The sequence below is a fragment of the Podarcis melisellensis genome (genome assembly GCF_964234715.1).
Source record: "Podarcis melisellensis genome assembly, chromosome: 10".
NCBI lineage: Eukaryota > Metazoa > Chordata > Lepidosauria > Squamata > Lacertidae > Podarcis > Podarcis melisellensis.
Window position 1 is genome coordinate 28,246,243 of NC_138542.1, and position 72,089 is coordinate 28,318,331.

Sequence of the window (72,089 nt, forward strand, 5' to 3'; positions counted from 1 at the left end):
CATGTTCCTGAACATCTTGAGAAAAGTTCAGCAAGGGAATTCTCACAAATGGTACAAGTTTTGTCAGTGAAGTAAAAGGTCAGTTTGTCTGGAAAATGCCTCACATGTGGTCTTGGAGTAGGAAGAGCTATATCCTCTTTTCAAGAAGCTAGACTATATGGACACAATGGGATGAAAGGACAGGGAAGCTAGGGAGGTCTTGTGGGGTGGGACTGAATTCACATATTGCTTTCACCTTATTAGGAAAACTAAAGTAGGTTTCTTTTCTAATTAGAATAACATGGGAGGGGGATTTCTCTATCTTTAACATAAGATACTCTATTAGACTCAAATCTTGTAGTAATTAGATGATTTAAAAGGCAATGCCAGAGAAGCACTTGTTAAATCAAACAAAACACTGTCTTGAATAATTTAGACTGCCCAGCTTTTCAATGCTGTTTTTCCATTGTTATTGAGATACTAAATCTTCTCCCTCACAGTGAATAAGGATATAGGCATCATTCTGATTGTACGGCTTTTATCAAGCTTTCTTGTGCCATTACAGTATCCAGCGAGCACAGAGGACATGAAACCATTCCAGAAATCAGATTTTCCGATTAATGGAAAGTCTGATTAAATAGTTTCACATTGACACATGCAAATACACTATGGATCTGAAAAGTAAGACATGTTGATAATTGAGAATTTGCCTGCTTTCAGTGGAATTTGATTTTATTGTTCTTTATGATAGTTTTAAACATTTATTAGCTGCTTCCCATCTCATACTGGAAGGGTGGGGAGAAGGGGTTTGTAACAAAAACACTGGGGCCTAATTTGAATAGTAGAGTGCCTGGTATCTGGTGGGCAATCTCATCCTTTATTTCCACACTGTGGCTGCAGACCAAATCACCTTTCAGGAGAGTTATGAGATTCAGGTGAGGGCCAGATGCCTTATCAATCCCAGCAGGTATATAAGAGGCCTTCGCCCTGGCCAGGCCACTTGGTGAGTGGTATTGCAGCTTGAAGGCTGCTGCTATCCATGGTCAGAAACTGGTTGATGTCTAGTGATGGAAACTAGCAGATATTGGTGACTGGTAACCAGTGGACTTCACATTCAGAAGCTGGTGGATGCTGGAAGGTTGAAGCAAGCTGATGTTTGTGGGTGTGAGTTGGTTGCAATTCTCCTTCGGTAGCTGGTTGAAAGAATCATAGAATCATAGAATCATAGAGTTGGAAGAGACCACAAGGGCCATCGAGTCCAACCCCCTGCCAAGCTGGTGGATATTTGTGAATTCAAGACAGAGCATGAATGTGTATGAATGGAGAGTGAACGACAAATGAATATGCCCTCTGGTGTTCTTCATGGTTGTCAGATGTCATGGATATATATTTGTATGAGTGAATTGGAGGCATTGAATGTGGTCAATGTGAAATGCTGTGTGAATGGGATGTGTGAAAAGTGAACATTTATGAATAGTTGAAACCTGTAGGGGAAGCCATGACCATTAAAGTAATATATTAGTGCTTTAAATGTATGGTGTGGAACTGTGGATGTAGTCAAAGATAGTTGTAAGCTTCTTCCTGACCAAAGCACCTCTAATCTGAATTTGTGAGGAGCTTGTAGAGATAAATAGTAAAATAAAAAGGAGTGTTTGTTCATACACTGACTAATTAGCTAAAATACTTTTTTAATTAATAGTTTTTATAAGGGTGGGCTAATATGCTTAATAAAATAATAGCAAAGTTTGGAGCAGCATATATCAGTTCTTAAGTAGAATGGAAGACAAATGTTTTTAGACATTTCCTCAGAAATTATCAATGACTTCCAGAGGAGGGCAGCATTGCTACAGCTGAACTGATAATCTATAACTTTCAGCACGTTACTACAGGAAACAGAAGGGGGACTGCTGAATATACCGTAGTAGCATTTTCATACATGGAAGACATTTCATAATACCCTGTTAGCTATGTGCAGATGAACAGAACCAGTGAGGGCAGTGAAGGGCCTGTGTGAGTGTCTGGAGGCGGTTGGAGGATGGATGGCGGCTAACAGATTGAGGTTGAATCCTGACAAGACAGAAGTACTGTTTCTGGGGGACAGGAGGCGGGCAGTCGTGGAGGATTCCCTGGTCCTGAATGGGGTAACTGTGCCCCTGAAGGACCAGGTGTGCAGCCTGGGAGTCATTTTGGACTCACAGCTGTCCATGGAGGCACAGGTCAAATCTGTGTCCAGGACAGCTGTTTACCAGCTCCATCTGGTACGTAGGCTGAGACCCTATCTGCCTGCGGACTGTCTCGCCAGAGTGGTGCATGCTCTGGTTATCTCCCGCTTGGACTACTGCAATGCACTCTACGTGGGGCTACCTTTGAAGGTGACTCGGAAACTACAACTAATCCAGAATGCGGCAGCTAGACTGGTGACTGGGAGCTGCCGCCGAGACCATATAACACCGGTCTTGAAAGACCTACATTGGCTCCCAGTATGTTTCCGAGCACAATTCAAAGTGTTGGTGCTGACCTTTAAAGCCCTAAACGGCCTCGGTCCAGTATACCTGAAGGAGCGTCTCCACCCCCATCATTCTGCCCGGACGCTGAGGTCCAGCGCCGAGGGCCTTCTGGCGGTTCCCTCATTGCGAGAAGCAAAGCTACAGGGAACCAGGCAGAGGGCCTTCTCGGTAGTGGCGCCCACCCTGTGGAACGCCCTTCCAGCAGATGTCAAAGCGATAAACAACTACCTGACATTCAGAAGACATCTTAAGGCAGCCCTGTTCAGGGAAGTTTTTAACGTGTGATATTTTACTGTATTTTTGGTTTTTATGGAAGCCGCCCAGAGTGGCTGGGGAGGCCCAGCCAGATGGGCGGGGTATAAATAATAAATTATTATTATTATTATTATTATTATTATTATTATTATTATTATAACATGTGAAATGGCTGCAGACATTTAAATTTAGCTGACCTCAGTTCTGAATTTCAAGAATATCTACACCATATTATTTGCATATTGAAATATAAGGTAGAGGGAGGAAAAGGGACCCCTGACCATTAGGTTCAGTTGTGGCGGCACTCATCTCGCTTTATTGGCTGAGGGAGCCACCGTACAGCTTCCAGGTCATGTGGCCAGCATGACTAAGCCGCTTCTCGCGAACAAGAGCAGCGCACGGAAATGCCGTTTACCTTCCCACCGGAGCGATACCTATTTATCTACTTGCACTTTGACGTGCTTTCAGACTGCTAGGTTGGCAGGAGCAGGGACCGAGCAACGGGAGCTCACCCCGTCACGGGGTTTCAAACCGCCGACCTTCTGATCTGCAAGTCCTAGGCTCTGTGGTTTAACCCACAATGCCACCTTATATTTCCCTTATTGAAATATACACAGGTGTAATTTTGTCCCTTGCGATATTGACCTGGATGCCCTTCACAATAAGGAGAAATAATACATTACATTCCAAGTGTACATTTTGGGATATACCCCCTGGGGAAATTTGTGTGTATGTGCGTGCTGCTGCCTAATTTCTGTTGTGTTTTCTTGCCTATTTTATCCATTTGTGGGGAGGCCATTGTCCATATAGTTAATATAAAGAAGGTTTCGTTTATTAATGGCACACATCCACACCATGTTTCTAAATTGCTCTTAGATCACCTTAACCCACACTTGGTCCTAAAATCAATCCCATCCACACATTGTCCCCCTCAAAAGTATTTCTAGGTCTTCAAATTCAGGGTTAAATATGTCTCTGGGGGTGAGGGGAACAGTGTGCCTGCCGGAATAAAACTCCTTTCTGTCTGCCTTTTCCCCTCAGTGCTTGTCTGACGCGATCAGCCAAGAGAATGAGTGGACAGGATGGTTTTAAAAGGCCAATATCTGCGTACATTTCAAAACTTATTTCTACAGTGTGTTTCACAAGTTTCCACAATATTTCATCACCATGGAATTATTGACTAACTGAACGGGTTTGTAGCGAGCTGTGTAGGACCCTGGTGTGTATATTGTTTGTGTAGGTACATATTGGACTAGAATCCATTTCTGTGAATTGCCAATCGAGAATTATTCCATGGCTCACAGTAAGAAGTTGCAAGATGGTGAGGCTGATGTCTGACTGCAAGTAATGAACTATGGTTGTGAAAAAGGAGTGGAAATCTATGGGAACGAAGGAACAGGGCATGGAAAAAGCTGCACACTTCGATTCAAAACGTAGTCATATGATCCAGTGGAAACTATACTGTGAACAGTTCCCGTGACTCTCAGGGCTTTTTTGGTCATGGCCCCGATCTGGTGGAACGCTCTGTCACAAGAGACCAGGGTCCTGCGGGACTTGACATCTTTCCACAGGGCCTGCAAGACGGAGCTTTTCCGCCAGGCCTTTGGCCAAGGCACAGTCTGACCCCCTCCTTCTGTAATCCTCATAGAACTCTAGCCCAATGGTTGCCATTAATTTGATTCTGAATTGATTTTAGAATGTCTTTTAATTAATTGTGTGATTTTATGTACACTGTGCTATTTTTACTTGTTGTTAGGTGCTCTGAGCCCGGCTTTGGCCGGGGAGGGCAGGATAAAAATAAAAATTTATTATTATTATTAAGAACAATTTGAAGTTTCCAAAGACTTGAACCAGGAGTAGCCAACATGGTTCCCCTGCAGATGTTGGCCTCTCAGCTCCCATCAGCCACAGGCACCATAGCCAATGGAGAAGGTTGATAGCAGTTGTAGTCCCAACATCTGTCTTTAACTTAGGAAAACTAAAAAGTGGAGCCCATAACCAGCAAGCAGAGTGACGGCACTCCTCCCCAACTTGTGATTTGCAGTAGTATTTAAGGGCACTTATTGTGTGTCTCTCCCTCCACTGAATGGTGTAGGTCCCCCCCCCCTTCTGAGGATGGGAAGGGGTTGGGAGAATGAGTGGCCTTTGGATCCTGCAGATGCAAGGACTCTTTCATCTACCCCACTATGTCCCATTTCCAGTGGCGTAGCGTGGGTTGTCAGCACCCGGGGCAAGGCAAGTAATTTGCGCCCCCTAACCCGTGGATTTGCGCCCCCTAACCCATGGATTTGCACCCCCTAACCCTAACCCCCAGATGTTGCGCCTGGTGCGGCCGGCCCCCCTGCACCCCCACGCTACGCCACTGCCCATTTCCAGCTCTACTACCCATAGAGCACCATTGATAGAAAAGCAATTCTGATAGAGCTTCCCACTGCTGCACTAGGGAGGTTTTGACCTGCCAACCTCCCATCCTGCTCATGGAGAGGAAAGTCCACAGCTATCTGTTGGTTTCTCAGCCATATCGATGACAGTATTCAACTAAGTTTTACCCATTGAATGGAGACCCATTGAAATTAAATGAACCTAACTTCATTGATTCAGTGGGTCTACTCTGAGTAAAACTTCATTGTCTACCACCCAAATACAGTCATACCTGGGTTACAGATGCTTCAGCTTGCGTGTTTTCGGGTTGCGCACCATGCCGAACCCAGAAGTACTGGAACGGGTTACTTCCGGGTTTCAGTACTCGCACATGCACAGCAACACTAAATTGCGCTTTGCGCATGCGCAGAAGCTCCGAATTGCAACCCGCACGTGCGCAGACGTGGCACTGCGGGTTGCGAACGTGCCTCCTACATGGATCATGTTCGCAACCCGAGCGTTCACTGAACACCTAATAATGTGCTTTTGCACTGGCAAAGCAGTTCAAGCTGGGGCTTTTATGTTTCTCTTTAGTGCAAAACCACAATCTGCAACACTGTATACCTGGGAAACAAATCCCATTCCCAGCAAGTAGTGTTGAATCCTAAATTGCAAGCGTGGTCGGTCTGTTCTAAAAATAAAGTGTTGAACAACAGATTGACAAAAGCAGGTCATAACCCTGAATTCTTGAAGTTTATTGTAATAATCCATTTTGGTAACATTTGACTGCCTTATTCTACTTGGGTAATCTTTTGGACTTCCATAGATAAATTCCAAACACTGAGATGTAAAGTGAGCCCCTCTGGAAAATACCTCCCTCCCCTGCTTTCAAAATGGTATAAAGGTTGTGACTGTGAAAACAACTACACAAATAAGATATATAAAAATCAAAACATTGTATCGTACAGCAACATTCAATAGCGAATAAGATTATATACATAAATATTTATATAGTACATATAATAGCAATGATCACTGTTTCCTGCACTGACCATTTATCAAACAAAAATGCATTTAACAATACTGGTAAGTGTGCTTTTCACGTTCCTTGCGATCTCCTTACACCCATCTGAGTTATAGTGGAAGACTTAAGAACTTCAGAGGAGCTCTGGTAGATCAGACCAAAAACCCATCTAGTCTAGGATTCTGTTTATACAGAGGCCAACTAGATGCCTCCGGGAAGCCACAAGCAGGACCTGAGTGTGGTAGTCCTCTCCTGTTCATGTCTCCCAGACAAAATGCAAACAGAGATCCAGCTTGTCTTAGAAGGTCTTCAAAACAGAATTATAATTGCAGGATCAGGTTTCCGTCTGGCATAGGCATAATATTTTGCTCACAACAGGGATCCTACCAGAACCAGCCTCCCTCTAACAAGTAAGTGTGCTACAGTGACAAAGATAAGATGCACTTGCTATGAGATTGTTGTCATCTTGCTAAAGGTTCCACTCATCCTCCAGTGGCCACCAGGAATACCTGACAAGAGCATAGAGACTTCATATAATGCTCACAATGGCAGCATCACTGCCAATTAGAGAAGCTTTGAAGGTCCCCTAGGGCAAGACACAATCTTATTGGTGTGGCTAGTTGTTGATTGTACTTGACAGTAGCTGCAACTTGCTGAGAGAGATTGGACAGTTATGCCCCACGAAAAGCAATGGCAGCCAGTTTTTGTAACAGGAAAATGAGATTGCTGAAAGTTATGATGGCCAAGAACTGACCATACTTGTGCACCTTCAATACAGAGCATTTCTGTGATCACCTGTCCATATAATTTATTGCTTGATAAGTAAAATACTTACAAAGGGTTGGTGCTCACAACTTGACTGTACTTGTTGACTTTATGCACAACCATTCAACACAATTGTTGCTTTTATTTTCTCTTCCCTTCTGTGCCTATGTACATGCATACACACTATACATACATATATACACACACTCAGTTTTGAGATGTTGATGGTCTTAGCTTTTGAATGACTCCCAAATATTCCAGCCTCTATCTTTAGATAGGGTGCAACATATTCCGTAATAAACCATACCCACAGACAATTTTACAAGGCACTAGGGTAACTTCTGAGCTACTACATTGTCTCTGTATTCTAGAAACTGTGGTTATCAAAACAACAATAGCAGTAACAGTCTGTTTCAAGGACTATATACACATTTTTTTATTCTATCCTGGTCCAGAAGAGTTTGGCACAGGCTTTAATGCATAAATAACAATCCCTTATTAAAGGGCACTTGAATATTCCATAGGATCCTCCTAGTGGCATTACTAGTAAAAGTCTTTGGAATTTTGCAGTTATTGACAAGAAGCAATGTCCCCTTCTATGTGTCAAAAGTCTTTTTCCCTCTTGTTTTGGATGATAGCATTCAACCATTTCCAACACGAAAGAAAAAACAAATATTTTCTATTTTTCTTCCAGATTAATGCTGCTTGGAACCTGGAGAGTTGTAAATCCAGTCCAGGACAATTAGTGTCATGCTTCCAATCATAAAGATCACACCAACAATCAGGAAAACCAGAGCCTGTAATTGAGAAGGAAAAAGAAAAGAAAATCCCATATTAGTGGGGGAAAGGGTTTATGATTTGGCAATACTGAACTGCGGCGCTGATTGCTTCCAGTCTACTTACCCCGATCTTCTGAGGGGACTTGAAAGGTTCTTTCTTGACAATCCGGAGATAAAAAGCAGCAGGAAGTATAAAGATCAGCATTGTGGCAGCAGAGGCACCTGAAGCAGAAGACACAAATGGTTAATGTTTAGACAGCAGCCTTAGAGGACCACCTCTCTCCATATGAACTGAACTGGACCCTGTGATCATCATCTGAGGTCCTTCTTCATGAGCCACCTCTATGAGAGGCCCAGTGGATGGCAACAGAAGAACAAGTCGTTTCTGTGGTGGCTCCCTGGAATGCTCTCTTCAGGGAAGCTCACCTGGCATTACATATCATTAGATGCTGGCCAGAAAGGCAGAGGCCAGCAACAACTGCTTTAGATGTATAGTGCAGATGGGGCCTGAGTTTACTGGGGACTACTCACAGCTAATTGTTTACAAAACTGCAGCGTTAAACCATATATAATCGTTCAATCCTATGCCTCTCTATTAAGACGTAGGCATCATAAGTTCAATATGGTAGGTAAGGTAAACGACCCCTGGACGGTTAAGTCCAGTCAAAGGCGACTATGAGGTTGCAGCGCTCATCTTGCCTTTACCTTTAAGTTCAATATGACTCACCTCCAGGTAAGTGTGTATCGGAAGGCAAGCTTTAGTTCTAAAAGGCATGCCTGAACTGAAAGGTCTTATTTAAAAGGCCTGGTTTCCTGAAATCTGTCATATCAGACCTGGTAACTGATTTCAGAGCGTGGTGTTCACCCTCCAAAAAGGAGCGTTTTGTTGGTTGCCAACAGCCTGATTTTGGGGTGTGTGTTAGTTATGGGGTTATAAAGAAGGCCACATAGCTCTGTCTTTCAACTGAGGGGGATGGCCCGAGCACTGAGAAGGAACAGCCTGGAGGTTGTCAGCATTTCCCCCACCCCCCAAATCCAGGGTTTGTGTAGCCTGAGGTAGCTGCCCCACTCTGCCCAATGGTATGGCCATCTTTGCTCCTACTGCACTGAATTCTACAGTACAGGTGTTTCGACAGACATGATTTGTTTCCCCTGGAGGCATAGTAAGATAAGTAAGGATTTTGTTCCAAAGCATACCTATGAATCCAAAGATGTCTCTAATGCTAGGGACAAAAATAACTAAGACGTTGTTGAAGGCAAGGATTGCTGCAGCAATCAAAAAGTGTCTTATCCAACTGAAAGGCCTTCCGGGAAACAAGAGTGCGGTAACCGAAGTACGAATCTGTTAAAGAAAAAAGAAAAGGGAATGTTAACCAGCATATTTTATCATCTTAAATTTAGAATTGATGCTGGTTTGAGTCTGAAGCAAAAAGGAAAAAGAAAAAGGCATCCTGTCTTTCTCTTCATCTTTATAAGCATTCCCTTTTAGTGATGAAAATGTTTCTATTCCACCAGGCTTACGCAGGCAGTTAAGAGTACATTTCCCACAATGGTCTATCAATGTTTATTTTTAAGTTCTTTTTGCTTTTAACTTGTTTTTAACTTTTCCCAATTTTATTGTTTGGTTTTATCTTTTCAAATTGTGGTAAACCACTGTGCTATTTATAATGCTACAGCAATATATAAATCTTTTCCATAAATAAAACAAACCAACAATGCTAACATAGTTTTATGACTAATGTGCGTACTTTGCAGCAGAATTCGAAATATTGATAAAAAGTATGTAAATGGGAGATAAATACTTTGAGGGAAAGATGTTTCTGCTACTAGAAGAAAATAGCACACGTTTACTTTCTTATTTATTTATTTTTTAGTAAAAAAGAAATGCAACATGCAAAAGTCCTTTGAAACTCCCAGCTCAGTAATGGTTAAGTACATGGGGGATTTTTTCCTCATTCTCAAAATTATTGTAGGTTATAAAAAAAGCAGACACCTTTGCTTTCAGTGGGGGGAAAAAGTGCATTGTAAGTACTCGTACACTCGATCATTCAATCTATAAATGACAGAGATATGTCAGTTTTGTTTGGCCCTGACCTTGCAAACTACCCAAACCTGAACAGCTTTCCTGCAGCTTTTGTACTTGCAGAGATAATAACTAGGTAAAAGGTCAAGGCAGCCCCACTTGGCAACTGCGGATAGGGTTACACTCCAAGTCCTTCGCATAGCTGAAGAAGCAAAAATCTCTAAGTGCAACAGGACAGCAAAAACGGCTAGCAGATCAGGGTCAATTCAGAGCCATGCTGGATTAACCAATTACCAGGATAGCACCCAAAAATGTTTTGTTTTTTTAAAAAAAGAATTTGACACTTGATATTTTAAAAGTAGTCGTCATTGGAAAAATCAGAAGTTTGTTTGACTTCCTTGTCCTCTGCTACACATACTTCCCCCATTTTTCTGTCTCTTTATATTACTTATGCCACCTAAAAAAGGCCCTCGGAGAACAACAATGTGTCAGGACAAACTCAATTCACTTTCCCTGTTATGTAGGGAAGCAGACATGCTTCGCTGAGGAACTTCTCCAGAATTTTGCAACCAGAAAGCATAGCAATAAGCTGCTATTTCAATTTCAGCGTACATGTAAGTTTTGTGACATTTTGGAAGAACAAAACCGTATTTTATGGTTTAGGCTTGTTTTTTATTTTGAATGACATGGGGGAAGGCACCATAATCTTTTCTGTGTCTGGGGACTCTAGAGGTCTTAATCTGACCCTGTTCATAAACATTCCCTCTAGTACCAATGTTTGGGAGTAAGCAAACTTATATAGCAAAAAAGGCACCACCCAAGCGCAGGAGGAAGGTAGTATTCTGCTCAGGGGAACTTCAAGGTTTGAATGAGTTAAGAAACTTTTAGGGGGGATTCTAAAAAAAAAAGGGGGGGGGGAGAATCCCACATACACCCAAAGCAGAATAGCTCAGTGAGAATCAAATGTGCTCTGTAGTTACAGAAAATCAGAATATCTAGTGGAGAAGGGAAAACCAAAGAAGAGAATGGGATGGTGTTCTGGAAGAGGGATGAATGGGTGTCTGGAAGACTAAATCCCACACCACATCTTGTTACACCTCCCACTTTTCCACACTATCTGGAGCTTTTTTTGGAGTGATTCTGGCACTTCAGAATGACCTTCACAATGTAAGGCTTACAGAGGCATTATGCCATTTGAATCCATGGGGAAATATATTATTACTCTCTGAATTTGGGGGGGAAGGTAGGGGGAGATTACATAGCTTATCTGAACCCTATGAGCATGAGACAAAACGAAGCCTTCAGCCTTGCAGTGCAATATTCCTTTAAGGACATTGTGTAACTGTAACTTGAGAAACTCAGGGGATCTGATAGCTGTTGTAGTGTGCAAGCTGAGAGGCTCTAACACACGTTGTTGGGGATCTGTCAACAATTCAAGCTGACTTGAATGCGCCTCTGCTTTCATACTTAGTCACCTCCCTGGAGAAAGCTTATTACTTTGGGAACAGGAACAGCAACAAATACATAGCCCAAAGTCACCAACAGCTGCAGCAAAAGCGGCACTGAGGCTTTTCCTTGCACCTCTGCCATTTCCCCTTAAATGCTTAAAAAGAGATAGGAACTGCTACTACCAGGCAGTTGTGGATGCCTCAAATTCTCTTATAAGCTCTGTCAAAAAGAGGCCCACGTGGGTAAGTGTAAAGTGGCTAAATCAAAGTAACAAGGAAAAACAAACACCGGGTGCATTTCTTGTTGATGTAATTGGGGTCATTTTTTCTGTATCTCTCTCCCTGTTTGTGAATAATTATTAACACTTGATTTTAGTGGCTTTGACAGATGGGTATTACTTTCATAACATGTTATGTTTATGGGGCAACAGGGATAAATCACAAGTCTAGACTAGAAATAGGGTTGTCATACACCCTGAATTTCCCAGAAAATAGTGTCATCAACTTTGAGTTTCATTTCTCCCTGAAAAACTCAACCAGGGTCGTGACTGGTCTGATCAAAAGATCCCCCATAACATGGAAAAGCATCTACATGGCAACAGTTCAATATCCAGTCTGTAAAAGGTCCTCTGGTATGGACTGCTCAAAGATTATTTAATAACAGCCTCTTGACTTACAGGAAACAGGACTATGGGCACAGTCAGGGTCACAGCCACAAGTACAGCGAGGCGAACCATCAAAAGCAGGGTGTCAAAAGTGTACACTTTGGTGTAGGTATGAAGAAGCTCATCCTCCACTTCGCCTGCAAAAAGGAAATGAAGAAAGTCAGCTTTCTCAGGCAATTTCATATCCACTCAGTGCCATAGACATATATGGACACACGGGCACACGTGATTGCAATTTGAGAAGTTATAATTGACAGACCAGACAATTATTTAGCTTTGGGAGGCCCAGATCAGAAATAACACTTAACCATGTTAAACACTAGCAGTTGTTTTTGTTGCCTAACTTGCTCTAAAGCTGCAGGGCAAGCCAAGGGCCTATGTGTCATACTGGAGGGGCAGGCTGACCCCGCTCCCTGGTGGCCCATGCCCACTCGTGATTCGCTGATTAGGCAAAAGTGGGTGGAGTCAGAGGCTTCCTTTGCTGCTTGGGAAACAGTCCCTGGGATTTCCAATGTCGGATCTCAGCGCGTGCGCAGGAACTCTGGCCCGCAATTGTGCCCATCTCAATTACTGAGAGAGTTTTGACTCACCGTAGAAAGTCAGGTAGCCAAACAGAGCAGCAAGGAGGTACATGGCAAGCATCCCAGTGATGGAGACATTGGCAACGCTTTGCATACGTTTTCGTGATCGGCTGAATGGGAAAATGAAAAAAAAAATTAAAAATACATGTAATGAATGAAGAAGCCATTACTTTCTTGAAAAGACTAACCAGCTCAAGTATTTGTGTATAGAGCAATTCTATTTATAGCAATGCCTTTTACTGAAGGCGTGGGGAACTGTGGGACTCCATCTCCCATCAGCTCCAGCCAGTATGGCCAAAGGTCAGGATGATGGGAGTTGTAGTCTACACACCAACCACCACCAACATATGTCTTAGTGACATGACTGGGGGAAACTGAGCCCCTGGCAGAATTAATTTGGCCATTTGGCTGGGGGTTCTCCATCCCTGAACTAAAAGCTATAAAAATATAAAGATAATAGCAAAAGCAATAAATATACGAGGAAAATTAATAGGAGAAAAATAATTCATTAGTAGGAAATCAATTAATATATTTTTAACTAAAATTAGAAAAGGAGGGGGGAAGGTTTCAATAATGAGCCTATTTTAAGTAGAGTATATTGATGAGAAGCAATCTTACTTTTTCAGTTCACTGTATATGGGTAGCACTTCAGGATGGCACACAAACGCAAAGGCCAGGATCGGTATTGTATAGGCAGTCTAAAACAAAAAACAAGGATCCCAGTTGCTGGTTAGTTTTCTCCACATCTCACTGGACCATTTTACTGAGCAAAGTGACTGGCTTTATACTGCAGCTGTTCCAGGTAAAGGTCTAGACAAGATGGAAGCCCTGAGTAGGGGGACCGAATGAAGGAACACTATGCAATGGCTTATCAAAAGGATATCTTGTGTATAAATTTGGGGAATCATAAACGCAGCAAAAAGATGGCAAAGCCACTGGCCACCACCATCCCCTGTGTACTGCTGACTTGAGGGTAGCCAATGTTGCATCATCTAGATGTTGCTGGACATCCCATCTGCCTTAACCAGCAGGTCCCAATCAGTATTTATTAAAAGGAGACAAATAATCTCAATCTAGATAGACACCCAGGGGGTCTTTGGTCTTCAAGAGGAGCCCAGTAAATGCTTCAGACTGGCATAATGACTGGGGCAATCTGCAACTCCCAGAATGACTCTGTGCAATAAAATTCTGTTAGTCAAGGGGCAACGGCAGGCAGGCAGTTCTATGTGAAGCAAAATCGTAAGAGAGCCTTACCCGTGAGTTAAACACAAAATATTTGGGGGTACACTTCTCATCGTCCTCTCCATGGGCTTCATATTCTACTCCACTCTGGTGCATCTTGTCTTTGGCTTCTTCAAAACTGGAATACTGCTTGTAGGTGCTGTCCAACATAAAGTTTACTTCGGAATTGGCAGAATCATTGGGTAGCATCACGACATGCAATGGAGCTGTGGTGCTGTTGTAGGACCAATTGCCAGCACCACTGCCCAAGACTGGGAGAGGGCACGGTATTTGGGATTTCTTGTAGATGACCTAAAGTAAGATTACAAATATACATATATATCAAGAGACTGAATATGGCAAATAATAAGTTGAAACGTTGAATGCCTTTACAAGACATTGCTATTGTTTTCTAACAAAATTATATCTAATTGGGCGATGTTTCTGTTTTCCTGCTTGTGCTGTCTGTGATTGATTCCCTGAAGTCACTAAAGTGGGGATCAATTCATGGCACAACAGAACTGTCAGGAGGGATTGGGAAAAGAAACCACAGAGCTCGGGTCCCAGAGAAGCATCCCAAAGGTCTGCTCTGCACACTAAAAAGCATAGAGCATTCTGAAGGGCCACTCTAGTCCTCACACTCTGTGCCATGTGCACCAAAATCCCCAGGGGATATTTTTTTGTTCTCCAGCAGCAGCAACAAAAAATTATGGGGAGCTTTAAGGATTTCATTTGAAGTGGGGGTGGGCCTTGCAGGTTGACAGCCTTGATTCTGTAGCAAAGCTTATTCATCTTGTTCATGGGCATTTTGCATATATTACAGTGCCCGGGTGTCCTTTTGGTTAGCAGATGGCTACAATACCTATCCTGCTTACTCCACAGAAACTCAACTGAGATTGAGATGAAAGCATTCTGAAGCACACAGCGGTCAAATTTTCACAAGAAAGGGGTTTTTTTTTGCTTGCTGTTTCCTAAAGAGGTGTGCATCATAAAGATGTGTGTGTGTGTATGATGATGAAAGCAGACAGGTAAATGGAAGAGGAAATTGATTTGAATTTGAATGGTTCCTATGCTTATTTGGTCTACTGCCTGAGATGTCTTAACAGGTCTGCTTTGCAGCTTGGAAGCATGGTTAATCCCAGGAGCTGCTTGCCCAGCGAGACTGAGCTGCAGCGATAGCATTCCAGCATCATCATCACTGCCATTCACAAGGGGTGAGGTCATTGCAGTATAGCACACTGGCTGCAATCCAGTGCTGACACCAGTGTGCTATGCAGCGCTCAACTTGCTGTCACCTCGACCCTTACCCTCACCCCAAGTAAGCTGCAGCTCTGCCTTTCGTGGTTGAGTTACCCTGCTCTGCTTCTTCTCTAAACTCATTCGCAACATGGCCAGGCCACGCTGCGATCTTGTCTCGTTTTTATCACTCTGGGCTACTCAGCACACTTCCTAAACCACAGGCTCAAACTTCTGTTGCAACAGTTATGGTGTAGACTCAGTCTTGTTTTTTTGTTCTGAGGTCCCAAATCTCCTTCCTCTTTCTCTTCTTTTAAACTTTTTGTGTGTGTGAAAAACTTTGTTTACAGGTGAGACCCCAGTTTTCTTCAATTTGCTCAGAATCCTAAAGTTGCATCTATACATTTCAATCAGCAAGTGTAACAAATTTGCACCAATTTGCCCCTGTGCCCTGAATGTGATATGTCTTTGTAAGCACCCCTGGCTGGAGCCACAGTCCACACTCCATAAGCACACTGTTACCACTCACACATATATTACACATACACATATTGTTCTGCAAATGTTGCTACACCATTTCCTATAATTACTTACCACACTTACGAAGAATACCATGCAGGTAAGTGAAAATCCACTTGTATAACCGAGATACCCTACAAAAACAACAAAGTGAATGCACAGTTAAACCACAGGTGAAATTAGACGACCAACTCTAAGAGTTTGATAGAGGTAATTCATTATAGATGTATTTTAATAAGGTAGTTGATTGGTTTACCTAAATTCTTCAGAAGTGAAAGTGGAAGAATCACACCAATGCTCACAAATATCACAAGGTAGTTCCCATTTAGATACCATTCCCTAGAATGAGAAGACAGAATACCCATGTATCAATCAAATCTGCTGAGGTCATAAGGAAACTTCGCTGAGTTAAAGAAATGTGACCAAGCCCATACCCAGAATTCTCTTCAAGCCCCAGAAATGCTCGGAGTACTTCTGGAAGTTCGTACTTAATAATGAAGAGGTAGCTTGACATTGCTGAAACGAGAAAGGATGAACAGAGTATGATGACAAGGTCTGAAAAAGGGTATCCAAAACATTCAGATCATTAAATTTTCAGTTAAACAGAAATGCTGTTCATGTCAGCTTACATGGGGAAATCATTCATTCAGAAAATTATGAGTTTTAAACTCTGGAACATCCTCCCTTGCTTCTGAAGTCTCTCATCATCACTGTAATAGGGGTGCTGGGATTACCCACCTGTTTCAATGGCCCTTACATTCCTATATGTGACAACCAGAAGCCCAAATGCTTTCTTACCCTTTGATCAGAAAGAACAGTTACAGCTCATTTTGAGGTTGTTCTTCTCTGTCATTAAGGATGCTTTCATATGGCTTGGTTCAGACCTAACAATCAATCACAGCCTGCATGGGTTTTCACATTCCTATCATCCATGCTTGGGCAAAAGGAGGAGTCTGAAAACTTCTTCATTTGCTTTTGAATAAACCAAACCTTCCCATCACACTCAAAAACAGGGCACTGTAGTTCATTCTAATTCTTGCTTTGTTAGGATAAAACCACAGTGCCTTGTTTCTTAACACTGAAGCATCCGCAACTACTCTGAACTCGGCTCTTCCAAAGGATATTGTCGGTTGGCTCTGACAGCGGCAGAGTGGAGGCTAGCTCCACCCAGGGCAGAGCCATGTGGGGCACCCCCACAAGGGGACAGGGCACAAAAGGAGCCCGCTGCACCCCCGGGTCAAGCCTGACTTGGGAGTAGAGCTGCCGGTGGCAGCATGCCGCAGCACAAATGAGAAGAGTAAACAGCAGGGTTGTGGCGAGTCTCCTTTCTCTGCTGTGGCTGGTGGTGTTGGACTGATTCAGGCTCTGATGAGGGATTCCGTTGTGGGGGTGCCTGGTGCTGCCTCAAAAAATGTGCCCCCAGCCTCCCCACTAGGCCACCAGGCTTTGATTCCCTGAGAAAAATGAAGTACATTTTGTGCTGTTACAGTGATACCTCGGGCTAAGAACTTAATTCGTTCTGGAGGTCTGTTCTTAACCTGAAACTGTTCTTAACCTGAAGCACCACTTTAGCTAATGGGGCCTCCCACTGCCACAGCACCGCCATTGTGCGATTTCTGTTCCCATCCTGAAGCAAAGTTCTTAACCTGAGGTAATATTTCTGGGTTAGCAGAGTCTGTAACCTGAAGCGTCTGTAACCTGAAGGGTATATAACCTGAGGTACCACTATATAATGATAAGCTAGCAACGCACAGCACATAAAGTACTTCCCATTTTATTTTGGGTTCCTGTAATTTCATTTCACTGCTCTGCTTATGCTTCAAGTATTATACAGGATTAATGAGGTCAGAACCAGGCCAAAGGCAAGAGTCACACCCACTTTGGCTTTGGGCGCCATCGTCACTGGCATTTGGAAAGTCACCATGAAGAAATGCGGCCCTTTGGAGAAAAAGCATTCCCCAGCCCAATGTAAGCTATAAAGGATCAAAATTAGGAAGCATACAACCTTGGCGGCCAAATATAACAGAGGAAAGGGTCCTACATTGTATATTGTATTTAGGCTTTTAAGTAGATCATGAATGCCATGCATTGGCCTCTCTCTATGGGGCATTAACATGAGTATAAAAATAGCTTTCAGTACCAGAAATGTCATTGTATGGTAATTACTGTATTGGGCCCCATAATTAAGAGTTTATTTCTATGGGTGCAGCATTCAGGGCTGCTGTGGCACCAACAGCAGACCCCCCCCCCCTATTTCTTGATTATAAGAAAATTACTGTCATTTTAAACCCTCTCATTAAAAATACATTTCCCACTCACCTCCAATGTTCTGCATCGTAAGAGAAACAAAAGCACTCATTTTTCCAGGCCATCCAAATGCCTTTTCGCCTAATTTTTCGTATATTAGTGAACCTAGGAGCAACAGGAAAGAAAATATTTTACTTCAAATATCTTTTCATTGATTGGGTTTTGCACAACCCTCTGAAGGAGGCAAATTCAGAGGGTAACCATGCATAATAGTGGGGCTAAGGTGCCGGAAAGCTATTTCCATGTCCATTGTCTAAGTATGTGATTGTTTCTCTCCCCCCCTGAAATCAATGGAAATTAAGACTGCTTAATTCTGGTTTGTGCCCATAATCCTTTCCTGGGTGGGCAGCAATTGTGGCCCCTCACATTCAGCCACTATCCCTGGCAGCCAGAGCACATGAGTTTTGGCTGGCCATTTGGGAATTTTCCTGGCCGGCTGGGCCAAAGGGCGGGACTGCCCTCCAAAAAGTGAAAATCAAATGGGCCAATCAGAGGCCCCACTGGTGGGCCGTGCCTCACTGACTGATCGGGTATTGGCTGCTTCCATGTCCAGTCAGGCAGTGGGGCATAAAAGCTGGCCGCCATAATATGGGCTTGTGACAACACTGTTATTGTTCCTGAAAAGATCTGGGTCATTGTTCTTTGCTATTTCTGTCTTTAGTGTGCCAAACAGTGCACAAGTTAAACTTGATTTTTTTGTCTGCCTGGTTGGGATGTGGTCTCCTCAAATGACTCGCCCGCCACCTAGATAATAAATGGCATACCTCCTTCCTTAGATGTCTTCAGCAACAGGTGAACCGAATAGAGAGACATTATGGCTACACTGAGCAGCAGGATTCTGTAAGGAAGAACAGAAGTTAGAAATCCATGAGCAAGGATAAAATGAACTACACAGATAAGTTATCCATTCCTTTGTAGAGACATCAAGTCAGGTGTGCTACTTTAAGTTCAGTAAAGTTATGCTATTTATGTATATGTTTTGTCTATGCTGGTCTATGACCGTAATAAAGTATTTGACTTGAGTTCAGTAAAGGGGAAAGAACTTTCATTTTGAAGGACATTGACTATAAGGTTCAAAGGCCTACAAAGACAACATTCCTCAGTGTATTCTAAGAGTTTTTTTATATATCTTATCTAGTCTAAATCCAACACAGAATAAAACATGCTTAAAACTATGGCATATTAAATGCTAAAATATATTTAACATAGCATGCAGTTTGACCCACAGATTGCCAAATAGAGCAAGTATATTTAAAAGCTTTATATTTTGTGTCTTTTACCAATGCAACAATGTGCTTCCCTCAGGTCTCTGCTTTTTTTAAGAACACCAAAAGTGTTCCTCCTTTTCTTTTTAAATAATGCAAGACAACGATCTAAACTTTTCACTCAGCCTTTCTCCAAATTGGAAAGTTCCACAACACAGGTTTTAAGAAATAAAATCATTTGCTGATCTGGAAAGCTTTGTAAGAAGATGTCTCCCAGACTGATTGGTCTAGCTATATAGTTTGAAAGTTGTTCAGGCGCATCTGCTGTTGCCTGTCAAAACATATGCTCTATGGATAGTGTATGTCAGCTACATGCCATCACAGTTAGCATTTGGCACGGTCAGATGTTAGGGGGCAGCGTGTCTATAGACATATTTCTATTCACAGAGTTTCAGATTTAGTGCCATATGGACAGAGAGCATTCTCTTCCAGTCTCCACAGTAGGGGTAGTATCACTTCGATCCCACAAATACAAATTAAGTGAGTTATTTATTCCTATGGCATATTTGTCACAGTTGGAATTGCAACGTTGCTGCTATGTCATGGTACACACAGAGAGAGATAGACTCCCCCCTACACAAATATAAATTAATATAGCAAAGCTATAGGCAGGATAGTTGACCAATAATTAATGCATTAGATAGATTTTTGGATTAAGTATCTAAGGCATGTCTCAAAGTGTGATATGGGATCCTGAGTGAGGGAGACACAGTCTTCAATGTGACCACAGCATTGATAACAGTACTGAATTGTGCATGTGCCTTTCCAGACACCTCCCCTGCCTTGTTTCTTGACAGCTGTATTTTGCAATGTGTCATTGACCCTCTAATAGTGCATTAGTGGTGGATGTGATTTGTGGTTCTGCAATGCTACCCCAATGTTCTTGCATTATTGCAACAAAAGTAGGTCAAAAGTAAGGTAAAGGACCCCATGACGGTTAAGTCTAGTCAAAAGCGACTATGGGGTTATGGCGCTCATCTCGCTTTCAGGCCGAGGGAGCCAGCGTTTGTCCACAGACAGCTTTCCAGGTCATGTGGCCAGCATTACTAAACCGCTTCTGGTGCAACTGTGATGGAAACCAGAGCGCATGGAAACACCGTTTACCTCCCCGCTGCAAGGGTACCTATTTATCTACTTGCACTGGCGTGCTTTCAAACTGCTAGGTTGGCAGAAGCTGGGATGGAGCAACGGGAGCTCACCCCATTGAACTGCCGATCTTCTGATCGGCAAGCCCAAGAGGCTCAGTCATTTAGACCACAGTGCCACCCGCGTTCTTGACCCACTAATAGTGCATTAGTGGTGGATGTATTTGTTGTTTTGCAATGCTTCCCCAATGTCCTTGCATTATTGCAACAAAAGTAGGTCTACTCTGAACATGACTAAGTCTAGACCCAACCCATTACACACACACACACACACACACACACACACACGATATCTTATTTCAGGATATCATACCTCCAACTAAGACTCTCCCATTCCCCCCACCCCCACTACATTGTGGATACCTACACAAAAAGTATGATTCCAGTGTTGGCCATGGCATAGGACAACCCCAAGATTCCACTGCCCATGATAGCATTGCTCAGGTTAAATGATGACATTCCAAATGAAATGTCTCCTGGATTCTGTTGGAAAAGAGCAAGGAAAATGTGCCATTAGTTATGTTATGCATCTGCAAGGACACCGATGCAACTCAACTGTGACTAAGGGACTTACATATTCATCTGAATAATTTTCCAGTTTCTTTTTGCCCAGAAAGCCGTTGGTAAGGAACTTCTGACTTTCGGCATCATCACCAACAAAGTGACTAAAAACAAAACAAAGAAATGAAGAAATAAGCAAGGAAAGAAGAAATAAATGTCTTTGCACTTTAAAATTCAGGCTTTGGTTTTACACCGGCATTGCTTTATTTAATAAATGTATACCCCACTTTTTGAGAAAGCTTCTCCGCAAAGCATCTTCCAATAAGATTTAGAAATCTCAACGATATTACAATAACTGCAGTGCAGAACTGGCATTGGTACGAGTGCCCCAAGATACTCATTTTTCCCTTGTATGAAATCATTCTTTTATTATGGCTGCGCCTACAACTTTGGAACTCCTTGCCAATTGACATCAGACAAGTGCCTTCACTGCACTATTTCTGGCACCTGTTAGAAGCAGTTTTGTTTAGGAAAGCCTATCTTGACATGTAGAATTCCTACAAAAATGTAGATGGATGACTTGCTTAACTCATTAAATGCAACTGTACTAAGCAGAACAGTGTACATTATCATTAAATTTTGTGATGTTTGACCCACTTAGAACTGTGTGTTCCTCAAGTAATGACCGAGTGGGTGGGCTTGCCTTTTTTACCTTCTCATTCTGGCAATTAATTGTACCTGCTAATAGTGGCCTTTTCTGGATCTCCCATATCGGTATAGGTGTCTTCAGTGCTGTCGCCGCTGTTGCTCTCCTCGTCAAGGTCTGTGTTGACTTTTCGCAGTTCCATGCGATCCATTTGAGCTGTCAGCGATTTCGAGTACACACACACAACCCCGAGGCGTCTTCAGTGTCAACAGAACTGTACCTTCTGCTTTAAAGCTTCCGCCTTCGCAATATGTTGACTCTCAGAACACTCCGTTCTATAAACAGAAAAACGAAGACTTCATTAAAAAATTCCTCAAATTAGGTAAAATGTGTGGGAGCATCACTCGGGTTTATGTTCATTTTGTTTTTTTAAGACTACATTTGCCCTCTGGGAAAATTCTGAGTAAATTAAAATTCTATCCAGAGTTTATTTTCAAAACGATGTAGGGAAGAATTATATCTTAATAATCAAGGTGCTTTCTTCAGCATTATTATTATCATTAATATGTCACATTTATTTATTTAAGCCAGCCTTTCCTTTAAAAACTGGGTCAAGGAAGCTCACAAAAAATAAGAGCAAAAAAGAGGAAATAATATGAATGATACGTCACACAAGTCATCATCCATCTGAAAGAGATGCAGTATAGCTGCCCTGATGTAGCGACTGACGTAGTCGGACAAGATCAAACATTATTTTTGCCTGCACAGGTCAGTTCATTTCACTGATGTGAATGGGGAACCCACATGCCCAGCAGCTCCATGTGTATTTCAGAATTCATGTGAAGCCCTGTATTAAATAGGCTTGTAGCACTTGACTGAAGGACATTATCATCATCATTGACATTCCCTCCTTTCCTCAAATGAGCTCAAGGTGGCACACCTGATTCCCTTCCTCCCCGTTTTACCAACACCACAATTGCAATAAAACTGCTATATCAAAACCACCCACAAATTCATCAACTCAAGATGTCTGCACAAAACTTTCCATCATCTATTTGACGAAATAATATATTTTTCCTGCATCTGTTTCTTTTTTAATATCTATGTCTTTATCTATCTATTACAGGCATGGTCATTTTGATTAGCATTTGTAATTAATTGACATTGAAAGCAGTTTACATTCCTGATCCAAATGCACAGCTACATGCCAAACTCTAATTCCTATAGAATATTTGAATGGCACATTTTTCAATGGCTTAAGAAATATTCAATTACTTACAATCATGGTTATTGCTGAGAAAAACCACAGGCAAGGAAATAGAATACATAGTTGTTCACTATCAACACTTCAACTCTATATCTGCCAGTATAACACATTAATTGGATATAGTGTTCCAGCAAAATTAAGTCCCATAAACCTGAAAGCCCCCCATATATTTTAGCATTCAAAATGGCATTCAGAACGTTGCAGAACTGAAAGTTATGAGAAATCTCAGCAGCACAAGCAGTTGAAATTTATTTAGCCCCAAGTTTAATAAGAATTTCATTTCAACATGCAATATTAGTCACCTGACAACGAAAAAACTGTCACCATTTTGTTGAGTGTAAACATACCGTTCCCAACAAACGTCCTGTCATATATTTATTTATAGCATGAAAACATTGAAGAGTTGATGTGCAGAGAACATAAGCATATTTTCCAGTACCCACCCAGTGGCTTGAAGTTAAAGACTTCAGATTGAAAAGCAGATAGCAAAGCCTGTTATTTAAAATATGCAGTATCATTTTTAAAGAAAACAATAAGGAAAGAACACCATGCTGTTTGATATAGTTTCCTACCAGAGACAGGCACACTGCATATGGCTTTCTGTCTGATCACTCCAGTCCCCGTGTGAAAGTGATCACCTAATCTGGCATTAGGTCAGAGAAAACTAGGCTAACATTTCAGAGGATTGATTGCTGAGATACAAGGAACTCCAGTTAGAGCAACACAAAATTATGTTGCCTTTGCCATGTTATTTTGTCCTCTGGCAAGCTATTTTGTCCTCTGGCCAGCAGAATGACACTGCATTATGACCCAATGCATATTCAAAATCTGTATCTGAACTTAAAAGGACAGTAGCATATTTGAAAGTAAAATGTCACCTGAAAGAAAATTTAAAATCACATAAAGAAAAACTAGCTAAAAAGTTCCCAAATCCAAGTAACCACAAAAATTATTAATCTTCCAGAGGAAAAATAGCTAAAATCTTTTTTACTGACATTATTCAAGAGAAAGATTTCGGGTAATATATAACAGACAATTAGCATTTATTCAACTCCCCCCCCCCTTTTTGCTATAGCTTTGGGCCTGCATCTACATAGCTATAAAAAAACACTCTAAAATGCTCTGGGGAAAAACCTGTTTTAAAGTTCACAATGGAAGATTTCATGATTTCGGCTCTACAGCACCATCTGGTGTCACAATGTTATAAGGCATTTATAATGTCTTTTTTGTTTTGTTTTTCCAGTTTAGCTGAAACCTGGTTTACAAAATGATCACTACAATCTAGCAAGGCAGATCCTTGCACAGTCTTCGTTGTGCACATCCGATTTACTTGCAAATCAATGCACGCTTGGATGTGGATCCATATCCCAATGCTCATCTGGGGCATACTGAATTTTCTGGGTGCATTCTGCAATGTGGATGCAAGTTGTGCATCCCATATGTGGTTGTCTCTGCAACTAGCTGAATAAAATTAAAGCTGGATTCAGGCCAATATTGTTTTAGTCCAACATTGAAACGGAGGACTTGTTTCCTATAGTGTGTTATTCTAACCTGAGAAATGCTTAAATTGCTTCTATCTTGGATTGGCTTGCAGAATCAAACTAAACTGAGTTCAAATAAAGTAAAATGCCTCTTTAGAACACAGTCACTTGCCTATTCTCTCTCCATCACAGGAGAGGTGACCCTGACAGTGTAACCAAGACCATCAGACAGAGTTCAAAACTCATAGCAGGCACATGGTGACCTGAGATTGACCCAAGATGGTGAACAAAGAATGCGACTAAGGTTGTAATCCTATACTCATTGACGTGGGAGCAAGTCCTATTGAGCTATATGGGCTTTCCTTCTGATTAGAGAATAGTGCACGGGTAGGCAAACTAAGGCCCGGGGGCTGGATCCAGCCCAATCGCCTTATAAATCTGGCCCACGGACGGTCCAGGAATCAGCGTGTTTTTACATGGGTAGAATGTGTCCTTTTATTTAAAATGCATCTCTGATTTATTTGTGGGGCATAGGAATTCGTTCATATTTTTTTCCTCCAAAATATAGTCCGGCCCCCCACAAAGTCTGAGGGACAGTGGATCGGCCCCCTGCTGAAAAAGTTTGCTGACCCCTGGAATAGTGCGATAAGGATACAGTCATAAAAATCCTCACTTCGATGTCATCACTATTAAATAGAGACTTACATTTCATTAAGCCTGAATAGGACAGGCTGTACAATTGCCTGGGATGCTCTAGCTGTGTAAACAGATTCAAGGAAAGCCTGAGTAAACCTTAACAACTCCACAATCCGTGCTGGTGCGTGCAAACTCTGAAGATGTTCAAATGGGGTATAACATTATTTATGTTTGTGTACCATCAATGCGAGCTGTATATTTCACCCAGTACTGCAGATATTTCTGCCAATGGAGCACAGAGGCATCAACACGAAGCAATGATTTGCTTATGGGAGCTTCCTAGGTGTGTGGGCCCCATCTGGTTTCAAAGGAGGTGGAAGGATTATGTAGGCATATCCTGAAACTGCATAATCTAGGAGTTATCTGGAGCCATGGCAGCACTGGATTCAAGCAGTTCCCTATCAGGGATTGGACTCAAGAGGGCAAGATGGAGGAGGAGGAATGGTGGAAACCAACCCCCCTTTCTCTTGATGTTGCAGACGAAGAGGGAGACAGCTTTGATATACAGCAGAGCTTTGAGGGGTTTGAGGAAAGTCACAGAGACTCCCAACAAAAAAGTTGGGAAGTGTTAGAAGAAGGGAGGGGCACGGCAGAGCAGCCATATGACACGTTGTCACTGAAGAATATTTCTGACCCCCCTTCTCCCAGAACGTGGTGTTTGTTAAGAGTACAGGAACAAAGGACTCAAAGACATTTGATCACAAGTGGCCACCGTAAAGGAAGATGCTGTTGCTAGGGAGGAGGGAGGAGGGAGGAGGAGCCCAGTTTGGAGCAATGCCGTTGTTAAGGCTTGTTGCATTTTTTTGTCTCTTATATTAGGATTGAATAAAACTCATTAAAAAGGACTCTACTTTGTTCCCTCTGCTCTTGCTACAACCGGGGGGAGGAATAGCTTTCCTGGAGCCTTGACGTTCCCCTACACAGGAAGCCGAGCCAATGGGGTGCAAAGTTGAAAAGATCCATAACTGAGAAAACACATGCCCCCCCCACAAAATTTTAGCCTCGCTCAGGGTGCCATATTATCAAAGATTACCAAAATCTGCCCCTGGCCATGGGTTCTGCAAGCTGTCAGTGGTATCCAGGCAAAAACACAAAATGGTGCTCTCCCCACCAGTGAAGAGGAGCAAGTGGGGAATAAAGATCTACATTGGAAACAAGGTTGGAAGGTGACCAGCAGTGCCTCCTATTTGCTAAGGTGCCATGAGGGGGCGATGCAGAAGGGAAGGCAGACCCAGTCTCTAATGCTGGAACTGTCACTGCTACCATAGCGGCGGCAGCAGCAGCAGCAGCAGCAGCAGCAGTGGGTGATGCATTCCTTGCAGGCAAAATCTGCTGGCCCTATGGAACCTGCCACCTGAGTCGGATGCCTCACCTTGCCCTATGGGTGGGCTAGCCCTAGTGGAAACCACATCCACAGAAATATTACATTCCTTTAAGTACAATGAAGAGTTGGGCCCCATTTTCTGAAGAGCATACCTAATTATCAAGCCACAGATTTGATAACATCCATGTTTGCAGGTTGTAAATCTTGCATGTTTCTACAGGTATAGACTTCCATGGAACTAAATTCCATTGGTTTGGGGTATTGCCTGAAGACAGCAATTTTGTAGAAACTACGCTGGTTCTGGTCTGATCAGCAACTGAATGGGAGACCACCCAGGAAACTCCTGTATATTGTCTTTTGCTCCATGAAGAAAACACAAGGAAACAGAGAAGCAAATGAATTGGACCTGATCATTTTCAATTTCTAGATTGATGGGAATTTAACTCGCTATTACTTGCATTAATTTGCCAATCGCACTGCAGACAAGATTTCATTGAGAGCCACAAAGGCACTCCCTTCTGGGAAATAAAGCATTAACGTTTTTGAAGATGAAAAGCTCCGTGACCTCCATGATAAGATGAGCAAAATTAAAACCTCCCCTTTTCTTTTGTCAATTATGAATGTAATAATTAGCTACATAAATCGAATCTAGCCAATGATAGCTAAATTATCTCAGAATTTAGAATCAAAGATTGTATGGAATTTCTACACACACAGGCACACAAAGTCAATTCCAACTGTTGAACATTTGGCAGTAAAAATAAGCATATGAAATCTGCTACTGAATATTTTTTAACCCTTTTGTATTTAAATATGAATTGTTAATTTCATATTGATTTTAAGATCCCCTTACTTTAAAGCATAATGAATCTTGCAAAAAATACCTTTCTTTCTTTCTTTCTTTCTTTCTTTCTTTCTTTCTTTCTTTCTTTCTTTCTTTCTTTCTTTCTTTCTTTCTTTCTTTCTTTCTTTCTCTTGTTTCCACACTAAGATATAACTTATTAATTTAAAAATGGCACCTGTCTTTCAGAGTTTTCTCATTTAAGACCTTCTAGAGCTAGACAACGATTTAAAAGCAAATGGGAGTGTATCAGATAAACCAATCATCAATGGAGAGAACCCAACACCTCCATTTGTTCTACTTGCGTCAGCTCTTTTTTTTAAAAAAAAAGAGAGGAAAAAGATAAAAAAAATCCTGGTGCACGTTCAGGTCAAACATCACTGTTACTGGAGCTATTTGCCTTTTGGACTTGGAAGTTGTACAAAATGCACATCTGTAGAAGGTCTGACATAGATTTTTGCAACTGTAGGCTGCCTATTTCACTCATCTGTACTTTCAAAGAAGCGGCATAAGAATTATAAGGTATTTTTTTCTGGATATTACAATTTCTGTAGACTAAAGCAAGACTACAAGAGGTCAACAGCTACTCTTGTTTTTATCTTGCTCCTTGCCTCAAATACAAAGATGCTCTGCTGAGGTTTTCAAAGAGGTTGAGAAGCAAGAGCAACAGAGTGAGGTACTTTTTCACACAATGCAGAATCAGCGATGACATTTCTTGCTGCAAGAAGCCACTAATTAACACGTCAATGGAAAAAATATTACTATAAGAGTGATAAGTCAATCATGGTAGTAAATGAGTTGTGAACTTCCATGATCAGTGGCAGTATACCTGATTCCCAGAGGTTTTGCATTAGCATCTGGTATTGATATAGTTCTCATACCTTACACTTAAACCTCCCTGTGGATACTCAAACTCAGAAAATAGAATGCTGAATTGGATCATTTTATTGATCCAAGCACAGTTATTGTCTTAATTCCATATTGCACAGGAAATATGAGTATTGGGTTTCTCTTATTTTTTAAAAAGTACCTCAAAAACAAACCTGTTATCTACTTTCAGATAGTCAATACAGAATAATACATCAGGGCCAGAGAAGCACAAGCCACCTTGTTCTTGTGCAATGAAGCTGTCCTATTCCAGAGCTTCTCCCAACTACCTCTGAAAGTCTGCTTTTGAGGTTTTAATGCTATACAGTGTAGAGTATATACAATCACCTGGGAGTCAGTTCCACTGAAGTCAATGGGACTTACATCTGAGAAGTTGTACTCTGAGAACCAGGAGACTCTCTAGATTGAACTATGAGGGATGGGTGGAAAGGGCTGTGGGGCAAGGGAGGAAATCAATGGGAATGGGGCGCAACTCTTGAACAACACTTTGCAACAAGCCAAGCACCTTTGAATCCAACCACGATATAACCAAAACCCAGGACATATCAATAGTGATGGTAGTCCTCTACCCGCATACCAGAATTCATTCTAATTTCTGTTCTTATTAAGTCTAATTTTAGTTTATCATCAGTGCCATCCTGGTTCCATGGAAAACCAGTGGTGATTACAGATTTAGGAACAATCTATCAATTTAGAAATATCAGGTAAGGTAGCCATTTTGCGTCAGTCCAATTTCTGACTGTCCATTGGGAAATCATGTAGCTGGACACAGTGCAACATTAAAAACAAATTTATAGGTAGAAATATATTCTCCACCCCGAATGTGCATTTGATTCCAAAGAGTAAAATATGGATTAGGTGGGTCTGCATTAAAGCCGGTCACACATCACATTCTACTCTTGAAACTCTATTCCCTCAAGGGTATAGATCTACCTTAGACAAGCTCCTTCTGTGTACCAGCAGCGAAGACACAACACTTCTCCAGCTGTGAAAAAGTGTCCTCGGGGAAATGCCTGCCTTGAGAGAAGAGAAAGGGCTCTGGGGAAGCCATGTAAGTATTCACAGAATGAGAAAGGAAGTGCAGTTTGGTCAACATCTAGCATTTGACAAGTTAAGGCTTCTGCCAGATACATTATCCTGAGTCACTTCAGCTGGGTAACCTATTTAATTCACACTTTCAGAAACAATATGCAAACAGAAACACAGCTCTTCTTCAAAATTGGCAATTCTCCTAATTTTTAAATGCAGTTCTCCAGACAAGAAATGTATTTGCTGGGGTAAGACGTGCCCCAAAATGTATATATAGTGAAGACAACATTAAAAATGCAATACATTAAGCTGCATTTCATGAAAATTTGACTATTAGAAGATATTCACACTAAAACACTGATGATGAATTTTCATGAGGACTTCAGAAAAAAAGCAATTTGTGAACTGTTGTGGAAATGTGGAACAAGACTGGAAAAATTAAAAACTGAGAGATGCCAAAATTGTTGTCCATTAGCCTTACAATGATTTGAAGATGAAAAACATAACAAACCAATTTCCTTTGGAATGTGGCACAACAGAAAGAAACCAAATTTTCACCCTGTCATTTTCACAAGTTTACCTATGATTTTACTGAAAAGCAAACTTCACAAAGTACACATACAAAAAAACGTTCAAGGATATATCTAGTAATGCCACCAGGACAGAACATTGGGGTGGATATGTAGAACCCAACTCAGCTGAAAGAGCAGGTGCACCCCTCAAAATAACAAGACTCACTCTCCACAATGAAATAACACACATTACCATCTTTTTAAAAAGCACCTCCTATAAAATTGTTAAGCCCAGAGTCTAACATTACCTAAGTGCACCATTAGCAAAAGAATATTTTTTACACCCAACAAACATGCTTCATTTTGTGACTTTTCCTCGTTTAAAAAAACTGGCGTCAGCCATTATTCCACATAAGTTTAGAATAATGTTGGTTTCTGATTCTATCATCTCATTCTATCCAATACGCCGACCTTTTCTGTAGATTTGTTATTATATTTATACATTTATTTAGAATATCTCTAACCTGTCCTTCATTATAAACAAGCTCAATATAATTACATCTTGTTTAAATGAAACAATCACCGTAAGAAACACACTTAATTACAAAAGCAGATAAGACAAGTCTAATTAAAACCAAAATCTTCCAAATGCAGAAAATAACCAATTAAAACTGATATCCTTGGCAAATTCCTCTGCAAACAGATAAGTTTTCACTGGGCACTGAAGTGAGAAAAATATTAGGCACCAAGTCCCTATTTTAAAGGGAAAGATATTCTAAAACTGGCATGCCATCAGTGATAAGGGCATTTCTGACATCACATAGTGAACAGTCCCCAATGGTGGGACAGCTACCATCATTATGGATGCTGCACAGGAGTCATTTGACTTTAGAAAAGCAGGCATAAAATGCCTGTCTTTATTCAGAAGTGACAAGCAGGCAAAGGGGGACCCTTTCCAGAGTTGCCTTTCCCTTTGGCAGTTGTGATGGCAGTGAAGAGAAGGGGCCCCCATCTTGTCCGAAGTGCCACCTCCACCCCTGAACCTACAATCGACACAACTCTTACCACTCCTCAACTCCTCAAGCAGATGGTTCATTTGTGGGATGGGGAGAAACTAATTCTAGAGCACAAAGTGTTTGAGCTGTTACTTCACGGCACCCGCCCCTCCACCCCACCCCATCTCCCAATCCCAGCCCCTACATGTGAAATACCGCAGCTTGATTCTTGAGCATATGACCCGGCATTTTGAAAGAAGATGAAGACCTAGACGGGGAAAAGTTAATGCTTAATTCCCATGCTGACTAATGCGATCGAGCCAGTAAAAAGTTCCAGCCCGTTGCCAAGAGATCAGTTGCTGATAACAAGTCTGTGACTCATCTAAAGAGTTCATGGCTGGGCAGCAGCGACTTGAACCCATGTTCCTCCAGGCCGTACCCACCAAGGCCTGATCAATACTATGCAGAGGACAAACAGCACCCGCCCGACAATATGCTGGGCGAAGAGAACCGCAGTGAGAAATCCCTGGGGACAACCTTTTCGGCCGAGGTCAGCCCAGAGGTGTATGATAAACGATAAAGAACCAGAGAGGCTTTGCTTTTGGTCGTCAGCAGAGAGAGGAGAAAGCGACCAGTTCAAAAGTGATGTAAGCTCTGTGAAGCAACACCCTCGTGTTATGCAATACACGGCAGATTAGAGAGAAGCCTGAATTTGGCAAGGTTGCACTCTTCTAAATGATGTTTGCCTTCAATCTACTAAGAAAACCTTTTGGCTAAAATAATTCTACTGGTTACGCTTAGCAGAATGTGCCAGGCGTATAGGAACTTGTACAATAGCCCATTATTTTTTTTACAGAGAAAGTGGGGATTTAAAAAAAAGGAAAAGAGGAGGAGGAAGAGGAAGGTTCTAATCCTGTCTCTCCTACTACCCTTCTCATGCCCCTCTCCACTCCATCCATTATTTCTGCCGCACGATATTTACTTCCCCTCCACCCACCACCACAGCTTTGGCAAACATTTGTAGGGTGGGGAAAGAGGATGAAGCCAGATAGTTAAGATGCAGGTGTGCTTCCTGTAGCTACCATCCAAGCCACAATAATATTTGCAATGATCATATGGGAGAAATGTCCATGAAAATGCACCCTTGCAACTATTGTTAAGCAAGTTTTCCATATTTTGACAGGACAATGTTTGCTTGTTTTTTTCAAGGAAAAATTATAATAAAAAGAGACCCGATGTCTTTGAATTGTATTATTATTTTTTTGTAGTCATGTAGCAATGGATCATCATGAAATGGGTGCCCTGCCCAAACGACCTATGCAAAAAAATAAGTAGAAAAATGAGTAAGGATCTTTCGGTAGCAAATGCATTTTCACGTATCAGGAAGTCCTTGCACTGCGTTTATGACACAATGGTGTAATTTTGTGCTAATGCTGATTTGCAATTTCGTAAATCTCAAAAACACAATTTGCAAGGCTGTGTCCATGACCCCCTTTGGGGGGGGGGAATCTAAGAAAACAAGCCCATTATGAGACTTTGCAACAGATGTTTGCTTAGCTTGAACTCCACAAGTACGGCTGCCCAGTGCTTTGGTACATATTTGTTCCTGAATCCTTTCTCAGAGGCACTATTTAAATATGATGTGATACACCAGTGTGTGTGTGTGTGTGTGTGTGTGTGTGTTTAGCCTGCCTATCAAAAAAAGTATTCACAGATGTTTTTATCAATAGCAAGAAGTAATCCATGGTGAGTTACATTTCACATTAAAACTAGTGTGTTGGATACGCTTTCCGCTCATTATTTTATTTTATTTTTCAGGTGATTGTATTATTCCCTAGGATTCCTACTTTAAATTATTTCTAAAACGCTTGTGACAGAGGAGCCATGGGCTTGTGAGGAAAGGGAAAGATTTCTGTATAGAGAGATTGTGGATGGGCTGCATGTGTCTAATTTGAAATGTGATAGGAATATCACACATGGCGTGTGTTTCTCATTCCAAGTGGCAGGAGATGAGATTGGAAAGCAAGAAAGTGACAATAGCAAGGAAGGGTTTCTGGACCAGGTAGCTCTTCCACATCGCTGCCACAATATGGAAAAAAGCATGTATGTTGTGAGTGGCATTTGGTATGTTAATGTGGAGGTTAGACTCTTTAGGCTGGAACAGTTACATTTCATGGTATTGGATATAGCCAGTTCTCATGGCTACATATAAATGGGCCTCCTTCAAAATCTGTTCTCTGATATTTGCAGATGGTTTTATTTTGGTAGCAGACTCAGTGTACCCTTCTGTTGATGGGCAGGTTGGCAGTTGTGCTAGGAGCTTCCTCATTCCTGTTTTGCATCAGAACAGATTGCTAAAACTGAAAGGATAGGCAGGAGGGGATGAGTTGCTTCTCAGGACTAGCAATGTACAATCTTTAGCCACCAGAGGGTATAAGCTAATTTGCATGGTGACTTTTCTAAATGCTTTATTAAATGATCTATTGAAGGCAAGTGTCATTGTGTCTAAAATGCATTTATTAAAAGCTTATTCCATTAAATTCATATTTGCTAACAAATATGAACAAATCATAGCATGGTCTGACTCATTTATATATTGTAATGCAATGCAAATTATGTTCCTTTCCATCTATTATTTAAAATCAGCATCTTATTAAGAATGTGCTTGCAGTTACATGATAAAGCACAATTTGGACTGAAGGCCTATGTACGCTTGCTTGAGAGTAAGTCCCATTAAATTCAGTGGGACTTCTGAACAGACATGCACACTGTCAGTTGAACAAATGCATGACTGAGTCCCTGTGTAGTACATTTTTTGGTCATATTCTGGGGTTCCCTGTGTTGGACCCAAGATTCTTCTCTCTTCTTCCATCAGTTTCACAATGAACTTCCCAGGACAGAGTATGCATTTATTTTATGAATCAACAAAGCTAATCATTAATGGGTGTATGTTAACCATTTATCCTAGACAATGCTTTTTGAAGATAAGTACCAAACAGTGATGTGCGGTGGGGTTTACTTGCTAAGCTTAAAAAAAAAGTGTGAGAAAACCTTAAATTTCACTAAGAAAATGGAAAACAAAATAGGCAGTGCAATTTTTAAGAATACATATTACTATTTTTAGAAGTCGCTTTTCCAAAAATCCTATCATAATACAAAAATTACTTTTGCTTGTGCCTGTATAAATGTAGCATGATTCCTTAGTGATAACAGAACCCCTAAAAGAACCGTGGTTGATACTGTATGTGGACATAGCCTCACGTCAGGTGCCTGTGAAGCAGTGAGTGTGGTTGAGTGAATATTACCTAGAATCCTGGAAGATTCCTACCTAGGTAAATTAGACTAGGTTATAGAATCTGGAATTCTGCATGTTTCTGACTGTATAGGAGTACCAGAGACATGCCTAGCTACCTGTCTTAGGAGCGATACGAGGTGTGACAAAAATCCACTATGGTAGTTTTCTGTGACTTTCCAAAAAACTGCACTCACTGGGAACCTTCATATGACCCAGTTCCACCATACAATGACTGTGTAAGTGACTTCATCAGGGAAACCTGAGTTACCTGAATATCTCTCTTCCTCTCCCCCCCCTTCTATTCCGTTCATCATTACCAACTGCTGAGAAAGAATGGCTTGCTCAGCAATCTTCAACAGCTTTCCATATAGTCAGATGGAACAAACAACATGTTCCATCCATTCAGATTTTCCAGAACAAAGCAGGGATAGATTTAGATATATCTCCATAGCCTATTCCCATGTCAGCTCACATGGGAAAGTTTATTGGTAATAATGTTTATTGGTAATATAGAAAAGAATACTTTGTTAAGACTTATGTAACATATGCAGCTCTTACTCTTGTTCACAGAAAAGAAAAACAACTCCTCAGAAATATCATTGGATTGGCTAAAAATGTCCCATCTCTCTCATATCCAAAATTAATAAAATCAATTTCTAATAAAGAACTCTCTTTCTAAAAATGTAATTTAATCTATGACTGTTCTCTAGAGCCTAAATAGTTATTGAAAGTACACATTAACTGTATCAGTAATGCATAATAGCTCACAGCCGACTTCTCAAAGTGGCTCACTGTGCCAGAGATTTTGAAACAAATGGAGCTCAGAGCACTTAAGATTCACGTTTCTATATAGCTCCGGACTTTAAGTTTGTCATAAATGCACAGGAGACATTTCTACATATATGCATTAGGCAGCCAGTCCACAGGTACAAAACATGCCCATCGCGGCCCAATATATCCAAATTTATAAGCAGTACTATGGATTAACAAGTATGTATCCATTAAAACGACTGCAGTTTATCTTCTTCTTCCAACCAGCTGCCGAAAATCACAGATGGGGAGAGTGCTGATGCACTTAACTCCTGCTTTCAGGCTTCCCATAGGCACACGGTTAGCCGTGGTGGGAAAGAATACTGGACTATAACAGGCCATTGGCCTGACCATACAGTGCTCTTCATATATTTTTATGTCCCTCCCTATGGTTACTCTTGTGGGGAAGACAGGGCGCGTGTTTCCTTTGCCCAGAAGTCAAAAGGCCATTGTGGCAGCTTGACTGGTGACTGGGAGTGGCTGCTGAGACCATATAACACCAGTCCTGAAAGACTGGTGTTATACGTACGTTTAACGTACGTACGTTATACAGTATGTTTCCCAGTACAGTACGTTTCCAAGCATAATTCAAAGTGTTGGTGCTGACCTTTAAAGCCCTAAATGGCCTTGACCGTTCAGGTATACCTGAAGCAGCATCTCCACCCCAACGTTCAGTTCCTCCTGCTAATTAATGGGCAGAATATCTGGGAATATCCTCTCACAGGGGAGGGAAGTTTTCACCCACCACACATTATAGGGGGGAGGCAGGCCTGCCTAGGCACTATTTTGGGGAAGGGGAGGGTTTGTGAGTTGGTCAACACTGGAGGAGGAAGTGAGGCTTGTGAATTTAATCACATCTTCTCTCTACATTCTCTTCCTTCCCATCAACCCCCAATAACTTGAGCACTACCTTGGGGGACCAACAGAAAGCGTGGACCCAGCTTTTAAAAAAGGTATATAACCAGATCAAATCATATTCCTAGCCTACTTTGTTTGAAGGAGCATGGGATGTTGAACAAGTCTCCTCGTAAACAACAGTGGGTGAAGTTGCATCTTTTAAGCTGAAGTATATCTAAAACACCTATAAAAATAATGCCTGTATTAAAAAGTGTTGATTTTGTTTTCAACTACTGCTTTCTCCTTCTTTTGCTTGGACCTCTCCAGAAGACAACTTCCAGATCAAAACAAGGGGTGGGAGGGAGGCAACCAGCGACGGTGGTGCGGACAGCCTTACTGAATAACAGTACTAACAGAGATGGCTGCGATGGCGTGGCTGTTTACTTTGGTACAGCATTAAATAAAGGCCGTGGATTCACCATAGCAACCTCCACATCACATAGCTGCCATGCTGCTTCTAAGAAACAGAGGACCTTTTGGAAGAAACATAGAGGACTGTTTGAAAGATCGCTATCATGTCCACATTTTATAGATCACCAGGGCCCATGCTATCATTAGGCCATTGCCTAGGGCGCAAATCTCAGAGTGGTGCAGAAACTGATCTTTGAGGGACAATTTTATACCGGTTAGTTGTAAAGTTTCTGGTAATGTTTTGCTTTTCTTTTAAATTTACAAGAAGTTTATCATTTTTACAAGACATGTTTTTGAAAATTGAAGCTAGCATTAAAATAATAATAATATTTTTTTGCAGGGAGGCAAGCAGTTAGCCCTGCATAGGGTCAAAGGAGCCCGGCACTGACACTGTATACAGTATAACACACACATATACAAACATCATGCAACAAAATATAGCCTGCTGTCATTTTAGTTCCTCAGCTAAAACCTGTGCTTTTGTATAGCAATACCACACCTGAAAATGTTCCTTCAACTATGTCTATCAGACTAAATAGATAAAAATGACACAGAAAAATAGGCTTGGTTTCTTTTCAGTGATCCTGCGGCTCAAACTTGCCTTCTTATCTCTCTTCCTCTTCTGGAACCAGTTATTTTCTCAATGGTTTCCTTTTTCTGTAAAGGTTTACTCCAAAGCAGAAAAATGCCCTTATATATGCATAGGGACAGGGGAGGCATTCCATTTTATTTGCACTTTTAACAAGAAACTACCTAAGTTGCACTACTCAAACCAAAATGTGAACACAGCTATCCTTTGAAATTAGCCCTTCTCCAAATTATTCATTCTCCAACGAATACATATATTAGGGGCAAGTGTGAATAAAAAGGCATATATTCATGACAATCACATAAAAATGCATTATATTGGGGAAAACTGATCGCAAAAATGTGTATTAGTTGAAACTGTGTACAAAAATATATTAGGAGAAAATTGTACAAAAAATTGATGAATTTTTGTTAGGATTCTTTTTTTTAAAGGCATATTGCTTGGAAATGTGGAAAACTGAATTTAAGAATGGAAAAATGAGAAACTAATACACATATTTCTCCATCCCTATTTATGCATTTACTTAACATTTAATTTAGTACTGCAAATCAGGAAGAATTCCCTTCAGACAGGATGGACTGATACAATAAGTAGCAGTAAACTGGAAGAGCATTTGAGTATTTTGGGATGGATTTTTGAAGGCCTTCAATGCACATATGGGCTATTATTGTTTTAATAGTAGTGGTGCAGCACCATTAGGACATGCATAGGATTGCATTAGAAGTCTTCCTCAAGACTAGCTTCTCTTACTCCGGAACTATTTGCTTTGGGAATGGCAGGTGAAAAGTAGCTCCCCCCGCCTCCCCCCGGACTTGCAGTACATCAATTAATTTGCAAAAGTTAAAAACAAAACCGGGGTGGGATTGGAATGGGAGACGACTTCTTGACCCCCCCCTCAAAACAGCCCAGCGAGAACTGATCATGCAAAGTACAGTAGCCGGGAAATACTGAGAGTCTGTTGAGTGGTGGTGAAATGGGGTGTTCTGGGGGGAAAAACATGGCTTGGTGGCTAGAACATTTAAAAGGAGCAACATTTATTTGTTTTGTGGGAGCAACGCAACATTTTGTTTCCGCTTTTGCAGGAGCAGTGCAACATTTTGTTTCCGCTTTTGCAGGAGCAATGCAACATTTTGTTTCAGTTTCGCAGGAGCAGCGCTATTTTTGTTGCCATTTCCACTGGCCCTATCTAACAAGGCCACCTCACAGCGGTGGTTATAACTTGCAGGACAAGTTTATGACAGAACTGATGCAAAATCAGAGCCACAGACAGGGATATATGTGGAAAATCCCAAACACACCTGCTTTCTAGACAAGCTCAAGTCCCTACTTCAAATCGCTGGTGGGGGATAATAGGACCTTTCACATGATCACCAGTTCCACTGCTTCTTCTCCTTCAGGTGCCCAGGGAAAAGACACCCAGGCAGCTAGCTGGGCAATTCTTACCCAGGAAAGCTTAGCTAGTTTGCCAGCAATATTCCTTCCACTCAAATGAAAACTGGGGCTACCAGCTTGCGAAGCCACACATGTCAGAACATAAGAGGCTCATCTCCTGCAGAATTGTTATCCCAATGGCCAGCCAGATCTCTCTAGCAAGCCTGACGCTTGTCCCCCTCGGGGGGAGTTGATACGCAGCACATCCAACCCTCTGTCCCTGCGTGTCCAAATGGCGCCTGTTGCTCTGCAGCGCCCCCTTGAGGGAGAAGCCTCCTAGCGCAACTCAGCTTGCCCCGGGCCGCTTGGAGGGAGCAAAGCGGCGCTCCCCTCTCGCTCTCGACCTAGAGGAGGCCTCGAGCGCCTGCAAAGCGGCTCCACGCGCCTAGACGGAGCTCGGCCTCCGAGCGTCTCTCGGGCGGAGACAAAGGAAGCGGGTGGCGAGGCGCAAGGGGCTCCCCGCTTGCTGGGAGAGGAGCGCGTGCGCAAGAGACCTTCCCGTGAGAGGCTCCTCCTCTCCGCCGTCGGGGGCGTCGTGCTCCGCGGTCAAGCCGCCGAGGGAAGGCGGGCGGGCGGGGGAGCCACGCTTCGCGGGAGTCACGGCCAGGGAGGGAGACGAGGGAAAGGCATATATAGCCTGGCCAGCTGCGGCTGCGCTTGGTCGCCAAAGTAAACTGCTGCTGCTTTTGAGCGCCTTTCTTACTGAATAAAGGACAATCGGAGCTTTTTTGGGGGATCATCCTGCAAGCTCAGGCTGCAGCCTTCCTCGCCTTCCTGTACCCCAGTATTTAGTTAAATCGCACTGCAGCGTCTGGCCGAAACTACACTTTGCCTTACGCTTCCCCATATACTTTGGATCATCAATATCCATTCCGTCTCCACCCACTGAGATGGGTCCCTGGCACCCCGTCTCTCCAGCACCCTGACCCTATTTCCTTGCCACGCCGACTTTCCGCGCCTCTCTCCTTAGCTCGCGCAATCGTCAGCCCAAGGGTTGACACGGAACCGATCACGTCTGAACGCCCGCTCCTCTCATGGAGGGGAGCGACGCGCGTGAGAAACATAGGCACCCACAAGGGCCTGTCAGTTGGAAGCCCCTTCTTCTCACCCCCCCCGCCACCTTCTCTGATCGCGAGAGCCTCGATCAGACGTGGTTGGCAGTCCACACGCGCGCACACACACACGCAGCTGCGGCCACCCCGCCAACGACGCGGGATGGTTTGAAATGGGAAAAGCCAACCCGGGATTCCGAGAGAGAGACACTCGTTTCCAAGCTGCAGCCTCCCTGCGGGGGACACAGAAAGATACCTGTAGATCGGTAACGTCTATTATCTGGCTGTGCCGTCTCGTCTGTAATTCCTTGGAAATAAAAATAAAGCAGCTCATGGGGGGCTTTAAAGCCGCTTAGTATTTCATCGAGAAAGAGAGTTAAATCTCCAGTGAGTTACTCACCTTGAATGCTGGCGAATTCTTTTAGGTAGAGGCACTTGGGACATGAGGATGTTGTTGCTCAGAAGACGCGCAAAGAAAGTGTGGGCAGAGACCCTCTCCCTCTCCTTTCTTCCCTTTCCTCTCTTTCGGAAAGAGTGGAAATTTCCATCATGTGACAGGGGGCAGCATCCCCAGCCTCTGCTTGCAGGCGGACCCCTCCCTTCCAGGGGGGGAAAAAACCACCCACCAATGGCAGCGAGCGGGCAACCTGAGATGTCAACAAAAAAGCATCCTCTCCCAGGTGGAGACTTGTTTGGCAGCTCTGGAGGGCGAATGCGCAACACATCGCCTGAATGCATACAGACGGAGCAGTGGTCTCTGGCTGTTGTTTTGTTCCCGGCTCGTCATTTGTCTCGGGATTGCGTGCTTCACCCCTCAAGCCATTAAAAATCAAGCAAGAAAAAGCCAGGCACCTAAAAAATATTCCATAGGCCTTTCGAATTTACATTCTCTTCTAAACTCATCCCCCCATCTCCACAATTTGCCCAGGACCCCTAATCCTGCACCATACCAGCTGTATGGCCCAGGAACCACATGCATAGACACATAGAAAACTGAATTTTACTGAGTCAGACCATTGCTCCACGTCTAGCAGTGGATCTCCAGGGTTTCAGATACTCCCTGAGATTCAACCTGCAACCATCTGCATGCAAAGATGTTCTACCAGTGAGCTACGGTCCTTCCAGAAATAAACATGCATATGACAGGAGAGGTATTAGACAATTTTGGCATGAGTGCTGATCAGTTTCCCTCACCCACTCATGCCCTTAGTTGGCATTGCTGGGACCTGCCTTGCATCAAGTCACAGGACAGTAACTGAACATTTCCTTTCTCCTGGTATTGCTTGCACAATTGCTGAATTTTTTTTTGGGGGGGGCAAGGTGAAGGTTCCCTTAGTCACTACTTGTCTTCCAGCTACAGTGGATCAGTCCCATAACAGCAAACTCTTGCAGGTGTTTCACGAACCCATGCCAAACCTACAGCCCGAGGGTAGGGTGTCCCAACCCTTGATCTGAGAACCAAGGCCTAGACCCCATTTAACTATCTATGGAATATAACCTCACTGCAGTTATCTGGGAGGAGGGAGTGGGGAGGGAATTGGTTAAGACTGTAAAGACTGAGTGAACACAAAGTGCATGTATAGCTCATGACTTCTTTTTTTTATTGTTGACATATGCTTGGTTTTGCTGTGCTTGCACTTGCTGGAAAGCTCCGATTGGCTGCAATTTGGCAGCATATGCACACCAGTTCTCAGTGCATTTCCACATTGGGAGGTTTGTTCTGATTCAAGGAAGCAGCAAAGTGCTTCTCTGTAAAGGCTTTGTTGTTTTCGCCCTGGTGCTTATAGCCATTCAGTTTTCCAGGCACATGCTAGCCAAATTGTGCTTGTCGTGGTTGTGCTCTTTCACATGGTGGCAGCTCCTAGTAGGCCCCTGAGATAGCCTACCCCTGAGATATTCTCTTCCTGGAGCAGCGTCCTGTGTTTCTGGTTGCCTGCTACTTCCTGACTGCAGAGGAATCTCCAGCAGAGACAAAATTGCTAAGGAAAATCCCCTAGCTGCTCTGAAAAGGGACTTCTCTGCAAATTTTAATTTTAAGCACATCAGTTTGAACTGTCTGGTTTATCTGTTTAATTTCACGATGTTCACTCTGAGACCCCTTTCGAGGCATGTTCATCTTTTAAAAAATCTGTTCAGTACTTATATAGTGAGTGAGTGCACTAGCTCTGATTTTTGAAGGAAAACTACTGGCTACTGAGTGAAAGCAGCACTTGTGAATGACAGAGCTTGCTTTGTGTAAACCAAAACATTAGGAGCAATTTGCGTAATCTGTTATGACAATTGTTCACACATTGCAGAGTTGATAGATGGAAGGGTCTGAGAGCTGTGCTGTGGCGATCTGGTTTGGGATCCATCATATGCTTGTTGGAAAGATAGTGGGATATTTGAAGCTGCCTTATACTGAGAGAGGGATGTGGGTGGCACTGTGGGTTAAACCACAGAGCCTAGGACTTGCCGATCAGAAGGTCGGCTGTTCGAATCCCTGCAACAGGGTGAGCTCCCGTTGCTCGGTCCCTGCTCCTGCCAACCTAGCAGTTTGAAAGCACGTCTAAGTGCAAGTAGATAAATAGGTACCGCTCTGGCGGGAAGGTAAACGGCATTTCCGTGTGCTGCTCTGGTTCACCAGAAGCAGTTTAGTCAGCCAATAAAGCGAGATGAGCGCCGCAACCCCAGAGTCGGTCACAACTGGACCTAATGGTTAGGGCAGTGTTTCCCAACCTTGTGCCTCCAGCTGTTTTTGGACTACAATTCCCATCATCCCTTGCCACTGGTCTTGCTAGTCAGGGATGATGGGAGTTGTAGTTCAAAAACAGCTGGAGGCACAAGGTTGGGAAACACTGGGTTAGGGTCCCTTTACCTTTATACTGAGATACAATTGTTCCGTTCGGCTCAGTAATGTCTACATTGATTGGAAGCAGCGCTCCAGGCTTCGGGCAGGAGTTGTTTTCCAGCCCTGCTTGGAGACACCGGAGTTTGAACCTAGGATCTGTTGTGCGCTCAACCACTGTGCCCCAGCCCTTGAAACGAAGGAAGGGACCACATGGAAGCAGAGGTCAAAACCACAGCAATCAACCAGATACATGTGAGGATGCTACCTATTCAAGTTCTTCATCCTAAACGGTATTGTTTAGTCATCACAGCTGAAATGAACCCTCACCCATTTCTTAGCTTGCAGGGAATTACTTCTTCTTGTGCAAAACAGCATTTCAGCTCCCTCCTTCTGGCACCAGCCACCCCCTGACCAAAGTCAGGAGTCTTCCAAAGCTTTAGCTTTGAAGATCTAATGCCAGGAGGAAAAATTATGCCCCCTGCCTTGTGAATCATTCACCCCTCACCTCTCTGCAAGTGCTTTTTGCTTGCACAAGGATGTAGTAGTAGGTATACAATTCTAAGGCTTGTTTTTTTCCATCTCACCCTGGAATCCCACCTGGTAATTGAGCAGGATGATTCACTGTACGGCCTCTGTGTCAGGAAGCTGCGATTGCACAACCGCGTATATCATTTCTTTTTGTGTTGTGCGAGAGGCCCTCAGATGATTAAAACTGAAAGGATTGTGGAAGCCTAAATTCCTTTGGAAGTTTTTCAGTGTTAATTTGCTTTATTATGCTGCTGTTTCTGTGTGTGTGTGGAAGTTCAGGTTTTTTCCTACTCAATTTCAATACAATTGTCACAAGCTGTTCAAGAGAATTCAATATCAGACAATATTTGAAGGCTGCTGGTGTGTTTCTTTTTTAAAAAATAAAAAAAAGTATGCATTCCATCCTAACGTTTGTCAGAATGAACATCACAAAAATATCACTTATATTTCTTAACCATGCTGTCTCTACTGCATATACTGGTACAGAAAATACATCAAACTTTATTGGTCTTTTATTTGTGTCCCCACTATCCCACAGCCAATACTCCTGGGTTTATGACAGCAATATTTTTCCTATTAGTTTTCTTATATTCCAGGGTGCGCAAAGAGAAAATGTTTTAAGACTGAAAATGCCCTAAACGCAATGAAAAAGCATTTTATTGCTTACAACAACAACAACAACAGTTTTATGCAAATCAAACTGTAAATATCATTTACAGCACATGCTTGTACATTACTCAGAAGTAAGCCTCATTGAGTTCAATGGGATTTACTCCCCAGGAAGTGGATGTGGACAGCAGCCCTTGTATTTATATTTGGCTTTTTTGTATAGGGCAAAGAGCTTCTGATGCATTTTTTCAGTAATTCTTACAAAGTCATGTGAGGTTGGTCAGTCAGTATCCCTCTGTTGCAGATGAGGGGGCTGAGGAATAAGACCTTCCAGTGAGCTCATGGCAGAATGAAGATTTGCACCTGTAACTTCTTAGCCACAACTTACACTTCTTATTTACGAAAATTATTATTATAATACTTTATTATTATTAGTGATGAATGTCTGGTAGCAGCTTGCAAAACGTTAAACTACAGAGCAACTTATCAAACATTTAAAAGCCATTGCGCAGTATAAAACACAAGGATGTTCTTCCATCAACAATAATGGAAAAAACTACCCTTCTGAAAGGTGAATATCAGAACAGGGTAGACACATACCACATTACAATCAAATTAAGTCAAAAGGCTGGACATTTTTGCTTCCTAGGGCAGGGCTCACACCAGGCAAGTTTCTCTGGGGAGAATGTTCCATAGCTGGGGATTCCCATTCTCTCTTCAAGAATATCTCCACACAGAGTACATTGTAGTAGTTAAAAAAATGCCAAACACAACAACTCATTTTACACATCAGAACAGGAAGAACCATCTTGAAAAATTAAAAGTCAGCCAGCTACCATTAAAAAGTAGGGATGATGCCAAATATGGTGCTAATATGTATTTAAAAGTTTGCTTAAAAGTTATTAAAAGCAATGGACAATAGTGGTGCTGTGAATCAGCACTAGGTGGCTAGAAGCGGCCACTGAAATTTCTCACAATGCTTCCAATGTAGCAGCATCCCAAGGCTTTGTGGGAAATTACTGTAGCCTGTCTGGAGTATCAGTTTTGGGAGGTTGTATCCCATGCTAGTCCAACTCAGAGTAGACCCATTGAAATTAATAGCTACGGCTCACTCCAGCTGATTAATTTCAATGGGTCTTCTCTGAGCCAATCTCAGTTGGCTATAACCCTTTATTATTTTAAAAGAGTGTCTAAGTCTGAGTCATCCCACTGCACCAGAGAAACAAATTCAGCCATGAAATCAATGGGAAATAAACTCTGCCAACTCATTTTTTGATACGACTCTTAGATGCTTACTTCACTTAAAGGGAAAGGGAAAGGTACCCCTGCCCGTACGGGCCAGTCTTGACAGACTCTAGGGTTGTGCGCTCATCTCACTCTAGAGGCCGGGAGCCAGCGCTGTCCACAGACACTTCCGGGTCATGTGGCCAGCGTGACGAAGCTGCTCTGGCGAACCGGCACTAGAGCAGCACATGGAACACTGTTTACCTTCCCGCTAGAAAGCGGTACCTATTTATCTACTTGCACTTAATTGTGCTTTTGAACTGCTAGGTGGGCAGGAGCTGGGACCAAACGACAGGAGCTCACCCTGCCGCGGGGATTCGAACCGCCGACCATGCGATCGGCCGCGTCCCCTTACTTCACTTAGAATATTTTTTTAAAAATTATTTCCAATGGCTGTTTGATATTATAAGCCAGTATGATTTTGAACAATACCGTGTCATCCCAAGTATAATAATAAACAGCACATGCAAGTTACTTATATCTCTGACCTACACTCAAATGCAATAGTTTTCTAAGGTGAAGGTCTAATAACAGCATCTCAAAATAAATTTCTTGAAGATTGTTGCTTCTTTGTGAAGTGCTTTAAAAACCAGCCTGGTAGGAATCCATATTTATTTTCTTTCAAAGGTTTCTATTCCAACCTTCTGCTGTTTAGCATGACTGTGAGCCTTATAAATACACCCTGCATTCTGAAAGTCGGCTGTATTGTGTGCATGTGTGTGTTTTTAACTCGTGCCAGAAAAAATATTTCATGGAGAACCATTCCCCTTTCCCCATAGCAGTCTCACAAAGATAGAGAGTTGTGTTGTTCCTTCAGGATTTAGCATCTTTTATTTATTTGCAAGCACAACATGCAAGCATAGTTCTGAACAAACACTACATTCAGTAGGGAGGTCCTTGATTGTGCTGTGTCAGTTAGTTGAGCCAGTCCTGAGGCAAAAATTACCTGAAGGGAGTTTTGGCTTTTCAGAAGCAAAATCTGGACAAGGCAGAATGGGTCGAAGCAGGAACCCTGGAAGCACTTTGTTGTACCGTGATGATTCAAACACCACAAAGTACAGTGGTACTTCGGGTTACAGACCCTTCAGGTTACATACGCTTCAGGTTACAGACTCCGCTAACACAGAAATAGTACCTTGGGTTAAGAACTTTGCTTCAGGATGAGAACAGAAATTGTGCTCCGGCAGCGCGGCAGCAGCAGGAGGCCCCATTAGCCAAAGTGGTGCTTCAGGTTAAGAACAGTTTCAGGTTAAGAACAGACCTCCGGAACGAATTAAGTACTTAACCTGAGGTACCACTGTATTGTAGACAAGTGTTTGCTGAAAGCAAAAGTGACAGCTTAACAGAATGCCAGGATGAGATGATGGGAGAACAAGCACCAGCGTATGGAGAAGGAGAAGGCGGAGCTCTTTAGTGATTGATATGTCAAGGGAGAATGATTTTACCCCAGAAATGATTTCTCTTTAGTTGTGATTCCTCTTCAGTTCTTCTCACCTCAAAACCAACTTTAAAGGTGAATAGCACAGAAGCTCCTGGATTTATTTGTCTGCAGTTTGGCAGGTTTCTTTCCCAGGGGCACCTCTGTAATTTTCAAACCAATTCCTTTTAAAACACGGGAAGAGATTGAGGAATTCCCCACCCCCTTTTTTTTACCAGCCCTAAAACTATAATGGCAGCCTTTGCAGGAAAACCACTGCATTTGCATTCCTGGAGGAGCCTTCCCTGCTTTCCCATACAAAATTGTTTTAAAAGGTATAGCGGTTCCACGTACACGTACACACACACTTTGAAGGTGCCCAGCACCCATTTGTGTGTAATTTGGCAGAGGGGTTAGTATACCTGCAAGCTTCACCAACACCTGTCAAAACAAAAAAAAAGTTGTAGTCATTTTTATTATTATTTCCTATTAGTGAATGGGAAGAACTGTATAATGGCTATATTGGTCCAAAAACATTGCAGTGATTTTTCTGAAATTTGGCAGGATTCATTCCATTAGAAGGGGCATCATTGCCTGCCCCCAAATTTAAAGTTTATAGACATTTCCTCTTAAAAAAATAAGTAAGTCATTAACAGTTGTTCAGCACAAAAGGCCCTGGATCTGTTTGCCTGAAGTTTGGCAGGCTTTATGCATTCTATGCCATGCCTGCAAATTCCATTCAGTTCTGTCAAAATCTTTGGACCATGACAGAACTGTTTTCCAAAGCACTGAATCAGGGTTCAATCAGAATCTTGTGACCAGTGCATACCCTAGTCCATATATTAAAAAATAGTACATATATTAAAAAACAATACAGTAAATGCTCAGAAGTCAAGATCTAATAAAAACTGAATATATATAATGCAATACTATTCATGCTTACTTAGAAGTAAACCTCACTGAATTCAATAGGAAGCATGTATACAGTTGCAGCCATTGTCTGTCACTGAATATATTTGTACAATTTTGTCTTTGGCATGTTGCCTTTCTTCTGTATGCACTGGGTGTCTGAGCTACCTCCCCTATTCCCTTTTTAAAGGATAATGGATAGCGATCTCATTTTATTGACTGATTAAAGAGAGCAGCAGAATAGACATTGAGGTTAATCTTCAATGTCTCCAAAATTACAGATATACAACATGCAACTTTCAAAACTAATTTTCTATAACAATCCTGTTAGAGGCACTGTATTGATATCTCAATACAGAAAAAGCTTAGCACAGTGGACCTAGTTGCAGAACTACCAAGAGTTCATGTTCTAGGCAGCCTGTGATACTTTTGAAAGGGATGGGAGTTTCCCACAGAAATCTGGGAAAGTTTATTCAGGTCAAGAAAAGGCCACAGTTAATGCAGGACTGGACAAATCTATCAATTTTGGTTTCTCTCAGTCTCCAATATTTGCAATCCTAAATTCCATTCTCATGTCCATTTTTGCATTTTTGAAAACGTCTGCATGAAAATTTGTATGCATCTTTGTGAGCATTCACCTAATGCACTTGGGGATACAATTTTTGCAAGCATTTTTCTCTATTTCTATGTATCTTTGTTTATTTTCCTCACCAATATAAGTACTTTTGAGAACACTTCCCCTCCATTTAACTTTTTTATGTGCTTCTGTTGGCTAGAGAATTGCATTGCAAAATTCAGAGAAAATTCAGAGAAAGCATAAATTTCAGGTGTGTTTGGGTTTGTGTGCCGTTAAGTAGGAATTAAGTCAATCTGAATGAAAGAAATGAATTTCTCCCCCAGCCTGGAATCTTATACTGTACAGTCGTACCTTGGATCCCAAACTGAATGTTTTGGCTCCTGAATGCCGCAAACCTGGAAGTGAGTGTTCTGTTTTGTGAACGTTCTTTGGAACCCAAACGTCCAATGCGACTTCCGCAACTTCTGCTTGGCTGCAGAAGCTCCCTGAAGCCAATCAGAAGTTGTGTCTTGGTTTCTGAACGTTTTGGAAGCCAAACAGACTTCTGGAATGAATTCCATTCGACTTCTGAGGTACCACTGTACTTTGAACTCAGTGGGACCTACTTCTGAGCAAACACGAATACGATTGCACTGCAGTATAGGAGTTCGAAAGCTTTGCAATCTACCAGAGCAAAGAATATGTGTAGTTACCATTTCTAGTTGTCTCACATCCTTAACTGCCAATTAAGAATAATGGTTGCTTGAGCATACCACAGGGCTAGACTTACTGGAAACTGAGAACAGAAGCTATTAGGATCAGCGCTATAGACAGCAATGTTTCTCACATTTCACATGAAGCATTCCTTCTGAGGCAGGTGCTTGAAGGCTTGCTGCATATATAGGGCACACCATACTATCCAGGATCCAGACTAGTTCGCCACAGTGTACTGGAGTACTGCCATAAGACTGAGCAACATATGGCCTGGTTGCAGTCTCTCCCCCCGCACCCTCCATCCTGGTATCATTACAAAAATTACATTATATGCATCCCAAGAGCCAGTGGCCATGTCAGCTGGAATTACGCCTACTTTACAAATTGTGATGTCATCTGTAGTGTGAGGTGCTTGAAGCCAGCAGTTGACAGTTAGTAGAAATAATGGGAAATAATGTTTCCACTGAAATAGGAAATAAGCAGAAAAAAACCAGCTTTCATATTTGGAAGGAAAAAGAAGCTCTTGTCTTGTGCAATCAGAGAAGAACAACAATCGAGGGCATATTGTAGAATTTGCATCTATGCTTGAGCTTTAAAAATAATTTTCTGTTCCCACATGGCTCTGTGGAACAAAGCAGCAAAATAACAGTGTCCTGTGTTTCTGAAGAGAACATCCCATCAAGGAAGCTTAACATCAGGAAATGGTCTAATGCTGTGCACAGTGGACCTTTTGATCCTCTGTTCCTCCATTGTGCCAGGGAGTTTGGTCTTCCCTATTCATCTGACCTCTACGTTTGCGTCTTACAGGTCCATAGACTGAAGAATGGAACCACGACATGCACTGAAAATAAACAAAAAAGAAACACAACTTCAAGCTGAGCACAGAGGTGTTTGTTTACTAATACTTTGTAAGAATGTCTCCTTAAAAGAACCGCAGTGACACATTTACAGGTGTTGTCTAGTAGGGGTGGAGAACCTGGGGGCCATCCAGATGTTGTTGGACTACAATTCCCTTCATTCTTGACCATTGTCCATGCTGCCTGGGGCTGATGGAAATTGTAGTCCATCAGCTACACGGTTGATGGCTGGCGTGATATTTACTAGGAAGCCTTTTCAGGGCTGCTGGAAAAGTTTCACAACATTCGCAAAGGTCACTAGAGTATGCGAGTGAGAAGGGACATTTTTGTTTCCTGTCTTTTCCTCTTCTTGATCTGAAACATCAACAAAATCTTAAAAAGAGACATCTTGGGTATATTATTTCCATGTATTTGATACAGCTCATCTAACCCAATGGTGAGAGTTGTGAAGTAGTTACATGATTGCTGTGCTTCAGTCCATGGATGATTTCATGATGTTGTTGGATTACAAAACCAAACAGCCCCAGTCAGCAAGGCCAATGATCAGGGATGATGGGAGTTGTAGTCCCAAAACTTCTAGAGGACAATGGGTTCCTGTTCCTCCCCTTTTGATAACTGTGCAATCCTATTCACGTCTACTTAAAGTTGGAAGTATATCCCAGCGGGGCTCACTCCCATGTAAGTGAATATTGGATTGTAACAGTACTGGGAATTAAACTGGAATCAGCAGGAAGTCATTGCGGAATAAATATATTTTGAAGCTGAAGGTAACAATAAGCACAATATAAATCAGCAGCCAATAGGGAACAATCAAAGCTTATGCCATCAAAATACCCAAACCAGCAACATTACAACAGCAGGTATCACTGACAAAATAATATCTCAAAAATAATATCTAAAATAATAAAAATATCTAAAAGCCTGGGAGAACAAAACAGTTTTTAGTTGACATTCTTTTTGTAAAAAAATCTTCAATTACACATCGGGTTACTCTCCTTTACACAGTAGCAGATGGTGGAGTGGGGTGGCAGTGCCCACCTGACCTCCTGAGTGCTTCCTTGGAAGGAGAGATCAGGAGGCCAGCAAATGCACTGACAGGGGTGCCAGATTGGCTCTGCTTGTGTGTTTCCTCCGTGCCCGCCTCTCTGCTGCCTCTGCTGCCTCTCTTCTCTCCTTCCCAATAAGCCGTAGTGACTCAACTGTGGGAGGTCAGGGGAGCACCACCACCACACAGTCTGCCAATGCCTCCACATATCATATGCACAAAGAGTCTCTGAAAGCAGAAGGAAAGCCAAATCCTCTTCCATTGTCTCCACTCTCCCATATTCTGCAAAGGAGCAGCCTAACATGGAACCCTGGAGAGCCAAGGGTAGTCATTGTAGACCAGAGGTAACCAATGTGGTGGTGTTGGGCTACAACTCTGATCAGCCCCAGCTGGCATGGCCAACAGTCAGGTTAGATGGCAGGTGTATTTCAACAGCATCTGTAGGGCACCTTGTTGGCTGCCCCTAGTTTAGACATTGCTAAGCTAAACAGACCAATGATCTGATGGGGTTTAAGGCTGCTTCTAATTTTATTGGGTTCCATTGAGCTCATCGCTAAGTAAAAATCTGAGCCTACGTAGCCCACCTCCAAATTTCACCTTATTCCTTGGATCATTGCAGCTTATGATGTGTGAAACTATTGGCCTGTGAGTAGTCAAAGGTACTGGGATTTCTGAGAGAGGTTTCGGTGCGGATTGGATAGTTATTCTGAAAAATGGACCATAACCAGCAGGAATTTGGTCAGTGAAAATCATGACCTCTAAACAGGTAGATTTGATGAAACCCTACCAGCCATTCTTATAGCTAGTTGGTTCCAGCTTTTAAAGAACAGAATGTAACCCAGCTTTCCACAAGGAGGGAACGTGCACTCGTTGAGAGGAACAGCTGTCATAACTTCAACTTGTATTTAATGCACAGTGCACGGCCAGCAGGGTTGCGAAGTATTTATTTTTAATGAGGGACTTCTTGAAAACAACAGACATGCATGTTTATATAATTTGAAATATGGACCTTGTGTTTGGACAATCAGGAGGCGATGACCTGCAAGCTGTCACTTCTCAGTGTTGAAGCATTAATGTGATGGGTGACGATTTGAAAGGTTGCGGCTCGCCGGATAACTACTTCCAATGTTGAAATGGAAGAGCAGAAGGAAATATTCTGAATTTGGGGCATACTTCATCAAACGGCTTATTTAAAGGGCTTATACACAACTCCTTCAAGCAAGATTGCCTTTCAAAGTGGGTTTACAATCGAATAAACACAGAACAAGAAAACACTTGAAACACTTATAATATCCAAATACAAAGTCAGCTTTAGGTGAAATAGTGCCATTAAAACTACAGTCTGACATCTGGCACCCTAAATTGACTCCCCAAACATGAAGCAACCATTTATACCAAGGGCAGTGGGATGGATAGTGCTCTGGGGTTGGACTTGTTGTTTTCCAGCTGATTTCTATCGAAGCATTGCAGTTTTAATTTGCCTTTCTGCTCCACTAGTGTCAGAAAATAGAAATCATTGGCAGGGCTCTCAGCATCTGATAGTCAGTATGGTTATGTATCTCATTGCTCATGTTATGCTCCCAGTTATCATGGCTCATGATGACTAACAGATTCATCTTCTATGTGTTTATGCTGTTCTTAAAATAATAATAATAATGGAAGGGATAATCACACAATCATGAGGTCGACTGTGCATTGTAGGAAAAGCTTTGAGAGGTGAGACCAGAGTCCTTAAAAATATGTTGTGTTTAGATTCTACAAAGGCAATTATAATGCAGGTAAAGGTAAAATTAAAGGGACCCCTGACCATTAGGTCTAGTTGTGGCCGACTCTGGGGTTGCGGTGCTCATCTTGCTTTACTAGTCGAGGGTCACGTGGCTGGGTCACGTGGCCAGCATGACTAAGCCGCTTCTGGTGAACCAGAGCAGCGCATGGAAACGCCATTTACCTTCCCGCCGGAGCAGTACCTATTTATCTACTTGCATTTTGACGTGCTTTCAAACTGCTAGGTGGGCAGGAGCAGGGACCGAGCAACGGGAACTCACCCCGTTGCGGGGATTCAAACCACCGACTTTCTGATCAGCAAGCCCTATAGGCTGTTTGGTTTAACCCACAGCGCCACCCGCGTCCCTTATATGCAGGTAGACTTGTTCATAATATGTAATTTATAGAATTCTGTTGCCTGGATCTTATAAGCAAATTTATCACTTGATTTTTCAATACTTGATGGATTGGGCTTAAGACGGCATGAAAGCTCAAACTGCGAGGACTCATTCACACATGCACTTTGCCACCCAATGCAGCAACTATCAAGAGTTATCTGACATTTATGTGCCAGCCAGCAATATTATCATCCAAATGATAATGCGGTAGGCAGAGAGCTGGGCTGAGACCTGGGACCTAAACAACAGGAATCTCATTTGGTGACCATGGGTATGTCCTGGACTGTGGAGGTAAAATAACAGGACTTAATTCATGCCACCAGGAACTCCTCGGAGGATGAGCAGGATGCAAATGAATAAAGCAATGATTGAATGCTGCTTTGCTTTTGCCAAAGAACATGTGACAATTAGAAGGTCCAGAACATAAACAGTTTCCTAAAACTGGTGCGGAGACTGGGCTGAGGACATAGTTCTTAGGACTACTTTAATGTATGCTTACTTGGAAACAAATGCTCCTCAGTACTTTCTTACAGGTGGTATAACACACAAGCCTACAGCCAAAGGGTTAGTCTGATCATGGGCCATGCACTTCATCAAGAAATATGGATAAACTAGAACTGCCAATCTTGTACCTATCCTGCATACATTGTTTGGTCAGTTTCTCAAAAGATGGTTTCTGATATTTAGGCTATGCTCTTTATTTCAAAGCTGATATGAAACTGCATTATGAATACTTGAGGATGTGCTGGCAATGAAATACAGAGTAGTCACCCCCTCTTCCCCATTCCAGAAATGCTGTAAAGAGGGCCACCTTGAACCACCAGTTTTGCTTGTTCTGAAGGAGAGATATGGAAAACTAGGTTGAAATTGCTTTAAACAGTGGAGGGGTGGATCCTTTAAATCGATGCAAAGTGGTTAGTGAATAAGGGTCATCAAATCTGGTCCTTTCTACAAGGCATGACTAACATCTAAGAGCCATCAAGTTCCTAAGCAATACCACCTATGCCATGTCAAACCAGATGCATTGCTGGGTGTGAAAGTTATCAGACATGTGAAGTAGCAGCTGATCAGGATCCAATGAATTTTGGGGAATTTGGGGTCACATTTAAAAAAAACAGCAATGCCACCACATCCTGAATGGCCAATACATTTTGTATCATTGGTTCTCTCTCTCTCTCTCTCTCTCTCTCTCTCTCTCTCTCTCTCTCTCTCTCTCTCTCACACACACACACACACACACACACACACACACACCCATCTGAGTTTTGCATTCACATCTGTTCTGTGTTGTCTTTGGGATGACTGGTTCTGAAAGTAAACCAGCAAGGCCATTTATTTATAGATGGGTGGCTCTGAAACTGATCTTACAGGCCCTGCCCAGTGCAAGTCAGGAATTGCTCAGTTTCAATGGACAAGTGTGAGGATGTCTAAGCCCCAGTATGTGACATGTCAACAACTTTGCAGTTTCGTTGCGGGCAGTAAATTTCTTATGCATCCGTATGATCTCACTGCTACATCCAAACAATAAATGAAAGATCTGGATATGAGTATTAATGAACAATATTCAAAACAGAGGCTATCACTTACACAAGAGGACTGGCAGTGAATATATATATGTCTGAAAGTGTTGACTGTAAGATATGACTGGGTCAATTGAACAAGCTGAATGGAAATATATATAGTGCAGCCAGGATAGCTCAGTTGGTTAGAACATGGTGCTGGTGACACCAAGGTTGCAGGTTCAATCCCTGTATGGGGCAGCTGCATATTCCTATATTGCGGGGTCCAAATAGGTAGTGCTAACTGTTTAAAGGTATTGCATCCTACTGTTCCTCTGGCCCCAAGGAATTCCAAGCAGCCTTTGAGGTGCTAGCAACTTGTTTTGTGCAAATGCACATATTAGCACGCTAACTTTATTTTTTAAAACAAACAAACAAACAAAAGGAAACCAACTTTGGTTGTAGCTGAAGGCAGAGAACGTAGAGGAGATACTTTCCTCACTCAGAACTGCTGTCCTATTCAGCAGCTTTCCATCCTTGGGGTGTTAAGTAGATGTGTCACTGTGGTCTAAACAACTGAGCCTCTTGGGCTTGCTCATTGGAAGGTTGGTGGTTCGAATCCCTGTGATGGGGTGAGCTCCCATTGCTGTGTCCCAGCTCCTGCCAACCTAGCAGTTTGAAAGCATGCCAGTGCAAGTAGATAAATAGGCACTGCTGCAGTGGGAAGGGGGACGCGGGTGGCGCTGTGGGTAAAACCTCAGTGCCTAGGACTTGCCGATCACATGGTTGGCGGTTTGAATCCCCACGGCGGGGTGAGCTCCCGTCGTTCGGTCCCAGCTCCTGCCCACCTAGCAGTTCGAAAGCACCCTTAAGTGCAAGTAGATAAATAGGTACCGCTTTATAGTGGGAAGGTAAATGGCGTTTCCGTGTGCTGCTCTGGTGCTGGGTCACGTGGCCAGCGCTGGCTCCTGGCCTCTAGAGTGAGATGAGTGCACAACCCTAGAGTCTGTCAAGAATGGCCCGTACGGGCAGGGGTACCTTTACCTTTACTTTTTACAGTGGGAAGGTAAACGGTGTTTCCATGCGCTCTGGTTTCCATCATGGTGTTCTGTTGCACCAGAAGCGGTTTAGTCATGCTGGCCACATGGCCCGGAATGCTGTCTGTGGACAAACGCCGCCTCCTTCAGTCTGAAAGCGAGATGAGCGCTGCAACCCCATAGTCGTCTTTGACTGGACTTAATCATCCAGGGGTCCTTTACCTTTTACCTTACCTTGTATGTCTACTTCTCTGCTCTCAGTTAAAGGTAAAGGTAAAGGTACCCATGACCATTAGGTCCAGTCGTGGACAACTCTGGGGTTGCGGCACTCATCTCGCTCTATAGGCCAAGGGAGCCAGCGTTTGTCCGCAGACAGCTTCCAGGTTATCTGGCCAGCGTGACTAAGCCACTTCTGGCGAACCAGAGCAGCACATGAAAACACTGTTTACCTTCCTGCCAGAGTGGGACCTATTTATCTACTTGCACTTGACGTGCTTTCGAACTGTTAGGTGGGCAGGAGCTGGGACCAAACGACAGGAGCTCACCCCTTTGCGGGGATTTGAACCGCCGACCTTCTGATCAGCAAGCCCTAGGCTCTGTGGTTTAGACCACAGTGCCACCTGTGTCCCCCGCTCTCAGTTATCCACTTCCAAATAAAATAATAACAACAAACAGGCATCAGGGCTCCAGTATATGCATACGTACATAATGTAGCAGGAAGTAACACATTTTGCCCAAGTCCTGCAGAAAGTTTCAATGTCTTTCTCAAATTCCAGATCATCTTGTTACTGTACACCACCATCTCAAACATTTACTCGCTAAATTGCATTGCTGAAAAAACACACCAAAAAACTAGTTTGGACATAACTTGCAATTTTCACATTTCTTTCTTCTTTTATCACCCTGACTTTGATCTTAGGGATAACACAGAGCTGGAACTAATTCTTGTTGGATGATCTTGTTTCCTAGGCAGGCAGAGGTTAAGTATTCAAACTGATTCTGTTAGTTCCATCAGCAACATCAAGATAGCCTTTGATCATCAGTTGTTTGTTAACACACCAGTGGACACTTTCTCGGGGAAGCAGAGTTGCTTTCATGAGGTTCTGTGCCTTCTTCATAGGAAAAGATCCCAGGGGCAAGATTCAGTTCAAGCAAACACATTCTTTATCTGCAATTCAGCAGGGTTCTAGCCTGTCACCATTCCTGCACAGCACGGATCTAAGGTCACTAGGGGAGATGGGATGATTTGCCTTACAATGCTATACAGTGCACAGATGACACTTGATTCTGTTTCATTTTCATAAAAATCGCAGATGGCCGATGAAAGAGTGTATTTGCTTTCTCAGTGTCTGACTGAGAAAGTTGGCTGAACCCCCAGTCTCAGGAAATCAGAGATGATGCAGTTTGCAGAATTACAAAAATATGCAGAAGATAGGGGTCAGTAAAGTAAGTACTGTAATTGCTGATGAGTTTGAATGTGCCTTAAAACCAGTAATGGGTGGTCCCTGCACACCCCAACATAATAAACTTGGTATTTGCCAGTTTTCTCAAATAACTCTTTGAAAAACCCCAATACTTTCTAAGATTATTATTATTATTTTTTTGCAATAGCTTAAGACCAAGACTTGTCCCAGACCTCCCTCAACAGTCCCTGCCTTTCCCCTCCAAATGAATCCATGGAAAAGGGGGCTTCTATATTAATCTTTGCATTCTTTTTCAAACTTTAAGAAAATCTATTCCAAAAAGAGGGGAAGGAAATTAAAGAAAAGGGGACTTCTGTAGGAAGGCTTGATGGAGACAAGAAAGACATTGTAGGTTTCGTCCTAAAGGCCTACATGCTACTAAGGATGGTCAGTAATCTTCTTCGGTACTGGAAGCATGCAAATCATTCTGTCCAATGCCTTGGGTCAGGAAACATGGGGTGCTACAATTTCCACATATCCTGGATGCAAAAGACACTCCTGAGCATGCACAGAACAGGAAGATGCCAGCAAGCCCTGGTTGTTGGTTGGTATCTGTCTGTCCTGGGAAATGGGAGAAGTGCGTTTTGGGGGATGAAGCCAATGGAAGTGTCCTTCCGCAATGTGTCTTCCTATATTGTACTGGTATACTGGCTCAGAAGTTAAAATAACACATGAAGACACTGAGCCAATCTTCCATGCTTCTCTTCTTTAATCAGTATACTTTACAGTTCATCATGCATTGGGTAGGGGGAAGAACCTGAAACAGTGTGCACAGCCATTGTGGGAACATATCAAGATTGAGAGTTTATAGAACTTACAGGTGCACCTGTCATTTTACAAAACATCAAAATGAAAAGGGGACAGAACACATTAAAGGTGAAGCAGTGGTTTGATGTAATTACTTGACAGACACTTGTTTTGGTCTGATCCTCATGGTAGCTATTGAATATCTTCAAGATATTCAACATTTAGGGAATTTTCCACCGAGCTCTAAATATTCAGATCACACACAGAGAGATTTCCAGCTGTGGCAGTATAGATAAAAGCATAGCAACCCTGTATCAATTGCAGAGAACTTTTCTTTTAAAGATAGATGGCTTTTTGCAGAGCACTCATATTAGCTACATTGCTTACGAATTCTAATTCATTACCCCAATTGATAAAACACAGTGTGCTGCATCTTAAAACATAATCGTTTTAGAAGGAGTCAGCACGCTAATGGTGCCATCCATAAGCCAATTATGTCTGAGATTCTCATGAAGCCATTTAGTTATCCATTTCTAAGTCTGATTCTGGCTTCCAGATAAGTGCCTGGGATGGAGATCACACTGAATTACAGGCTGATATACTGTTGTGAATATTTGGGATGAAGGTATCCATTGACTTCAAACGAAATTACTCAAACTACATGAAATGATATATTTGTGTTTAAGCGAAATTAGTACCTGATGCTCTGATCTAGTGATCTGCTGTCAATATGAAATCTCTGATGCACACACACAAAAGAATTCTCCAAGAAGCCATCCCTTTTGTTGAAATCAACAAGAATGCTTGATGGCCTAAGGACTGGAGAAGTGGAGCATGCATGGGGTCTCTAGACTGGGATAATGATTTTAGATTGTTCTGAAACAGAATGTCCCGAAAGACTCACATTTTACAAGGATGCACATTTCAATTTGAGGAATGCCTTTTGGGAATGACTTGGAGAACCTTTGTCTTTGGGTGCTTTCTGTCACAGCATTTTTTTACATGACCAGCACTGTGAATCAGCGGATCAGTTAATCTATAGTCTACATTTTCAGGATGCTGATTCTCAGGTGATTGCTGCTAATCCAGGTAGATAGGTGCTGGTAGAACCACATATGTGGATTGTATGTAGATAAGCATACTAACAAAATAGTTGAACAAACATCCAAGGTATTTGTTCTGTAAGAACCTGACCACAGCCATAGATAACATCTTCAGTAGAAAGAATATATATACAGGAAAGTTTAGGAACTGAAAATAACCTAAGGGTGTTTTTAAAATAATTTCTAAGGTCATTATGCAGCGATAACATTCTAGAAGTACCATTTCACATTCTTTAACATTGCCTTTTTAAAAAGGAAGGACATAACTGAGTTTTTCACGAAAGCAATTCAAACTATTAGCTCCCAGGAAAATGAATATACACCAAATAAAATTGTTTCTTTTAATTGTAAGGGAGACTACTCAAGTCATCCATCTGGAGCTGTATGTTGGGAGTTTTGATCCTTGTGCTGATTAATGCTAGCCCACATGAGCAGACAGCAGGAGCACAATAATTCCCAAACAACCTACACTCCTGCAGAAAAAAGGATATTGTTTTGGAGAAGCTTATGTGACGCTTCCAAGTTCAGCACCACTACCACTGATTGGAGCGAAGCATGGATGTGCCCCAGCTTGTACATTAATTCAGTATAGAAGGTCCTGCAGTGGTCTTCAGTCATTTGTTTGGTGTTTTGGCCATAAATATCAGAAGGTGCAATAAATGGAGCTCCTCTTCTACACAAGAACACCTGAACTGAATGGAATTTCTATAGAACAATGGTTGGCTTTTAGTACACTTTAAACAGGCATAATGCAGGAGGCTGTGGAGTGCTGGGCATGCTATGGTCCATGGAGTCATGAAGAGTCAGACACAACTAAATGACTAAACAACAACAACAAACAGACACAAACCCTCAGGAAGTTGGGAGTAGGGCTGCAGGGAGAAATTGCACTGATTGGCAAACTTCCATAATTTTCACTTTCTGAAAAAAATATGCAAACAGACATGCAGCCATCTTTCATAATTTGCACTTCTCAGAATTTTGCAGTCAGTTCTCCAGCCAAGCAGTGCATGCAAAAATAGATATAGTCAGTACCATTTTTCTAGAAAAAGAGGTGCCGGAACTGACCATGGACACCTTCTTCATTCTCTCATAATGGCAATGCTGCTCACCTAAGAGGTGCTAGAACTGAGTTCCAGTGTGGGTTCCAGCTGGGGGGGAAAAAAGCCCTGCATATAGTAAGGTAAAGTAAGCACACACCATTGGAGTTATATATGTGGATGGCATATTGATAAGCATTCTCACAAAATAGTTGCAGGGAAATCTACCAGCTTTTGTGGTAGATAAATTATTCAGGATAAATAACCACTTCATCTCCAGGAAACAATTATCCAAGAAACTGAGAATGTCACAAAGATATTTTAGAAGCCATTTTAAACCTTTCAGATTCTTTTCAAAAACTTCAGCATGAAGGATATGGTTGAGTTTCCCATGAAAGAAATCAGCTCCCGGGAAATGGCTACATGCAAAGAAAAATACATATTGGAAACTGTTAAGTGGGATAATCAGAACAGTCTTGGATTGTAGTTTATCATTTTAACCTGTCTGCCAACTTGAGTATGGAAGGAACAGAGATCTCGTTAAGCTCAAGACAATTATCATGACCTTGATGTTAGCAGAAGCTAGGACTTTGACCCTGCTGAGGAGGAACAAGCTGGATCAGGAGGTCAAAGGTGCTGAACCCAGACTCAGCCTCCACACCACGCCAAAGCTGGAACCTACCAGCCAGGAGCATTTTGCAGTGGAGAGCCTTGAGCTGCCCTTCCACTGGAGACAACACTCCCTGAGCCATAATATTTTGATACACAGCCCCCCTTTACACTGGGATCTTCATGTTCCCAAGTGCCTTTTGGCCAGAACAGATAATACACCATGTGGAAACGGATTGAGAGATGACAAAGAGCTGGGCTCCAGGTCAGAAAACTGCTTATTACATTATTGGGGCTGAACCTGGGGGTAGTAGTCTGGCCCAAGAGGATAAAAAGCCTTAATTGAAAATCAGAGTTCATTGGAGTAGCTTCATTGGAGCTGTCCAAGGTCCTGCACTAGAGTTATCCTAGGTCCTGAAACTTCAGCCTGATCCTAACCCTGACGGACTGATTGACTGAATAACTAAGCCACCCACAGCTGTCTATTGTATTGAGTGCAGTGAGTCACTTTCACTAATTAAATATATGCCCTCACATTTCTGATGTCGAGTAATTATGTTGGTTTGTTCATCAGATCACCGCAATACACGTAATCCTCATTGAATTCAGTAGGACTTACTACTGGGTAGACATGGTTAGGAATGCTGTGTAAGTTTCACTTTTGAGGGGGGGAGCTTTGTTTTTTTACTCACCCTTTCGCAAAAGGTGCAAGGGCAGGCTGCAACAATAAAATATACAATTATAAAACAGTTACAGTCATCAAATAAAGAAAGTGTAAAAAACAATGAAAAAGAGTTTTACATATAAAAAAATTAAAATAATCCCACATATAAAAGTGACAACATTTAAAAGCAATTCCATATTTACATATATGTTCAATGGAACTTCCTATGTAAGGGTTAGAACTGTGCCTTATGGTAAGTTTTCTCTGGTAGCAGCACTGTGTGCTGGGACATGCTGAGCAACAACAAGGCATTTGTGTGAATGATCTAGATGGGCTCTAGATGGTGGTAGCAGAATGCTCTAATAAACCAAAGGAAAACCATCAGATTTGAAAAACAGGCCTTTGAATTTGTCTCAAACATTTCTAGTGAGTCAGAATGACTGATGCAACAAATTAGGTGTCAAAGCTGATATTTATACATGGATTTCCTCCCTTCTGTCTACATATTTAACTGATTTGATTTCATTTAGAAAAGGATGTGATGAAGAAATAATGCTTCATATTCCGGGTGGGGGCGTGTACACAGATTCCTTTTTACAAAGCTCCTCCAGAAAATATTGCTTCTATTTTCAACTTCTACTTTGTTTGGCATAGGAGAATTATTAGGGAATATTTCTTTTCTGCAAGGCCTTCTCAAGGCTCTTATGTACAGATGGAGAAAACAAATGGAACTAGGGGACCTTGCATATAGCTATTGCATTTAGATTCTAAAAGGTTGGCTAGAACTGCCCGAGGATGCTAATATTTTGCATTAGGAAATAATTCACACTGGTGTTTTAGGAAAACCAGAAAAACGTAGAAAGAAAGAAAGAAAGAAAGAAAGAAAGAAAGAAAGAAAGAAAGAAAGAAAGAAAGAAAGAAAAGACTTTCCAATTTACAAGTGGGGAATCTGTGGCCCTTCAGATATTGTTGCACTACCGTTGCCATCACTCCGACCATTGACCATTCTGACTGAAGATGATGGAAGCTGGAGTCCAGATATATGCAGAGGACAAGATGTTTCCCACCCCTATGTACTAATGTGCAGAAGCTACATTGGAATAATGTATGTCATAGAAATATTAGAGAAACTTGATCACAGGTTTCGTAGACTTGGAAGGGGCCACAAGGATCATCTCATCCAACTCCCCTGCAATGCTAGAATTCTGACATCAATCCTTGGGTGGGCTTGAACCACCAACCTTTTGATGAAGAGCCATACAGACTGACCCATTGAGCCACCTGAGACAAGCTGAATGAATTGATAAATAGGACACTTTTGGGAGTGGTTCTAGTTCTCTCTAGTCAGTCACTGAAAGTGTGGCCACAATGTTTGAGTTTCATGCAATTGATTAGGAAATCCTGGTGTCTTCCTCAAGAGATGGTTCATTTAGCACCAAGTTGGCCATTGCAACCATATGTTAGCCAAAACAGCTCATGCTAGACATGCCCAAATGCAGAGCAGGGAAGATAGTGACACCTAAGGTTTTCGAAAGGGCACTGCAAATAAACACATAAAGCTGAGTTATGTCTCATCAGACCATTGTTCCACCTGTTATACAATTATTTAAAACATGTATAATATGCTTTTTATTTGGAAAAAAAATTCTTTTTACAACACACAAGAACATATAGACACTGAAAAAACAGGTGTGTAGCAGAGAAAAAGTAATACAGAGTTGTGGAATAAAATAACAACAGCTAACCAGTGTGCCAAATTGCATTCTTGCTTCACTGAACATCAGATGGTATTGAAACAGCCCTGCTGTAACAAAGACTGAGACGCTGGAGGGATATGGGAAGATTCCCTCCCTGTTGATATATTCAAAGAAGGTAAACCAATCTCCATTGAAATTATCAGATTTAGCCTCTCTCCAGAGCAAAGAAAAATGAAATGAAAAAGAGTACCTGTTACTAGGTGATGCTTTTTAAAGCAGTAATGAGATCATAAAGCACAGCACAGGAGAGTCCACCCCACCCCGAACTGAGCTATGCAGTTATATAACAGTATCTTTGCAACCCTTGCCAAATGGTTTGATCTCAGTTACCCTCTTTCAGATTCAGGGACAGTCTTCTACATAAATACACGGACAAATATCAGAAGGAACAGTTAATGATTACTGAATGATCTGAAATAGTGACATGTCAGTATGGGATGACGGTTTTATGACTGCATCTTCAAGCTGTCATTTGCAGAAATGTTTATGTTCCATTATTTGCTAATTTTTCTGACAAACTTTTAAACCACCCTTCATCAAATGGAGATCCTGGTGCGGTTTACAATGCACTGCATAAAACGGAACTCTAAAGCAGAGTTACAAAACCATGAAACCAAAAAAGGAACAACTGGATTTATTTATTTTTTTAAAAAAGCCTTACACACTATAAATGCAACAGCACTTTATAAAGCCACCAAGACCTTGAACAATCCAATCATATTCCTCTAAAACCCCCCAAAAAAACAACTAGACAAAGAAGCACATTTTTATTTTGCCACAAGAAGCCCAATAACGTAGAGACAATCCTTGCCTCTTTGGGGCACAACTATGGAGAAGGTCCTATCTGGGGTTACTGAACAACAAGTTGCAACTGCTGGTGGACCTCCTGCTCAGCTGATTAGGGGGAGAGGTGCTCCATTAAGCGCATCATGGAACAGTACATGTATCATTATATTATTAATAATAATCTCATGGAACTCTCTGGTGTTTTGGTGGTCTACCATAGTAAACATCAACTATATAAACAACCACCTACACCAGTGTGGGTATACTGTTTTCTCTCTTTGCCTTTGCCCCACAGGCATACACACAGGAACATTCCAATACATTTTGTTGTACAAGGCAAAGAATAAGATGGTGTCCTCTTCCATGTACTTCCATGTATTTTTCCATGTATTTTTTGGTGTCCTTGAAAATTTTTACACATCACTTGGGAAGATAGGCGGACTAATACCAGTGTACTGGAAGAAGCAAAGATCACCAGTGTCAAAGCGATGATTCTTCAACATCAACTTTGCTGGACTGTTCATGTTGTGCAGATGCCTGATGATCATCTTCCAAAGCAACTGCTCTATTCCGAACTTAAAAATGGAAAGCGTAATGCTGGTGGTCAACAAAAGAGGTTTAAAGACTGTCTCAAGGCAAATTAAAAAAACCTGTAGTATAAATACCAACAATTGGGAAACTCTTGCCTGCGAGTGCTCCAATTGGAGAACAGCTTTTACCAAAGGTGTCATGGGCTTTGAAGACACTCAAACTCAGGATGCAAAGGAGAAACATGCTAAGAGGAAATCAACTCCTGCCCAGAAATCAATGTCCCCACTGTGGAAGGATGTGTGGATCCAGAATTTGCCTCCGCAGTCACTTACGGACTCATAGTCAAAACAGTGTTTATGGAAGACAATCTAACTTGGCTACAGGTGATCGCCAAATAAGAGAGAAGAAGACTTAAGCCATCCAGACTATTACTAGTAGTTGTGTTGTTATTGTTCCTATTACCCACCTTTCCTCAGAAGGTGCCTGAGTGGGTTACAGCAATATAAAATATAGCTTTAAAACAGGTGAGAACAAAGAAATTACAACTAGGGTACCGGTACGTCTGAAAAAGATATATCTCAAGTGCCAAAGACCAGGATAAAAAGGTGCGTTTTCAGTATGTGATAAAAACTATACAAGGAAGGTTCCAGATGCATCTCTGTGCAGAGGCAATTCCATGGAACATCCATTCCTGAGCCACCATCACCCTGGACCTCGGAGGACAGTTGAACTACCAAGAGGGACTGAACTTCTGATCTTAACACCCAATATGGTCTGTAGGAAAGGAGGTGGTCTCTCAGATATTTGAAGCCTATGTCATTTGGAGCTTTCAACACTAGCATGAGCACCTTGAACTGGGACCAAAAATGGACTGACAACTAGCTCAACTTTAGTTTAACACTGCTGATGGGACTGCTTCCACTGCCATACCTAATGAGAGCAAGCTAGCTTAAGGGAATGGAGGATAACTGCATGACACAGGCAGTTTTGCTCTCAAATAGAGGTGTACAGAAGGAATGAGCTGGGTGGGTGTTGCCAACACTGCCCTCAAGCATCTCCTGCCTGAGGTGGATGCCTCACTTTGCCTAATGATAGGGCTGGACCCGCCCTCTCTTTCACAGACACAAGCTGCCATCCCCCCCCCATTCCATTGTTAAAAAAGAACCATCAAATGGCTCTTGAATAAAAACGGTTGAATTATGTCCAGAAAATGCAAAGGCTTTGAAGTTTCTTCAGATGAAGGGCTCTCCAAAGCTAGATTAATGGTCTCTAAGCCTTATGTAGTTGTTTTTTTTATAAAAAATTTGTAAATTTCATTGAATACAAAAAAAGAATATCAAATAAGAAAAGAAATACAGAACAAATTTCATACATACACACATAAACATAATTATTTATACATCTATAAAGCAATATTCAGAAAGAAAGAGGGGGAGGGAAAAAAGAATAAACGAAGAAAGAAAAAAGGAGTAAAAGAAGAAAGAAAAAAGAAGAAAGAAAGATTTAAAATAGAAATTTAGAAAATAGAAAAGTGTTCGCCATAAACAACAGTTTATAACATAACAGCCTTATGTAGTTTAGCTAAGAAAAGCTGCTGCTGCTGCTGCTGTTTATTGAATTTATATGCCGCCCTATACCCAGAGTTCTCAAGGCAGTTCACAGAATAAAATCAAAATATAAAACCAGAAAATACATAATCAATATAAAAACAACAACCCAATAACCACCCCTTCAAAAAACCCCACATTTAAAAAGGGCATAGGATGTCAATCAAATCAACCTGGTTCAAAAGGAACGTTTTTGCCTGGCACCTAAAGTTGTATAATGGTGAAGGCGCCAGGCAAACTTCCCTGGGGAGAGCATTTCATAGATGGGGAAGCCACTGCAGAGAAGGCCCATTCTCGTGTTGGCACCTTTTGGACCACTTGAGGAGGAGGGACATGAAGAAGGGCCTCAGAAGATGATCTCAGGGTGCAGGTAGGTTCATATGGAAAGAGGCTGTTCTTGAGGTATTGTGGTCCTGAGCCGTTTAAGGCTTTATGGGTCAAAACCAGCACTTTGAATTGGGCCCGGAAACTAATTGGTAGCCAGTGCAGTCAGACCAGAATCAGTGTTGGAAGTTGCTTGGAAGAGCTAATTGCAGAGCACATAAAAATCAAAACCTTTTGCCAAAATGTTGTGTCATACTCCTACAATGGTTTAGTATGAGAAATATTTTTTTAAATGAAGTTTTCACGTTTTTCTGAGATATTAAAATCTAGCAAGGTGATTTCAGGACAGTCAACAAATGAAAAGTCATTCCTTGGCACAAGGAGTGAGACCTTGAGGAACGTTGCCAGCTTCTAATGCTGCAATTTACTTGTCTATTGACTAAATGACCATGTTCAAGTATTTTATAAAAAAGAAAACATGAAAGAGATGATAGGATAGGATAGGATAGATAGGATAGGATAGGAAGGAAGGAAGGAAGGAAGGAAGGAAGGAAGGAAGAAAGAAAGAAAGAAAGAAAGAAAGAAAGAAAGAAAGAAAGAAAGAAAGAAAGAAAGAAAGAAAGAAAGAAAGAAGGTGAGGGAGTGTTTCACCGATGTATTTGAAATTACATAGGGCAGTGCTATGTGTCTGAATTTCTGTATGAGAATAGTAGTACCAAAGCAGAACATATTACCTGTCATTACTCTAGAATGATAGAAGTACTTGCTTGAGGAGATCTGTCTGGCACTATAGCCTGCTCCAGAATTTGCACCACACATTCAAAGAATGTATGGAAGGTGAAATGATGTGGCATATGTTAGCCCTGCCACCATCATCCCCAACTTTCCTGCCCCATCCCAAGACCTTTACATTGGTGCATAGTCTGAAGGGAAGTCTATGCACATACAGCTGTACAAATGCACCCATAGAAAGTTGCACTCTGTGTTATGTCAACATAAGACACTGCCTTATCCTTAGGCAGACCCATGGGCCAACAAGCTCCATATCGTCTGCAGAAGGGTTTCTCAAACTTGGGTCTCCAGCTGTTTTTGGACTACAAGGCCCATCATCCCTGACCACCAGTCCTGCTAGCTACGGATGATGGGAGCTATAGTTCAACAACAGCTGGAGACCCAAGTTTTGGAAGGCCTGGTCTATATTGACTGGCAGCAGCTCTCCAGCATTTCAGACAGAGGTCCTACTTTGAGATGCTTGAACCTGGGGACCTTCTTAGTGCAAAGCTGATAAGAGCTGGTGCTGTGTGGTGGCTAGGAGTGGCCAAGAGGTGACATCTTATGCCAGCATTCCATCTTCAGTATGGGAGTGATAGTACTGGTCTGTCTTAGAGTGTGTTTGTAAGGGATTGCAACAAGATAATGAATGATTGAAATCCACTTGATGTCCTAGCACTCAGAAAAGAGCTTTTGATCCAATGGGTGCCTTTACTAATGGCAGGGAGGCTGGTAGGGGCTGCGGTGGGGTTAGGGAGCAACAACATAAATCTGCTCCGCTTCCACCAACAGAGCCATCTACTGAACCAAAAGCTCATCCATGAACACAAGGGACCCATTCCACCCAATGTATCAGAAGCATTTGAAAGCAGTAAAGGACCTCTGGCAGTTAAGTCCAGTTATGAACAACTCTGGGTTTGTGGTGCTCATCTTGCTTTACAGGCTGAGAGAGCCGGCGTTTGTCTTCAGACAGTTTTTCTGGGTCGTGTGGCCAGCATGACTAAGCCGCTTCTGGCGCAATGAACACTGAAACCAGAGCAGTGCAGGGAAATGCCATTTACCTTCCTGCCAGAGCGGCACCTTGCACTTTTGGGCATGCTTTTGAAATGCTGGGTTGGTAGGAGCTGGGACCGAGCAATGGGAACTCACCCCGTCGTGGGGATTCGAACCACTGACCTTCTGATCAGCAAGCCCAAGAGGCTCAGTGGTTTAGACCACAGTGCCACCCGCGTCCCTTTTGAAAGCAGTTTAGAAATACTAAAGATTATTAGTAAATCTCTTTTGAAATGAGGACACTTTCGAGAGCACTTTGTGATATATGGCCCATTGTTTTGCTGTTGAAAGGGACATGACTTAGTTGGTTGCACTTAGGTCCCACTGAAATCAACATGAAACTTTCATCACAACTTAACAGGATTCAGTGGGAACTGAGTGCAGCTAACTGGACTTTGGATCTTACCTGTTGTATTTCATTTTAGAATATATGAATGAAAGAAAGAAAAAGAAAGAAAGAAAGAAAGAAAGAAAGAAAGAAAGAAAGAAAGAAAGAAAGAAAGAAAGAAAGAAAGAAAGAAAGAGGAGGCTGGCTTTTGCAGGTAAGTGTCCTATATATTGATCTCAATCCAAAGAAAATTAGTCCCATTGAAACTCAGCTGCAGCTAAAGTGCCCTATTGTTTTCGAAAGGACTTTAGTACCGAAATTGAATAAAGAATAAAGAAACAGAAGACATACAAGGGCTCACCGAAGAACTGATTCCTAGTGTCAAGAACAAATCCAAACTTTCCTGGCAAAGTTATACTGTTCTCTTGGGTATAGCAGCCTTACAAATAGCTGTGCCTTGGTAATCATTAGGGCCAAAGCCTTTGATTCAAAATTTCAAGTCTGGTTTACAAAGACAAATAAAAACCCAGGACAATATTTTTTTAAAAATCTCTTTAAAGTTGGAACTTTGCAAAAATATTTTTTTTGGGAAAAAGTCTTCATGAAAATTCAAAAGTGTTTTTTCCCCTCCCAATATCTACATCTCTAATACACACTTCTAATAGAATGCAGTTTTGTATGAGATTTTCACTAATATATGCAATTGTATGCCCACTTTAACTGAATATATTCATTATTGTAGACTATTACCCTGCAAAATGCAGAGGCATGGCTTTCAAAGCATGACTGCCTTTGGTTATCATTTACATCATTTATTAAGTGTGAATTAGGTACGTTCCCTTTTAAATGTGAAGTGAATCAAATCCCTTCCCTTCCGCCCCAGTCCATAATATAACATGCATACACACAACAGTAAATTAACATTAGCCATGTTTTGAAAGTTCATGGGGTTGTTTGGCTTATTGTTATTGCAATTTGTCGGTTTTGGAATGATCATGAAAATGAAACAACACACAACTCTTCAGCTCCTCACTTTGGAGTGAAATTATTTTTAGCATTTTAAAAATGCTTTTGCCAATAGCTCCTCCGTCTTCCGGTTTAATTCCGATTGTGTTGCAAAGTGAGGCAACAGTGTCAGTTTCCTTCTAAGGTACTGTGTGGGAATGCTTCTTCTTCCTTTTTTTAAAAAAGATGATGAAAGTGGCAATTGCATCATTATCGGACAGTTAACCTTTCTCTGGCCTTTCATGAGCTTACATGGGTTTTTCGGTTTCATGTGTTGCACAAGGGCCTTTATTTGTAGTTTTCTGTCTGTGTTTGCTCTGAGCTCCTGTTGCCAAACATGCCTTTTGAAAGGATTTTTCCTCTTGTTCAAGTTTGCCTTGTTACAGACGGCTGTGGCCATAGCACTTCTGGAAAACAATACTGAATTCTCTCCTCTCCATGTAGTTCTAAAGATCGTTCCTTTAGGGATGTTGCATTCTCTTTTCAGGCTGTTTCACTGAAGCATTTTTGAAGTATATAGTGGAATTCACATATCCAGGGCTTTTTTTGCAGCCAGATCTCAGCTTTGGCACCTCTCAAGTGGGTGCCATTGCCATTCTAAGAGAACAAGGGAGGTGTTCATGGTGATTTCTGGCACCTCTTTTTCTAGAAAAAGATGGAGAGGACAGGTTTCATTCGAGCATGATACAATTTTACAGAAAGGATACACGACCCACATATGCACACACTTTGCAGAAGAAATGAGACTTGTAATATTCACATCTTCTTCCAGATACTCACTGACTGCACTGAAGAAGCCTTCCAAGAAAGCAAAATAAGAGGTGGTTGCAGACAAAGCTGTCAATTTCAGTTTCTCTCAGTTTCTTATTTTTCCAACGTTAAAAATCAGAACTTCATATTTCCACATTAATTAGATATTATTTTTTTAAAAAAGTTTTTATTTATACTTTTCAAGTTTATACATTTCATTACTTTTACAATCAATTTAACATTTCAAAATTTGACTTTCTTCCCCCTATTTTTGCAGTTCCTTATTTTTTAAAATATCTTCTCCATATCCAAATTCATTTCACTTGCTCATTGAATTATCTACTGTAAATATATACTCTTGTGAAACTGCAGGTTATTACAATAATCCTGCTAATGTTTTTATCTGTTTACAATTTATCTATAAATATTCAATAAACCATTTCCATTCTTTTACAAAAAGTTTGATATCCTGATTTCTTATTCTTCTGGTAATTTTCGCCATTTCTTTATATTCCATGAGTTTTTGTATCCATTCTTCCTTTACTGGGAGTTCTGCTTCTTTCCACTTTTGGGCAAGTAGCATTCTTGCTGCTGTAGTAGCATACATAAATAAATTTCTATACAATTTAGGTAGTTCTGATATTATTATTTTTAAAGTCCTCATGAAAATTCATTAGCATTTAAATGTGAGTTTCTCTTAATTGCTATAAGAAGACAATGGATGATAATCCAGTGTTAGACGTATTCAGAGTGAGATGCTTTAACAATGGACAAGATAATTGTGAATCATCTACTTTCATTGGTTTCAATTGGTCAACTCTGACATAGTTTGATACAACCCAATGGATTTGTGTAACTCAAGTCCAATAATTTTAGTATGAAATATTTGGACTGCAGGGCACGAATGCAAATTTTCACAATGAGATGTGCAATACCTCAAAACAGGGGAAAATGTATGGTACTTCCCAAGCTTGATCTATGTCTTGTGCAAAATCACGGTATGTCACAGGACAAGTTCATCCAAAGTGACAGGTGATCTCTGAACCAACAAGTGTGTTAATGCTAATTTGTACGGCTATTTTTTACTAGGCTTCATTACACAATTGCATGAAATAATGCAAAGGACGTACTGTCTCCTCATTTCCTAACATGCTCAAAAGAGCATGGGGATATTTATATTCTGTTTCCTTTTTGTTATTGCATCGAGTGGAATTATCTTTCCCCCTAGAAACATAAAGCACACTTGGGGGGGCGGGGGAGAATTTGCTCTAGGAAACTGAATGTTATCAGGCATACACTGTGCAGTAAACAATGCATCGTGCTGGCACACAAGCTGTCGCTATCTCAAAATATTGCTTTTGTGATTACTTGCGGCCTTTGAATTCCTCATTTCCCCACACAATAGAAGATTGCCCAGAGCCTGCCAAATGCATTGGAATTATTCCACTTGGTGAGATGGTTGTTTGCAAACATCTAGCTGGCAAATCGTAGACTAGAACGGAGACAAAAAGAAAAATAAAAGAAAAAAAAGAATGAAAAGGAAGAAGCTTCATCAAGGGCCATGGAATTTTCCATCGATCAGCGGTTTCAAAACCTTGCAGACAACCTGGAAGACCACACAGAGCGAGCACATGGTGTTGGGTAACATTCACCTATAGGTTAACATGCCTGTAGCAGGTCACCAAAGAGAAAGCCCTCATTTTAATTACAGGCTTGTTGGACCTTTGAAAATCATTACATTCTCATTGCCTTTAGAGAGGACAGAGGCAATGACAGGATTCTCAATGGATAAAAGTAGGAGCTCACATCTGGTTTGGCCCACCAGTCTCTGATTCCATGCCATACAATGTTTGTTCTGCCCTTGCAAGGAATCCATCCTTAACGTAGCAGCACCTACACTTTGGAACTCCCTGCCCATTGATACTCTGTAGGCACCTTCACTCTACTGCTTTTGGAGTTTGCGAAAAACTTTTTTTTACTGGTTCGCCCTAACATTTTCTCAGAGATGCTTGACAAGTAGTACTGGGTAAAGGGAGGGAGGTAAACATAGCTTGCATGCCTGAAATAATCTTTTGTGAATACAACACAGAACTTATTGAGAGCAAGGTCTGTAGCACCATTAGTTTGCAATCTAGTGGCATAATGAACCAGCTCCTGCAGTGTTGTTATTTTTAGACAATAAATCAGATATAGCAGACAGAAGAATATCCATCTCTGTTTCATCCTAGAGAGTGACGAGCTAAGGTCATCTAAGATATTCCACTGAATGTGGATAAGCTGGAGTTTATCTGTGACAACAGATGTGCATGTTTCTATGTAAAACCTCTCAGTGGTGTCCACAGAGTTCCCTATGAAGAGTGATTACTTAACCACTCTAGGAACTGGAGTTACGGGAGGGGAACAGGGGTCTTATATCAACTCTCAGCACCCTTAAGGAAATGCAACTCCCAGAATTCTTTGGGGAAACCCATTGCTGTTAAAGTGGTGCTATAGTGCTTTACATTTATGGTGTGAATATGCCCTTATTGTCATTGCCATTTTACAGAACTGAAGTATAGGATTAGCTGCTCATTGCAGGCCTGCTGTTGCTTTGGGTGACAGCAAAGGTTATTCAGTTTAAGAGGGACACACACACACACACACACACACACACACACACACTCACACTCTTTGGCTCTCTGGGCCAGATCCTTATTTAATCATAGTCTCATGGTGCCAGTGTGGTGTAGTGGTTAAGAGCGGTAGCCTCATAATCTGGTGAACCGGGTTCGCTTCCCCGTTCCTCCACATGCAGCTGCTGGGTGACCTTGAGCTAGTCACACTTCTTTGAAGTCTCTCAGCCTCACTCACCTCACAGAGTGTTTGTTGTGGGGGAGGAAGGAAAAAGGAGATTGTTAGCCGCTTTGAGACTCCTTAGGGTAGTGATAAAGTGGGATATCAAATCCAAACTCTTCTTCTTCTTCTTCATGGGCCATATTTGACAGGTTCACCCACTTGTCATTCACATGGCATCACAATGATTGCAGAATGCCTGATTGTGCTTTGGCACCTCTGCCTCTACAGCTAACCTGGGCTGGAAGTTCCATTCCACCCTCCCCTGCTCTGAATGACTGCTTTTGACTGTGGAGACCACACCAGTCTAATTTCTCAAATGACAGTTATGAAACTGACTCACACAAGGCAAGCTTTTGTCATTTTACATTGACAGGCACAGTTAGTTCAAGAGCAGTGAGCAGTCTCCCAAAGGGAAACCCTTTATTCTCTGTCCTCCTTCGCAGATCAAGGTCTTTGCCATCCTTTTCCTGGGAGATTGCTGCTGTAGCAGCACATTTGTTTGACTTCACACACACAGATGGTGA

General features: G+C 41.9%; 1 protein-coding gene across 3 annotated transcripts; it reads right to left on the reverse strand.

Annotated features, from left to right (window-relative positions):
- Positions 1–5,836: 5,836 nt before the first annotated feature.
- Positions 5,837–39,284, reverse strand: SLC38A4 (solute carrier family 38 member 4). Of its 3 annotated transcripts, none has more exons than XM_081928057.1 (16): positions 39,146–39,284; positions 21,320–21,562; positions 20,655–20,745; positions 20,448–20,563; positions 18,435–18,508; positions 17,683–17,775; positions 15,798–15,879; positions 15,620–15,702; positions 15,439–15,497; positions 13,642–13,920; positions 13,006–13,085; positions 12,397–12,497; positions 11,819–11,943; positions 8,868–9,012; positions 7,795–7,892; positions 5,837–7,688 (listed from the first exon to the last, which is right to left on the reverse strand). In XM_081928057.1, the coding sequence occupies exons 2-16, from the start codon at positions 21,436–21,438 to the stop codon at positions 7,587–7,589; spliced, it is 1,647 nt and encodes a 548-aa protein (XP_081784183.1). In that variant the 5' UTR covers positions 21,439–21,562; positions 39,146–39,284; the 3' UTR covers positions 5,837–7,586. The 3 variants fall into 3 exon arrangements, with proteins under 3 accessions (XP_081784183.1, XP_081784184.1, XP_081784182.1); XM_081928058.1 differs by lacking the exon at positions 39,146–39,284 and adding an exon at positions 30,331–30,353; XM_081928056.1 differs by lacking the exon at positions 39,146–39,284 and adding an exon at positions 23,067–23,190.
- Between the last annotated feature and the right edge of the window lie 32,805 nt (positions 39,285–72,089).

Excerpts from the sequence above, each read along its gene's own strand:
- SLC38A4 (XM_081928057.1), bottom strand. The coding sequence starts at position 21,438 with ATGGATCGCATGGAACTGCGAAAAGTCAACACAGACCTTGACGAGGAG. Across the intron at positions 15,703-15,797 it reads GGGCTTGAAGAGAATTCTGG|GGAATGGTATCTAAATGGGA; the intron begins GTATGGGCTTGG and ends TTCTCATTCTAG. Across the intron at positions 13,086-13,641 it reads ATTTTGTGTTTAACTCACGG|ACTGCCTATACAATACCGAT; the intron begins GTAAGGCTCTCT and ends TTTTTGTTTTAG.